General features: G+C 33.5%; 1 protein-coding gene across 1 annotated transcript; it reads right to left on the bottom strand.

Moving 5' to 3' along the window:
- Positions 1–11,818: 11,818 nt before the first annotated feature.
- Positions 11,819–58,230, bottom strand: LOC133199266 (receptor-type tyrosine-protein phosphatase T-like). The gene is made up of 28 exons (XM_061335100.1): positions 58,173–58,230; positions 57,035–57,265; positions 50,541–50,792; positions 50,290–50,427; positions 39,280–39,417; positions 33,659–33,799; positions 33,225–33,362; positions 29,495–29,635; positions 28,891–29,028; positions 21,835–21,884; positions 21,654–21,739; positions 20,959–21,008; positions 20,402–20,712; positions 20,227–20,314; positions 19,832–19,896; positions 19,184–19,220; positions 18,973–19,070; positions 18,288–18,416; positions 17,790–17,932; positions 17,377–17,512; positions 16,903–17,049; positions 15,569–15,653; positions 15,167–15,240; positions 14,740–14,874; positions 14,517–14,636; positions 12,985–13,133; positions 12,176–12,398; positions 11,819–11,908 (listed from the first exon to the last, which is right to left on the bottom strand). Exons 1-28 carry the CDS (start codon positions 58,228–58,230, stop codon positions 11,819–11,821), a joined length of 3,591 nt encoding a protein of 1,196 aa, XP_061191084.1.
- Between the last annotated feature and the right edge of the window lie 13,859 nt (positions 58,231–72,089).

The following is a 72,089-nucleotide window of genomic DNA, read 5'->3' as shown; positions in this document are numbered from 1 at the left end:
TTAAAAGTATGAAAGTACTTTTTGTTTTATACAATAAAAATTCTTGCATAATTCTTTATTCTATTAACCTTCAAGTTTTTCATTTACAGTGAATTATTATCAAAAGTAAATGGCAAAGGGGAATAACTCCTCTCAGTAGAATACAAATTAATAGAGCCCTGGCCCTGGCCAAGACCAAATGGTCCAGATGTTCAAAAATCTGGTAAAAATACCCTTCCTTATCAAACCTTTAACTCCTTTTGCCTCTGATATGCCCAGGTGCAGAGAAGATTTTTAAAGAAATAATGCATTTTTATTACAGTCACTATATTATCAATAGAGCCCCCCCCCCTCCCCACCCCCCACCGAGAAACACCAGAGCCACTCACACTGGGACCAGAGGTTTGCTCATCATAAGTAATCACTTTGCTTATCTGCTTAACACTAAGGAGCCAACAGGATTATTTGATAGAATTAATGCATTTTCACTATATTATCAAGAGCCCCACCCTTACACCAGCATATCTGACCCAGGGGTCATGCAATTCACTACTCTGGAAGAAGCACTCTTGCTTATCATAACTATGTACTTAGCTTCTTTGCTTTTTAACCAGAAGCAGAAAAGAATAGTTTCAAAGAAATTTTGCTTTATCACTATATAATCAATAGAACCCCCCTTTTTTCACCAGAATCCCTGACCCTGGGACCATGAATTTCACAATTTAGGTAGAGTCACTCTTGCTTATCATAACTATGTATTCAATTTGTTTCAATAATACCCAGGAGTAGAGAAGATTTTCAAAGAAATAATGCACTTTCACTATATGATCTATATAGCCCCGCCCTAGCACCAGAACCCCTGATCCTGGGGCCATGAATTTCACAATTTTGGTAGAGGGCTCAATGCTAATTACAATCATGCCAACAGTTTGACTGCTTGATGTCCAGGAGTAAAGAAGAAGATTTTCAAAGATTACATTAATTTTGGTGGTTTTAGTCCCACCCCTCAAGCCCCAGGGGGGAGGGACCATGAAATTCACAAATTTTGCTCCCCTTCACACACAGATGCCATATGCTAAAATTGGCTGAAATTGGTTCAGCGGTTTCAGAGAAGAAGCTGAAAATGTTCAAATGTAAACACACGCCGCACGACGACGGACGAAAACCTGAGTGACTCAGGTGACCTAAAAATTGACTTGAAGAAAGGCGGAAGAACAATACTTTCTACAATTTCCAAAAAAAATCAGACTCACCATTTTGACATTCCTGCCCCTCTACCCCGTCATTGCACCCATTAAGACACGTGCCGTTGACATGGTGACAGGTTTCTCCGTCACTACAGTTACCACACAAATAAGTACACTCAAGTCCGTATGTTCCGTCATCACAAGCTATGAATTAGAGACAGTGAGACAAATTATGATGGATTGATGTTTTAAATCACTTAGTCAAGTATCCTTCTTGCAATCTGTCAATGTTTAATCTGCTAAATGTAAAATGTTTTATAATTCACTTACTTTGATTACACAGAGGACCTTTATATCCCGGCATACAACTCAGGCAATATCCTGTGGTGATGTTACATCTTGACTCCTGACAGTTCTGGGGACATGATTGGTTACAATATTCTCCGTTATATCCTTGGTTAGGGCATCCTGTTTAAAGTCAATTAAATATTGAAACACTATGTTATTTTCAATTAATGAGAAAACGAAGTCATTTAACACTCGTAATTGGAATTTCCTGTCTTCAAATCACTAAGAAGGTTTTCAACTTACCATAAACTTCCAATTCACACAATTCACTGTATACATATTGAGAGTAATAACTTGGATACGTCACACCCGGTATCCTCTCGTTGTAGTATATAACGTATCGTCCATGTACAGGACAGCTGATTGTCTGATTCTCTGTTGGTGTACCGTCTACTGTTTGTATCTCATGGAAACAAAGATAGCCATCGTCCTTAAGAGTGGTATTAGAAACGTAGAGGAAAAATCCAGCAAATCGACCGTAGTAGGCCCCAGGACCTAAAATGAAATTTAATAGCTATATGTGAAAAGGCTTTTGATTTAATAAAACTTGCAACGGAATTCTATGTTCTTGTTTAATCTTTATGTAATGAAATCAAAAAGACAAAATGTCATTTTTCAGATAAAATATTCTGTTCTTTTTCCTGTCTGATACGAACAGAGATAAATATTTTAAATTAACGGAGTTTAAATATGTAAAAAAAAAAAAAAAAAAAAAAAAATTGACCTTTGCATAGGAATAGGAACAAAAATTGGATGCCTGGACTGATATATATTTTTGGACCTATATATTTTGTAAATGATAGAAATATCAAATTACTAAATTATTAAGCAATTGTAGACTTTAACGATGTTCACCATTCTACCCGTTTGCTGTCATCATAAATCTGTACAAATTTCCAACGCTTTGTTGGACATAATTGTGAAACCTTGAATAAAAATTAAAATCTGGACGGTTAATATTCATTTCACTTTATAAAAACATGGTTTAGTTGTTATTTCTTAGAATTTTTGAAGAAATTTGTTTGTATCATCTGTCCTTAAGACGTATTTTCTGTATAAAAATATTACCAAAGCTTAAAGTAAAACATTTAAATGCCCAATTTAATAAATGGATACAATGTTAAATGTAAATGTGAAATGCAGCCATTCCAAAAAAATGCATCAATATAACGCTTACCCTTTTTGGAATTGAAAAAAAAGATGTTTTTTCTTTTTGTTTTTGTTTTTGTTATTTATTTTTTTTTTTGGCTTGCATTTGTAAATTTAATAACTCAGAAAAAAAAAAGTTAACGGGTATGCGGTATTTGACCATAGAAAAAAACATGAAAAGGAGTCGTATGATGTCTATAGTGTGTTCCTCTGAAGAGATTTTTTAAAAGATAAAAACAATTTAAAAATTGTTGTTTCTTTAAGTTAAAAAAAGAAGATGCCGTTGGTTCAATAAATACAACACTGTCTTCTTTCGTGGCCACTGTGTTGACTACTACTGTACGTGTACAGAAATTTGCGTTTTCAAAATTTAGCGCAATTAATGGGTTTGGAGTAGTTGGCGTAATCATGAAATATGAAGCCCGCTTTATTAAATACACATACAGTATTCACCCCACGGCTATTGCAAGTTTGTACCTTTTGTTTCTAACTGTGGTGGGCCGGACAGGGACTCCGTAGCACCGGGTGACTACGTTTATTATATATTTCACGCTATCTACGAGAGAGGCATGCCATCGCTGTTACAACCTCACTAACCACCATTGGCTACCACCAATTTCATGTCAGTGCCTAAACCGTGCATAATCGACTTTGGAAAGTTGGCCACTTGAGGGTATTAAAAAATTCGACTGCAATAGGCAAAATGGAATACTGCACTTACTCGTGCATATTAAGAAAAAGTTTAGTTTACATATGAAAATGATGAGTGGCACATTACCAATTTTGTGCATATTAAGAAAAAGTTTAGTTTACATATGAAAATGATGAGTGGCACATTACCAATTTTGTCTAGTGAATGCATTCTTAGACTTTTTTCTCTGGTTCTCAGTCAAGCACTGTGTATATGCAGTAGCTTACTTCTGCTTATCATATAAAATTCAAACCAATATATATATGCCTTTTTTGAAAACCATCATTAAAAAATCTATGAATTGATGTCAAGTATGCATTAAATGTACATCTTGATGTTTGTAATTCTGTTAAAAATATATATCATCATTTAAATATAGTGAGTATAAGTACTATGTCTTATTGAAAACTCATTTCATGACCATGACCGTTTTAAGTTTTTACGTTTCGTGGTTTTTTTTCACTTGGTATCGAGTCAAGTGTTTATAATTCAATCACACTGTCTATAGTTACAGTTATTTGTTTAAATATCAGATAAAAGAATAATTCAACTTTGCATGCCGTCTGTTGAGATGGTACAACTCAAATCTCATTATATTTTTTTCTCCAGAAAAATGACGTTTTTATTTTATTTAAATAAAACATACAATTTAAATTGTATTTAAAATGTGTCGGCATTATTCTGTATGTAATAGTGCCATAATAATAATAATAATAATAATAATAATAATGAGTAGAAATATTTTAAATTGATTTCAAACTAACTAGGTGCATTATCAGTCCTGTAGTAGATGTTGATATAACTGATGCTGACCACTCTCTCTAGATCTACTCTCCACTCTGCTGTCTGTTGTCCATCTGATATTGTACACTGATTTCCTCCTGCTGAGCGGTCAGAAAAGTGTCCATCCACTGCCTTCGCTGCTCCCCATTCTATTTCCGTACCTTGATAATTGTTCTTCTGCCAGGCCGGTTTCCCGAGAGCTAAATTGACTTATGAACAGAATAAAGGACCTATTTTTAAACTGCATAGATTTATCCTTGGGTATTGATAAGTACACATTAATCAGATTTCACCTGTGTTCCATCATTGAAGGCTGCTCTCCTGCCAGGCAGGATCTCCCTAATGCTAAATTTATTGGTGCATAATACAAAAAATGCGCAGTAAATATGATTTTTCTCATAAACCAATATTCCTTGCAAATTCTTCAAGAATATTTTTTGTCTTTGTTTGTAAAATTTGTGAATGAAAATTAAGTATGAAAAGAAGCGATAAATAAACAGCGTATTGTAAACCATATCAATATAAATTTTTGTTTTTCAAAATCTTTTCTCCATATTTGACTTTAAAATTTTAAATATTTCAATCTTAATTCTAGCTTTCTTTATTTATTTTGCTTACCAGTTACGTTTTAATCTATACTACTATATTAAAATAATAGACTCGAATTTTTGGCCTTTAATACCGATAAATCGGAAGAGTACTGTCTTTTGTTTGATATATTTTAAACATCATTGGTACTTGAAGATTACCAATTTGTTTTTATTTTTTCTCAATTAAGCTTCGCTTATTAATAATCAACGAAAATTCCTCAAAAAATTCCGGAAATCATCTGGGTTTTTTGGATTTTACAATCTTGCGCGTGCGCATTACATTCACGCTAAATCACGGTGTTCAAATCGATCTCACTTGCAGAGTTCTTTCTCTCTCATAAACGAATGTATGAGCCGTTGGTGGAGAGTGTGTTCAAATCAGAGAAGACAAAAGTAAATACTAAGTAGATATATATTTGTTATTGTATAATTTCTCTAATAAGAAATCAGTAATATATATGAACAGAATATATAGCAAATTTCCAATGAAAATTTACACATATTTGTCATAGGAGTCGGAACCGGGGGGGGGGGCTAGGGGGGCTTAGCCCCCCTTTTTTTGGAAAGATAGACATAATATAGGCATTGAAAATTGGGGCTTACCTTTTTTCGTTGGTATAGCCCCCCCACCCCCAACTTTCAAATAGCCACCCCACTTTCAATTTGCTTCTGACGCCTATATTTGTATTATCGTAATCGTTTCTGAGTTTATATCGATACAAATATGATATTGTGGCCACGTGGGTAATCATTCGCCATCTCGGAGATACATTTATTATATGTTATTTATATCTCTGGCCATCTCAACGGAGGCAAAAAGCTCATGATCGTAGGAGCAACATTAATGTAACTACCCAATTTATTTTATCCCTCCTTTCTTTTATGCTTTTTTGAGGGGAACTGAAAAGGGGGGGGGGTGTTACAACTCCAGTTAGAATCACATCTTAATGAAGTAGGCATTCTTTTTCCGCCAAAAATTACAATAATAACTACTATATAAAAATTATAGACTCGAATTTTTGGCCTTTAATACCGATAAATCGGAAGAATACTGTCTTTTGTTTTATATATTTTAAACATCATTGGTAGTTGAAGATTACCAATTTGTTTTTATTTTTTTCAATTAAGCTTCTATTTTTATTACTTTTTCTATGTACTAATTCAAGGATATTACATTAATTTTTATCAAAACAGACAGTCTTTTACAGATTATATACCTGTCTATTACTTGTGTATATATAAAGTATATGTATTAGCCGTGCTTAACTCTTTTATTGTTGAGGTCATATTTTGAACAAGTTGAGACCTGCAGTGTTAAAATTGTTACAAAATTTTTTACACCTTTACTTTAATAACTGATTGTGTAAAAATACCAGCTTAGCACATTTCTTCATTTCATTACTTTGCTTGATATGTATCAGCGGTGTGCTCAACTCTTTGCTGTTGTCATATTTTCAATGAACATCCATAATTTCTTTTATTAAATTTGTTTGGAAGGGTGAAATTTATGTAAGCTCCGGCGTGATTCGAACTCAAGACTTGATTTATAGCTAACTGGTGGTCAAACCCATTCTGCGCTACGCCGTTACGCAACAATTAAAAAAAAAAAAAGAATTATATTCACATTCATTGTTTATTTAAAAAATACCTTACAATATGAATGTGTCGATGTATCTATTTTGTAAATGTCCCATATGCACATGGATGCATTCATAACAATGTCAACCCGTGCACGCACGGGTCAAAGTCTAGTATTATCTAAAAACAACTGTATATAGCTTTTTTTATGTTATAGACATGTTAGACATTATGTATAGAATTCATAAATGTAATGCTTTAAAATATATATATGTACACCTTTATCCGTTATTGAAAGAAAAAAATAAGATATCTCTAAATCTTACCGTAAGCCTGAGCAAGTGTCAAACACGGAAGTAACTGAACAATGACTAAAATCATTGTAACATTGCTCTGCTCTGAAATTTGAATTATCTCTTAAAGGCAACACATAATATTACAACAGTGTAGTGCAATGGTACATTCAGCATTTTAATATATGTGAATTGATGTTTACAAGTTTATTTTCTTTCTTTACACAGGTACTTCTAGATGACTCAAAATTCGATCACCGTTCACGATAGCTCAGTCGGTAGAGCGCTCGCTTCGTGATTGGGAGGTCGTGAGTTCGAATCTCGGACACGACTGACCCAAGTCGATAAAAAATGGGTAGCAACTGTTCCTTCGCCATGCGCTCAGCACTTTGAAGTGAAAGTTGCGGGTCCTTCGGATGAGACCATAAAAACCGAGGCCCCGTGTCACAGCAGGCGTTGGCACGATAAAGATCCCTCACTGCTCGATCAAAATTCGATCACTTGAAGTTCCTGGCCCGGAGTGCCGAGTAAAGGTCAAAATTTGAAGCCCTTCACCGGTATATGGTGACGTTTCTATGTGAGTGAAAAATTCTCGAATGGGACGTTAAACAACATACAATCAATCAAAATTCGATCACTTAAAGTTCCTGGCCCCAGGATCATGAAAGATACTTAGATTCAAGTCAAATTTTCAATGGACTGTAAAAGATTTATTAATTATTGAATTAATCGATAAATTAGCAGGTAACAAAACTTTTGTGAGGCAATATTGAGACATGATTTAGTTTTTGTCTGCAACAGCCTCCCTTACTAATGAAGTAGGTGAAAATACCTAACACTGATCGATCTTTAAAAAAAATACTACACACAATTCCTATCTGTAAACAGGGCATAAATCATGCCCCCCGGAAATTCCAGAGGTGGGAACAGGGTTGTATGCATGAAATTCTTAAGTCCTTAAGAACACTGAGTGTACTACAACTCAAAAACTGATCAATGTTGTATTATGTATATAGTAGTTGGGTACAGCAGGTAAAATGGTCATATTGGGTCAAGGTGGAAAAAGCATTGTTATGTTTGTTTTTGTTTATCAGTGGGTTCTCTCGCCCCAAGTGCACTTGTGAATAACAATACCTTTAATATATACATAATATACGTAATACACACGTAATGCACATAATTTAATATACGTAATACACAGGGAGGACCGGGTTCGAATCTCGTATGCCGTGCCGCGTCAAACCTAAGATGTAAACAGGTAGTGACTGTTCCTTTGCCAAGCGCCCAGCACCAGAAGTGAAGGTCACGGGTCTTTCGGATTAGACCTTAAAAACGGAGGTCCCGTGTCAAAATAGGTGTTGGCACAATAAAGAACCCTCACTATTCAAAGGCCCTAAGTGCCGAGTATAGGTCTAATTCTATACAACACTCGAGAAAAGGGGCCGGGGAAGAAGAAGGAGAAAAAGATGAAACAGCGCTCATAATTCATTTGGAGAACATACTTTTTTTTACTGCTTAGCAATAATCCATTTTTGCCTTTGATAAATGATCGTTCCGTATAGAAAATATTTTTCTCCGCCTCAAGATCGTTAAAAATGTTTTAAAAAGTTATTCTGAAAGAAAACGTAACTCCATTTTATTAAAGGGATTGCAAGTGTTACTTTGCTAAATAATTAAACGTTTCTCTGTCTAGTAAAATGAACTCGCACCAATTATATAACACCAATTCCTGCTCACATTGCGTACTATTATTGGATAATAAAAGCATATATATTATCGTACGTATTAATTACATTTGATGCTTTAATAGTGGGAGCAAATATTTGTGTGGAAGATATTTAATTCAATTTTTATATGATTTTTCTGTGTTCTGTATTTCCTTAAAAAAACATACGAATACCAATACTCATACTAATTAATATAATCCTTCTTCCACCATATTATGCTCTCGTATGACTGTCTTGTATTCAGGCTTTCCAAAAGATAATGTTACCGTTATCATCTCACACTGTGGGTGTGACCGGTCGGCGGGGGATGCTCACTACTCCATGGCACCTGATCCCACCTCTGATGTTTTCGAGGTCCGTGTTTGCTCTGCTCCGAAATCTGTATTGTTTAATGGACCTTTGATCTTGAATACTGTTCGTTATCGCCATACATTTCATCTGAAATGATTGCACTTTTTGACAAATGGCTTAGCTCAAAGAATAAACATTATATACAAATTAACACAGGTTAATTCCAATAGGATAATCTTAAAACATGACCGACAGGATAAATATACATAAAATTACATCCCATACAATGACTCCAAATATCCACAGTGAACAATTATTTTAACTTTTCAGAACTGAATCTTTGACAGAAATAACAAACGTACCTCAAATATTTTTCTTTCATAAGCAATCCATCTGACAGTAAGCGAAAAAGTAAGATTTTATTAACCCTTAGACAATCTAGCCTTTTGAAAGGTATACTTCACTCCAACATCTAGAGGTTAAGACAAGATCTGCAATCTAGACAAGGTCTGAATGGGATTCAAATATTATTTACATGTAGCTTTATAAAACAGATGTTTAGTAAATATGCAGGAAGAAATTTATTTTATTCCTCTATCTCCTGACCAATCCTGTTTAGCTCTCAGTGCTTAGGTACTGGAATCAATGGATTTTGAGTACAGTGTGTTTAATTTTTTTTTTCCGTAAAAATGTTAAAAATGATTTATCTTGTTTGTTTATCCATTCTTCGTTAAATTAATTATATATCACTTTATATCAGTGCCCCACCTAGATAAATAAAATTGAATTTTATTAACCCGCATTTGAAAAAAATGTATCCTGCCCACATAAGGTTAAGGCGCAAATGAGTGCGTATATTGTATTCATGAAACCTTACACCTTACAGTTATTCGATGATATATTTCATTATAAATAATTTATGAAAACACCCGACTGTCTAAGCCAGTAGCTGTTTAATACTCCAGGTCATACATCCATTGTTATATCACAGGACTTCCTTTATTATATGACGGTTAATTATGATTTTTTCAAGTATTGTAAAAAAAAAAATATGCTTCGTTGCAGGTAAATAAAACAAACATTATTGACTTTTTGTTATACAGATAAATTTGTCGTGTCATAGTGCACTAAAATGAGCTTGGAGTATGTCATAGTATTATTTGTATACGATATATTTCATAACAACTTCAATTTACCGTCACATTGGTCTAATGGAGAGAATTTACCACTCGGTATCGTAAGTTTTATTAACAAGAAGCTATTACACATTTTCGAAAGAAAGATTCAGTTAGAACAGAATTTCTTTTATGGGTCCACAAAAACTCTTATTCGTCACCTGCGCCAGACTTACGCATGTTACAGTACTAGTGTACACTTTAAAGCAATATGAGCTGCATTTTTGAGAATTTAATTTCTCTGTTAAAATGTGTTTTCATAAATTTTTATGTAATTTGAACCTTTTTGATCAATTTGACATAAATAAAGTATGAAATTGTTTCAGAAGAAAGATTTCTGTACAATCGAATATATGGTATTATATAAGGAATCAATATTTTACAGGACGACAATTATGTAATTCTGCTTCAACCAAAGATTAAAAATAGTTCTTCCATCGCAAATATGAACAAGAGAAGTTTAAAAACGTACTTTTTTCCTGTAATTGAAGTAGTTTATTACAATTTTGCAACAAAAATTTCCGACATCAAAGTTTCAGCTCATATTGCTTTAAATAGTATATTTTTTGTAATCGTATTAAACATGCTGAATATCAATCAAGCATTATGAAAAGAAGCATTTTTAAAATATTTCATTATATAACAGTGGCATTATATTTTGACTTCAAATTAGACACACGGATTTACAAAAGTAATTTAAAATTTAAACTTTATGACACTCTCCTCAAAGTTTCAGTGACGCACTTTAATATTCTATGGGAAACATTATCATGCCCGCGAATCAGCAAAATAAACACGGTGTGCTTTCTCCACAGTAGAATTTCCTTAACCATAAGCAGGAGATCAAAGAAAATGTCGGCATGAAAAGATAGCGATAAAAATAGAGCAGAGGTTTTAGAGCTTGTTTAATTCAGCTCCCTCATGCTTTTCGCAAAACAAACATCATCACTCCAAATTGGAAAGACATCAAATAAGTGAATATTAAGAATTTAATTTTTTCATCAACAAGCAATAAATAAGTCTCAGTTTGCCGAGTACATATTATTATTATTATTAAATAGAGGTACAGAATAACAATTATGTCTCAAGGTTAAACATTTCACAAAGAAACTCACAGATATTAAAAGCAATAAATATTGAAAATTAAGTTTTATTCGCAGTTTAACATGTGCGATACCTTATATATATATATATTGTATTAATGGAACTACGTTATGAAATAAAGCAGAAACTTAAAAATATGAATTATATATCACAGATCAGCCAGATCGTAACAAAAATAGTATACAATATCATTTAGTAAAGAAAAAAGACATTCAGGCATCATTTTTAGTTTTAGAAAAAATTCCAAAAAGCATATTATCAATGTTTAAGCACTTACAAATTATGTAATGTATTCTTCATGAATTTTTCATTGGTCACTGAATTTCAAATTTTGTTTCTGAGATATGACAACAAATCTTAATCTCTAGATTAGAATGTGGCTTTAAAAAAAATTGCCACCAATCCCAAAGCAAACCCATTGCATCGCAGTATTTTCATTTTTAGTAAAGAACAGCTAGATAACAGGTTTTATTTCAAAATCAGTGACCCTATATATTTCTGTAAAAGATTAGCGACATTTTGCATAATTTCTTTAAACTAATTTGAATAGAATAACTTTAACCTACATCGCATACTTTAATGCTTTTATATGTAGCCAGATGCAGTTTCAAGTACAATTATTTTGTTGTTTCTGCATTCAGCTTCAAATATATAAATGATTACTGGATTAAAGATTTCTTTTATGAAAAAAGTCTGTATATAATTCTCTTATAGGCAGTTAAATAATATTAATAATACTTAGTAAATTCCTATAGTTTAATATGATGGAAACATTTTCTTTTTCATAAAGATAATGATTAATTAATTAACACAGCTAACAGAAGTTTATATAATTGTAATAATTTTAGGTAAGATATTTTTCTTTAATTATTTCAGAAGGTTTCTCTCCACAATAAAGTGTGCACATTCCTAGGAGAACGCCTTCACAGGTTGGTGTAAGTATTTTCCTCAGTGGAGTCTTCTTGTGACCGGATGTATTCATACACAGCATCGTGAATCAATATGTACTCCTCCTACATCAAAAATTAAATAAAAGGAAGTTTATAACTTACCTTACAACGCACAAAGAAGACACGCATAAGAAATAAGAAATACACTGATTTAATGTATGTATATATTGTATTTACGAGAGAAGTTAATATTGATGAACACGGTTCTGGTCGTCCTTTCTTACATACTAAATAAGGAATTATTATCTAAATGGAAAGTGGTATTCAAAAAAGCAATTATCAATTTACTAGAATACATGTATATATGAGGGTTTTTGATAATAAAATTACCATTGTGGGGCACAGTTCTGGACGTCTTATCTGTAACTGACGGACAGCAGAGAAGATGTCCACCTCTCCGTCCATAGACAACTGTTGTAGTGTGTTATATACAGCACAGAATACACCACAAAGCACTGCTCCGTCACTGATAATAAAAATGTTAATATCCATAGACAACTGTTGTAGTGTGTTATATACAGCACAAAATACACCACAAAGCACTGCTCCGTCACTGATAATAAAAATCATGAGAAAAAAATCAAATAAATTTGACTATTATTGTAGGCTTAATACTAAGAAAATCTAACAAATTTTTTTTTACCTGTCTTTTGCAGTTATGAACATTATGAACGCACACCATACATTTGGATCAACATAAAATAAAAAGGGGATCATGAAGACTCTTTTAAAGGTTAAACTTTTTATAAGGTCTCAATATATTATTAAAATGAATTATGTTTTAAGACACTGTACCATGGAATTGGATTTAAAATTTAAATCTCTATAGCAATTTTGACTAGTGTCTTTACCACGTTTCATAAGGATAAGTTATATTAATACATGTTATATGATGTTTTCCTAACCTAAGATGCTACTTTTTAAACAATAAATTATTTATATCAGGAACACTACAGGGTTTTCAACTGACCATAAGAACTTATTATAGAATTAAAGAAACTTGGTGACATTACGCTTTGATACTCATAGACACGAGAACAACATACACAAGTCACTTCTTTGCCGAACTGATGAGTCGAGAATCTGAGGGTCCAATAATTTTTTTTTTTTTGTTAATAATTTCTTTGATCTAAAAATACCTGCTGACTACTGTAATGGGGACATCTGTTTTACTCTGTAAAGCAAATACAACCAAACGTAACATCTCCGCTGCAACCTGAGAATGGTCTTTATTTTTCAAGCTTCCCTTTGGCTCTATAATCGACATTGAATGTCTTTGACTGTTTTCCTGAAAATAAAAGAATTTTAAGGCAAAGAAATCTTTATGTAGGACAATTGATATATTTATCATTTCAAAAACAAACATAAACAAACTTTTATGCATTATCTGTTAGTTAGAGAATAAATGCATCTGTGTAATAGGCAATTGAATCTAAATAAAACATTTAAACTAACACTTTTTTGAGGAAGCTTTATCTGTGCAGAAAAAAATGTCATTCGTTTGCAATGTATTTATCACAAGCAGATTGATTAAAAGAAGTGACTTGAATAGGTATGTCTCACGATTTGTAAATCAGATCTGACCCATATTTAGATATTTTAGTAGAAAAAGACGTTAATGGTAATCTAACAACCAAGCTTTATGATAAACGTGATGACTTAAAATTTTCAATCGTCAACTTCCCTTACTTATGCAGCAATATACCTTCATCACCTGCATATGGGGTTTATATCTCTCAGTTGATTCAATACGCAAGAGCATGCTCTACGTATGAACAATTTTTAAAACGGGGTAAATTTTTGACAAACAAGTTGATGAAACAAGAATATCAGCAGTCTCATTTAAAGTCGTCATTTCGTAAGTTCTATAGTCGATAAAATGACCTTGTCAGCAAATACAATTTATAATTAAGTCATGCTGCCTGACGTTTCTCATACTAATTGTTCGCCATTATTTACACACTGAATTGTCGACGGATATTTCCGCTATTATCCGATCATTACAAGGAGTACACGCGGGTGTGACCGGTCGGCAGGGGATGCTCACTCCTCCGATCCCACCTCTGATGTTTTAGAGGTCTGTGTTTGCTCTGCTCTAAACTTTGTAATGTTTAATGGACTTTTGAGCTTGAATACTGTTTGTTATCTCCATATATTGCATCTGAGATGTCTGTACACACAGAAATCTTAATGTCTTAATACTTTTTTTAAACATGGAGCAGAATATGACATAAAATTATTATTTTCCTTTGATTACTGATAAATTTTATACGGTTAACCAACCTTTAAATCAAAATGATTTCTTGCTTATAAATTAATTCTAATATATATATTGCTCTAACGAATCAATACTAAACAAAACCTCTGAGCTTTGAATGAATTACCCGTGATCTGCCTTTTCTAGCCAGCCAAGGTAGAATGTTTGAGTATTTTTACTCAAAAAAAAATTCTTTACACATCGATGAAATAAGAAATAAGTTGACGTTTGAAATCCCAATATAAATAAAATCAGGTCATCTATTTATCAATTGCAGTAAACTGTTACATGCTATTTCTCCTATAAGACAGCAATGACATTGGAGTATCCATTTTCAGTGGAGACATAAACAATGTAAAACTAATCGATTTTAAAAAGTATCTCAATTCTATTTCCAGGGCAAAATATACTTACCCCATTCTGATAAATGGTGAATGTGGTACATTTCATTTCGGAGACCTGCTCATGCTCGCAGATAATGGTGAATGGAGGTACGGATTTTGAATTATTGGCAGATGGCATCCACTTACTTGTCTGAATTACAAAAAATCAAATAAATATCTTTATTTTTTACTGGAATTTTTGGGGGTTAAAGAATCAAATAAAAGTACAATTAAAATACTTGATATCTACTGACTGATTCAACATCTCTCACAGGATCCATACAAATCACTACATTTGATTCGTGATCAGTGAGCAGGCGCAGGAAATCCACAGCGTCTTCTGGCGGTGGATAGTGTGTTATTATGAAGGCTCCGACGTTGAGGTAAGACTTAAATAAAGAATTATATGTGTATTTCAACGAATTTTGGATAATATCAGAGTCAAATGATTTTTGTATTTACCCTATTAATTTGTCTGCAAAACCTACTTGGTTCTGATTTCTTTCTTATAAGCGTTTTGTATAATTTGATTTTTTGAATGAATATAATTCCTCTTTTCAGATTCCATTGTATTTAATAAATACAAACCCCAGATTCTCTAGTTTTGAATTCAAAAAAATTCAAAAACAATTATAAAACATCTCTTAACAGTTACCTATCAAAACCTTTTTTCGTACGTACAGGAATAGAAACGGCATTGATGTAATTTCCACGCTTTGTTACACTTGGAGACAGGAACATACTGTACTTGTCAACTAGAAAAGTCTATCTCATTTTAGAGCCAGAATGTGCACAAAATACGACGATCTGTAATAATATTTTTAAAAACTTTGTCTCCAGTAAAATAGCTTTGAAAAATCAGCATTATAAACTTTCAGAAATTTTAAGTAGGTAGATGAACAAACTGAAGCTGAATTAAAAAAAGAGGGAAGACTTTTTAATATTTTTGACACAAGTAATGTAACAGACTTAATATTTCAATAAAACAGAAGACGAAAGAGTGCCCTTTCCTTAGAAAAGTAAAATATTTATCATTATTGAATTAACATTCATCAATGATTTAACAGATGTAGAATGGCTTACGTGGAAGAACCGATTTGTTATCCCCGCTCTCCACAGCAAGCTTATAATCCTCTTCTGTGTAGGACGGCCGTACTCTTACAAGAGTCTAAATGGTGAAATCTTATTTCTCTTAATTTTGTTTAAATCAGATGAATATATGGATACTTTTATCTTCATAATTTATCTGATTTGAAAACATGCGCATGTGAGTTAAGGCTAGATTTAGGCGTTTCTATGCAAATGAGTTAATAAAAACGCATAAATTGTATATTTATTATTCAGAGAAAGTTTTGAGCTATTTTCTTATGCATACTTAGTACCCACGATATGTTATAGCCAGTACACATTATGACGTCACTGATCTTACCTACTGGAGGTAACAAAACACATCAACAAAACAGCTTCGACGCAAGGGATTACCCTATTTATTTTTACATAAAAATTGTATAATGCGAAGAAGAATATTCTATATATTAATAAAACTGCTGCACAAATCCTAGGTAATTTCTCATTTAATCGGAATTTGAGGAAACTTAAGCGGACGGTACATTTTTTCCCTTATTCAACTTAAAACTTTACAAATAGAAATTACACAACTGAGCTGTTGATATTTGTGCAGCAATACCAGCAAACTTTGGAATACTTTGCTTCTAAATATACCTTGTTTTGGTTAAATAAAATAGAGCATGCCCTTGCGCCGAAGTATTTTTGTTGATATCCATTATAATCTTGTGTAGTAAAGAACAATGACGTCAAAATATGAAAATTTGTATGTCGTGGGTACCAAGTATGTATTAGGCAGTAAGTTTTAATAGATTATTTGCATATAAATGCCTATACCTAGCCTTAACTCACCTGCGTGTAAAAACATTATTTTGTTGCAAAAATAAAAGTAAGGAAAGTTCCACATACGATAATCACATTTTTCAGCACTTTCTATTTCTATGTCAATAAGATGATTTACCTACAAAACATCTTTCAGTCGAAATTTTTTTGGGGATTGCTAAATTGTTATCTTGACAATGAAAACGTAATTAACATATATTATTTTAATTATTTGGTTATATGATTAAGTAATACTTGCTGAAGTCTTAATGTGATGCAGTGATTTCATTGATACAAATATAAATGAAAACAAAAAGTATCGATTTGAAAGTTTCCATATCTTTATTTGGTCTTTTGTACACAATAATCAAACATTGTGTTTATCTGGAAGATCAATGCAGTTGAACATATCTTTCCACGAGAACCATTTAAACAAATCAGTGAGCTAGGATTTATTCAGTCATTTAAAAAAATATGATTTATCTTGATATTAATAATTGTCTTATCAATTTCTCAATATCAAATATTACCTGAAATTCTTTTGTTAATTGACTCTTATTGGATTGTTTATCTCGCGTCATTAACTCTGCTTTCCTTAAGAATTCAGCTTTGGATAGTACACATGTTGGAGCTTTGAACATGGTATCAAGTGCCAGAAATATAGTCATATACTGCTCCTGAAATTTTAAAGAACCAAACCATATTATACAATGATTGTTAAATTTCAGGATTTTTAAAATGTTTTTAAACGTTTTTCATGAATGGTTCGAGCTTTAAGTCTTTGTTAATGTGGTATTTTTCTTCAAATATATTTTGTTACATGTAGATTAGTTGATCTAGAGAAGGGCAACTTTTGAAATCAAAATGCTTGCAAAAATATTTTTTTTTTTATACAGAGAAGATAATGCAAAATTTATATTTGATGACAAAAAAAAATTATATTTTAATTAACTATGCAATGTATATTATAACGCTCCAATTCAATCAACTAATGATAAACTCACATATGTCTGAACCATATTCATTCTGTTTTCTCTCATTTTCTTCACGTATTCGGCAATGTTGATTTTCTTGTTTGTTTTGCCCGCCTTATATAAAGCGTCTATAGCGATATATGTACCTGTAGGCCCTATCCCTGCACTAGGATTATCAGAGAATAAAAACAAGTTTTTGGTAATAATATGTAAATTAGAAAACATATTAGAGTACATGTACGTCAATCTGCACTTATTACTTGAAAAATAAAAGAAATAAATTTCAAAATAGAAAAAGAAGACACTTTCTTAGAACCTTGTATATTGTGTATATTTAAAAAAAATGCATTTCAACAAATTATGAAGAAGAAATTTATAAATGTTTAGCATGAAACCTATAATATTTTGGAAGAGTATATGATTGAATGTGCTCTTTGAATAACCTGCAGTGTACTAAAATTGGACCACTATTTTGTTGATCAATTGTCCTTGTCACGTGATCATGGAAAAGTACAAGACAGAGCGGTTCCGGTATGCCATGGTCCGGCCAGGCGGTATAGTGGTACTGTGTTACAATTCGAGATGTCTGTTAATAAAAATTGGAGATATCTTAGTTCCATAACAAGTGCAAGTTGGAGACCGTATTTTTCCTCAAAATGGAGTTCCTTTATTTTTTTCTCTAATTTTAAAGTGATACAATGCTGTAAGGAGCTGGAATTTCAAAACATTTTTACTAAGTACCGGTTTTGAGACAACCGTTTAGCCATATCACACGAAAATTACTGTGAAACTTCAAATGAAAAATCAAAACTTACCGTGATGACGTAATCATTTTGCTAATATAATCATGGTATTGGCTCTATCTTTTTGATTTTCAAAGAAAGTTTGTTTGTATCTTGTGTACATAATAATGATTATTGAAAATGTATTTTTTTACTCACCCCTTTGTTAGTTACACTAAATTTTCTGATTTTATAATTTGCATAGCTTTCCTCTTCGTCCAAGCTGAGGGAGATCACACCAAATGTACTAGTTTGATGTAAATCTGGCCAGTATCTGACACATTTTGACTGTAAAGTTAACATAAAGTTGTCAAAGATTGGGTATTTTTTAGTCACTGCTTCTATTTGAAGTGAAAAAAATGACTTTTGATTTGGGGTTTTACTGCTTTTATACAGCCGAATGTTACATTTTTGTACTTTTATATCTTGTGGCAAATACATATCCTACAATTCACCTTCATAGAACAGTACAGTGTTTTTAGAAAGTTTAATTCTAAAAGTGCGTAGTTAGTTATTCATTTTTACGTCGTGGGTCTTGAATCCCACTGTGGGACGCTGACAAAGGTTCTTCGGATAGGACCGCAGAAATCGAGGGGCAATGTAGCACTACATTATGGCACGAAACTAATTTCTTACTACCTTTTGCAATAAGTGTTGAACGTACGTAAAAGTGTATAGACTTTCATGCCATTGGTAGCATCCCAGCATGAGGGAAATATTTTCAAACGAATGTTTCTAGGCAACCAATCTCTCTACAGTAATGACAATTTTTTTGGACATTTGAGTTATCAGATTCCCCTCAATGTTTCACTCTCAGTACTTTCGAAAATTAAACTTAGGTTACCTGTTTTCCTTCTTTGAGGTTTGTGAGTGTAACTATTTGGTGGGCATTCTCTTGCCAAATCATGGACCAGAAATCTGTCACCGTATTCTTACGTGGTCCTGTCACAGAGAGACAAATCTATTAGGTAACTTTTTACTAACTGACTGTTAACACTATAGTGTGTTTAGTAAAAGAGAATAAATTTACAATGAATAGAAAGAAACACTGATACCTTGTGTGGCAATATATTCATTCGAATTACTGATGCCCTGAAAATAAAAAGGAAAACTTTTTTCATGATAAATACACTATACAAACGTATGGTATAAAAGATCCATTGCTAAATAGTATAATAATTATGGTCAAACGATAAATTACTCAGATATGTGTTTTGTATATCTTCGTAACGTTTAAAAATAATGTAAATTTATGATAACCTTATGATTTCTGAACTGGTTTCTAATTGTCTTTAAACAATCAAAATGTTATTTTTTTTTTTTGTATTGGTAATTTATTTCCAAAAGGATTATATTAGAAAACAACCACCTGGTATCTTGCACAAATGTCTGGTCAGGTGCCTCAATTTTTTGTGAGTAAACATGTTAAAGTAGCAATACTTCGATTATAAAATCTTAGAAAAAATTATATATTTTTTAAGAACGTCTATCCTTAAACACATTCACAGCCCTTTTGAAGTCACGTTCCGTATTGCTTCACACTTTAAGCATTTTGTAAAGACAGATACACTTAAAAAAATTCTGTTAAGTAATTAAGAGGAGAAAACAAATAACTTTTATTGTTGTTTCCCTTCCCTACCAAAATGGATAGCAATACCAAACATACATCACATTTATAAAGGCTTCTGTTTACAACTACTTACGTCAATAAAATTAGCGTTGATATAGTCTGATTGGCTGTTCAACAATTTGATTCTGGAATGGTCGTCTGAAAGTATTTATTTTTCCATTTTTTGTATTCCACAAAAGCATTATAATTGCCCTCAATACTCTCTCCCAAGAACTGGTATATTTTTAAAATAACTGTTTTTCCTTTATTTACTATTTTGCTCACTTTTCGCTTAAGATTGTTTTGACGCAAAACTTTCTTGACAGATGCATGTTATATCAAGAAAGAAAATTATACTTTAAACTGATAATAATGCAGATTTGCAATAAAAATCATTTCAGTTACAATGTAAATTTGCAAAATAAATGTGAGCAACGATAATTTAATATTTTTTTTTTGTATTATAAACACTTCTCAAGCAGGACTTACATGGCAACGTGTTCTTATATCTGTTCTTAAGTATGTTTTCTGGTTGTTTTCCAGCGTTACAAGGGTATTTTTCACCGTATGGCATTGTCTATCGTAGAAATCGGAACAATTCAACAATTTAACATATAGCACATTTCTAAAAACTTCAATTGCTTTTGATTTTAAAAAAAGTTACCGCATACTCCCTTTTAAAGCCATCATCTTCATTTTTCCGTTTTTCCTTTATAACCTTCTCCAAGTTTTCTATATCAATATCTGGAATCTTTTCTTCATTCATAGAGAGATCTCCGTATGGGTTTTCTTTATGCATATTTTCATCATTGTCGATCTCATCTTCCCGCTCATTCGTTTCTTTGTATAGTTCATAACTCTGATTGTCTTTTCTATGTGTATGTCGAGATCCACTTTTCTTTGAGAATTCTTCATCTTCATCCATGTTATAAAAAATATTCGTGAAAGTCGTTTTTTCTGCTCTTGAAGCACTTTCTAATGAGAAAAAAGATATGATATTGTTGGGGTTTTTTTAACTAAATTTAAGTGATACTATAGAAAATTCGTAATTAACTTTGACTCTAGGAACTGACAGGCAATGTACACGTCCAATTTCAAGACAGTTTATCTCTACTGATAATAAATTTTTATAACAATTTAAGCCTTAAATATGTTTGCTTCTCTCCAAAAAAAAAATTGTTTTATTCACAATATATAAAATATATAATTATATCTCTTAACCTGCGCTTCGTATCTTTTTTTTCTCGTTATTTCTTTTCGAATCTCGCGATCTGCAAACAGAAACACAATCCATAAACATTTAAATTTGATGATTTTTCTTCCAACGGTGTTGTTTTCTTACTAACATTTTAATAACTAACAAATCTACTATTATCTACTGTGAATGCTTATTTGAAAAAACGACGATTTTTTTTCTAATTCTTATAACGAAAATAATTCTTTTTGGATCTTAGTTCTATATTTCCACTCAGTTTTTTTTTTATCACGGGCTGACAATTGTATGACGAGAAATCGATGTAAAATTATTTTTAGCAATAGCAATGGCTTTTGGAAGGAAAAAAGAAACGCATGGTAAACTTTTGAAGAGAATTAATGCTGATCTTTCAACTCGTTCCTACGGTATGTACATTGTATACAAATCGAAATTTCGACTTATAATTGGTCATGTTTGCTGTATACTTTGGAAAAAATAGCATAAACTCAACAGGAGATAGTACATGTAAAAATTATTATTACTCAAATGGTTTCAGGTGAAAGAATAAAAATTGTTTGAAGATTATTTAGTTTTCGCTTTGTTTTGTTTATCTCAAAAGAAAAAAAAAACATAAATTTTAATAAAATTTTAATTAAGAATTTTTACGGAAAAAAATGCTTTTTTTCTGTATGACACTTGCTTTTGTCAAAGTTTGACCTACCGTCTTACTAAGATGGCTGCAAATATGATCAGAAAGAAGACAACAGCGGTAATTACTCCAGCAATTACAGGAATCGACGATGCTGTCTAAAATGATAAACATTTATACTAATAAATTTTAATTATTTATTCTTCAATTGATAATTATCCATTAATTTATTAAAGTATATGTCAAAGCCAACCTCAGAAGATTTCGAACACGATCTGGACTCCGGACTCATTTCAGTACACACTACAAAAAGATTCATTTTGTTTATAAATGTATCTTATGAAAGTTATCATAATGTGAATATAATTTTACAGAATATTATTAAGGAAAGATGAGGCCAAAGGGTCAAAGCTCCCCTTCCCTCCCCCGCGTCACCTGTCTTTTTTTTTTAGACAAATGTTTTTTTTTCTTTTAATTTGATATGTAACCTAATATCATGAAACTGATCATAGTGGTCGTTCCTTTGTCTCAACTTTAGAAGCTTTAAGTGTGAAATTGGGGCTTGGGTCTTCTTGAGCAGGTTTTTTTTTTACAGAATTCATCCCATATATTAACCTCGACCTTGCTCCAGTTAAATAATTTAGTATGTTTGCATATCAAAAAAGATGAAATGTAGCCCTGCTACTCTCCATTTTTTTAGTTCCCAATACCAATAAAATCATATTCCTAGATCATGGTAAGGTACATTTGTTAATAAATATGATTTATTTATAATGGAATAAGTATTTGTTCATTGCTATTTTAGAAGAGGCTTTTCAAACTTTTTTATATGTATTTTTACTTATATATTTCATAACAGAATATTTCATCCAATTTTTGTGGTTTCAACTTATATTCGGTCATTGTTTAAATAAATGTTTTTAAAAATCTAGACTTTGCATCAATGCTTAACAATGTGATATATTTTGTGACCATATTCTTCTTGAAAAGAACATTTTCAGATTCCAGAATTAACCTTTAAGAGAATCTTATGTACATGTTCTACACAGTAGCCATGGTTTGAACAAATTTGAGTCTGCAAAATCTCAGTATAAGATGCCTGTATGTAAATATCACAAATGTTGGACATACTGTTCTTTTGACATTTTCTTCCTATATACTCCCATAAAAATATTTAACCCCGTATTTGTCTCTTGCCCCACCAGGGACAATAATGTAACAAACTTGAAGTTGCACTTGATGGGGATTTTTGTGTACCCTTGTGCTTGTAACCGAATCCGTACCAAGGGACTTTGATATTGAACGAACTCCAACTTTAACTATAGTTCAAAACTTCTCAAGAAGTTTTTTAAATGAACCAATAAAGTTTCTTCTTTTTAAAATCATTTACTCCTAGAATGATGTATGGTCCTTCAACTGTAGACATCTTCACCAAAGTATACTCTGTTTTACCTTTAGTTACAACTGGCTGCATCAGGAGAAGTCAAGGATATAAACTTTTTACATACAGACAGGACAGACCAAGGACAAATTTTAACGAGAAAAGCTGTCTTGCAACTTTGGTTAAACAATTGACATTTAGATTGAAATCAAATCGATTGAAAAATAGAAGCAATCACAATAATCTCTAATTATATTCATTTGAAACTATTAAATGACATAATTGATGTATTTTAATACATAATTACTGTATTAAAAGCAACAGAAAATATATGAAATACTAGTTATGTTAACCCCCCCCCCCCACAAGGACAGACAATATGTTATTTGTTGATGTCTTTTTTTCTGAAAAATGGTTGTATTTTTAACAAGTCACAAAATACCTTTGTTTTACCTTTTAGTGTTATAAATAGAAATCATTGTAAGTTGATGTTTTCTGAAGAGATGAATCATACCGTTGATACAAAGCGATCCATCGTATCCAATCGAACACCCTTCTAAACATTTACCATTAACATTGTAACATTGTGTAATATTGTAGCAGTGGCCGCATATTTGACTGCAATTATCACCGTACTTTCCGATGTCACATTCTTTAAATCACAAAAAAAAGATTCATTCATTTTTTCATTAATACTTGTCAATTACAAATAAAAATGAGAAAAAGGCACAAAGAGGGGTAATTTTCTTAAAATTGATTTGTACTTTGCTTTTAATATTCGACAGCTTAAATTCCGTTTGTTTCTAAGGGATAAAATTATATCTGTTAAAGAACTTGGAAAAACTTGTGGCACATGCATGCAACCTGCATATTGAATACTTGTAAATCATGAAAATGAAAAAAAAAATGTAGATATATTTATGCCCCCGGATCGAAAGATCCCGGGGGTATATTGTTTTTGTCCTGTCTGTCTGTTTGTCTGTTTATCTGTTTGTCTGTTTATCTGTTCGTCTGTCTGTCTGTTGTCAACTTTAACCTTGCCCATAACTTTTGATTGGTTGGAGCTATGACTTTCCTATTTCACATGTGTATTTCTTGTGACAAGACCTTTCTTTGGGTACCATCATATTTGACCTTTTGACCTTGACCTTGGAGTTTGACCCACTTTTGCAAAATTTTATGAGACATTTACCTTGGCCATAACTTCTGAACAATTGGTGCTTGGGGTTTCCATCTCCACATGTGTATTCTTTGTGACAAGGCCTTCCTTTGGATTCCAACAACTTTGACCTTTTGACCTTGACCTTGGAGTTTGACCTACTTTTGAAAAAACTTTAATCTTGGCCATAACTTTTATATGGTTGATGCCAGGGTTTTCATACTTCACATATGTAATCCTTGTGACATCACCTTCCTTTGGATACCAACCACTTTGACCCTTTGACCTTGACATAGGAGTTTGACCTACTTTTGAAAAACTTTAACCTTGGCCATAATTATTGAATGGTTGGTGCTAGGGCTTTCATACTTCACATACGTAGTCCTTGTGAGAAGACCTTCCTTTGGATACCAACCACTTTGACCCTTTGACATTGAAATAGGAGTTTGACCTACTTTCGAAAAACTTTAACCTTGGCCATAACGGGTTGGTGCTTGGGCTTTCATACTTTACATATGTAATCCTTGTGACAAGACCTTTGGATACCAACAACTTTGACCTTGACCTTGATGTTTTACTTACTTTCAAAAAACTTTAACTTCGCCATAACTTTTGAACAGTTGCAGCTAGGGCTTTCAAATTTAACAATTTTTTATCTTTTGGCCTGGATTTTGATTTGCATTTGAGAAACTTTAACCTTCACCATAAGTTGCCATACGGGGACATCAGTGTTTCACAAACACATTTTGTTTTCACTCAGACTTCGTTAGAAACCTTTTTAAATCTACATATCATTTAGGTTATGTACTTCAAAGATATTTAAGTAATTTTGATTCAACAGAAATCATCTAACTCTAAATAAACTTTAATAATTCGTATCTTTAAACAATAGGCCCAAGGAACTTACGGGTCATCTTAAAATATAGCTTGTAAAAGATAATGGAATGACAATTTATAAAAAAAATAATAAACTGATAGATGAAGATATGTTGATAAAACCAAAAGAAATAGTATCATTGTCGATAAGCAAAATAGTATAGTAATAAGCAATCACCCACAAAGTATTTACTTCCTTCACTTGAAAATTAACGAACTTGTGCTTTAAAATATATATCCCTCAACTACCTGGGGTTAAAGGGGTGTATATATTTGCTTTTTACATTTTCACAATTTAAAAATCAGTGCAACTTCTGCAAATATTTGCAAAGTATGTGCTTGGAAAAAAGAAATCTTGTGTCTTCTGAACAAAATATCAAGCCTTTAGTATAAGGCATGATAATACCAAAGCGACATAAATTAAAAATACGATTGAAAGTTTGAAATACAAATGTGAACGAAATGAAATAAATCAAAACAAAACAAATTAAAAAGGTATGTGTGTCTCATTCTGCTTCTACAGTCACTGCCATATTTTGAACAAAGGAAAAATGTATTACTGCTATCAGATTTGCATAACCTGCCAGAAGAAACTATTTAGAGCCACTGAATGTTCAACTCAGCGCTTGAGAGGTTTTTCTTCTTTCTACAAGTGTTAGAGCAAAGTACACAAATTCTAAATAAACACGAATATTGATCCAAAGGTAACGTACCAGCTGCTATAAAATCTTTACAAACCGAGTTGTCAAGAATTTTCTTTGTTCATTCCTCTATTTTTTTTTACTGTTGCCTTAAATTTTCATTCAGATACAGGTATATGCAATGATTTTTTATATATTAAAATAAACACAATCTTAAGTCACGTTTATTGCCACAGTGCAATAACGATACCGACGTCGTTATTTTCGGCACTCGTTTTCAGGTAATCTATTATCATAAATCATTTAAAAATTTCTCACTAATTTTTTATTTTATGTGCACTCCCAACTTGTGTCAGAATGCCCAGTTTTGATCCATTTAAAAAAAAAAAACTTTCCAAAGTGTATTTGCGTATCCATTCCGTTGTGCGTACATGTACATTTACCGGTAGATCTAGCGTGGCGGTCGATTCAAGAGGAAGTGTCATGGAAAATACTTTCCTCTTCTAAGCATCTGTCAGTCTTTTGACTTCTATTTACAATGGTATTTTAGGCATCTTTTGTACCTTTGGCATATTAATTATTTTCTTTATTAGTTGTCAATGGACGTCACGTCAAATCCGGTGTTAAATCAAGATATTAACCTTTGCAACTGTAGGAAAACTGGTTTTTGTTTACAACCAAATTGCTTACCTTTTCATCTTTACATCTTTAAACTTGATTGTTAAGAGTTTTTACCTCATTATTTTGGTGCTATTTCAACATATTTAACTTTAAACACAACGCGAAGTCAAACACATGTTGCCAGTTCTCCATTTGTAAACAATCTATGTAACTTCCTGTACTGTGTATTCACATACCTTTGTAAAGTCCGCTCTGATTGGCTAATCGGCGTTATGTGAATCCAATAGTTCAATTTGATATAAACTTATCGATTCATTGATTTTCTATTGTTCAATAAAGTATAAAAGGACAGTCTTGTCCTTTTCTTTTTGGAGTTGTCCGGCAGAACACTCCGTACAGGTACTGTTTCAGCACCTCACTCTTTTTCTGTTACTTTCACTTTTACAGTGCATTTTTGATAACTGAGTCACTGACTCATTCGGAATTTTTTTTCCTTAAAAGTTTATTTTTTGAAATAAATTAAATTTCTTATTTGAAATAAATATTTTTGAATTATATTTCTTCTAAAAATTATTTAGATATTTTTGAACATTTTTGTGATTTTAGGAGTGCCGAGCAATTATTTATCACAATTTATATCTGGAAAATATTTACATTTTCCAATTTATTTTGGTGCTTTTTGATAAAGAATTCATATTTTGAGAATATTTCTATATAAATATTTCATATTATACAATTTTCCTTTCTGAGAGTTTCTTTTCTCAACTTTGTGTATATTATTCATATTTTCCCCTCATTTTTGTTATTGCATCTTGTTATCATTTTTGTTATCATCTTTACCCATCAAAATCATTTTTCTTATATAAACTACTGAAATTTAAACCTGACTTATGTTGTTCTTCTCTGTCATAAGCACATCTAGTGATACGATTGTGGTATGTAAGAGACTCATTGCTCCTGCGCAAAGCTAAGGTATAATCTAGCACGGCCATACATTTAATAGATTATTTATCTTGGCTTGCGGGGGCATGAAACCCTCTTCCTTACTACACAACATTCACTTCGGAGGGAGAAGTAAATGGACGATTTATCAACTTCTAAAGGCACTTACTGCTGAATCTGACGATTCATAGGATATACACAAAATAAATTTAAAAAAAAAAACATCTGGACGAAGATAAAAAAGAAACAAGATATGTTTGAAACACTGATGCCCCCGTATGGCAGCTTATGACGAAGGTTAAAGTTTCTTAATTGAGATGAAAACTCCAGGTCAAGAGATAAAAAATGTTGGTAGCCAAAGAAAGGTCTTTTCTTGAGAAATATACCTGTGAAATTTGAAAGCCCTAGCTCCAAATGTTCAAAAGTTATAGCGAAGGTTTAACTTACTTTTAAAAGTAAGTGAAACGTCAAGGTCAAAGTCAAATGAGGCCCCCAAGGAAACGTCTTGTCACAAGTGATACACATGTTCGTGAAATAAGAAAGCCCTAGAACCAAACGTTCACACGTTATGGCGAAGGTTAAAGTTTTTTTTTTAAAGTAGGTGAAACTCCAAGGTCAAGGTCAATGCCAAATTTGTTGGTATCCAAAGGAAAGAATGCACTTGTGAAGTATGAAAGCCATAGCACCAAATGTTTAAAAGGTATGGCCAAGATTAAAGTTTTTCAAAAGTAGGTCAAACTCCAAGGTAAGCACAAAGGGTCCAGGTTGTTGGTATCCAAATGGAAGGACCTGACACAAGGATTACATATGTGAATTATGAAAGCTCTAGCACTAACCATTCAAAAGTTATGGTCAAGGTTAAAGTTTTTCAAAAGAAGATCAACCCCTAGGTCAAGGTCAAAGGGTTTAAGTGGTTGGTATCCAAAGGAAGGTCTTTTTACAAGGAATATACATGTTAAATATAAAAGCACTAGCTCCAAAAGTTCAAAAGTTATGGCCAAGGTTCAACCCCAAAGTCAAATGGTCAAAGTTGTTGGTATCTAAAGGAAGGTCTTGTCACAAGAAATACACATGTGAAGTTTGAAACCCCAAGCACCAACTTTTCAAAAGTTACAACCAAGGTTAAAGTCTCCAAAATTTTGCAAAAGTGGTTCAAATATGATTGTACCCAAAGAAAGGTCTTGTCACAAGAAATACACATTTAAAAAATGAAAATCATAGCTCCAAATAATCAAAAGTTATGAGCAGGGTTAAAGTTTTAACGGACAAACAGTAGAAATAGACAAACAGATAGACAGACGGACGGACAGGGCAAAAACTATATACCCCCGAATCTTCGATACTGGGGCATAAAAAATAATATGAAACTCAAAACAAGACGCTTTACAGCAGAATGACAATAAAAATTATTACATAGAAGGTGTGGGAGGTTTGATTTAAATTTAAGGCAAATATCAAAATGGATAAGGATATTGGTATGTAAAATTCTGTTGACAACATTCGATTATTAAAGAATTGAAAGCAGTTGTCACAATCCTCGTTCATTCTATCATAGAAATATATATGACTTAATTTTGGTATCATATTTTATATAATTACAAGTATTATCATGTCTTTTTTATGGTTAGAAAAAAATATTGATAAAAAATATCAGTCAAACATTTGGCTCAAAAAATTAAACACCAGTACCTTTGTCACATCGTGACCCCGTGTAACCCGCAGAACATCCCTCAAAACAGCTTCCATTGACAGGGTGACACTGTGTTTTATTATAACAGTGACCACAGGTCTGGGTGCAGTTTTCTCCGTACATCCCATCGTCACATTCTTTAAAAAATAATTCATTAACGTATGATTCTCTTAATTGTCTTGTTTTCAACACAAGGTATATTTGGTAAGATAGTGTCCACTGATGTTGTAAAACATTTTCAGAAAATAATGAAAAGATGAAATATGTTATTCTGTAATTTATGTATTAAGGCGAATGAAAACAAATGTATTACATTCATTTTTATTCACGTCGTCCAATTTTACTTTAAATACAGGAGAACTTGTCTAATCGGGTTTCATAGACCTGGCCGAATTAGACAACATTCTGGATTACACATCATGTTTAACAATTGAATTCATTGAAGAAGACTTAAAGTGTACATCGCGTAAGACAAGACTTCGGAGTTCACAACATCAGGATAAGACACACAAGTTTCATGTTAAAAAACAATGACATTGTGCCGAACATTTTTCTACTTCAGTGATATAAAAATTAGTCATAATAGTCATCATTAATAAGTACCTATACAGAGAGGCTCCTTGTATCCAACAGAGCACCCGTCAGAACATGTACCGTTGATATCGTCACACTGTGAGTCATAAAGACAGCTGCCACAGATTTGAGTACAATTATCACGTTGACCGTACATTCCGTCGTCACATTCTAAATAAACGACATCGTACAGATTATATTTGTTAATAATTCAATTGTGGTTGAAAGCACTTTTTAATAATTTGAATCCTGTAATCTATCTTATCTATGTCATTATATTATTTGCGTCATAGAAGTATCTATCTGCTTGACATTATGTTAGAAATTTGTGTATTTTAATGTCATTGTTAAGTACAAATCGCTCATTTTCTTTGCTAAATGGTAAGAATTAAATTATAAGGAATTAATTGAAAATTTACCTAAGTATGATTTGTCCATGTAAAACGTTGACTGAACAATGTAAGCATTTTTAAAATTTTAAATCATATCCTCCCAAAACCCTGATTATAGTTGTAAAACTTTAATAACTCTTAGCTTTATTTCTTAATAAAACTTACAATTTATTTCTTAATTAAACTCAGCTCTGTTTTCACAGAGCTGGTGTCAATGTATAAAATAAAGAAAACGATAACGAACAGTTACTGATCTAAGAAATCCAGTAAACAAAACGAATCACGAACAGAGCAATAATACAGCCCGCAGGTATGTGATATACAATATGACGTCATAATAAGCTTTATGACGTGAACTGTATAGATATCAATTTCTTAACATTCATATTAAAAGATTTATTCAAGTCTTAGAAATAGATTGAAACATGCCAATCATAATACATGTATAACTAAATCTGGACATTTTTAATGGTATAAAGAACGAAGTAATTGTCAACGAGGTTAAATACCTAACCCATGACGTCATAACAATTGATCAAATATTCTCCGAGTGAAATGACACGGAACGAGAATTTATACAACTAATATATGAATTGTGGGTTTAAAGGCATATATAGTGAATATACACGTGTGATTCATTAGGAATTAAAAGTTAAGAATCAGATATATGCTGATTTATTTCTTACAATGAAGATAGGCAGTGTTTGAAATCCCGATCGGCCTTTCTTTTCTTTCATTCTTAACATGAAAGATTCAAAAGTTCAACATTATGCCGCATACTTTGAAATATAAATAACGTCGATATCGATACATTGTGTTCTTAAGTATTTTGGAAGTGTTGCTAAAATCGCATGGTTAACATATGCATAAATTGTGACAATTCTTGGATTATTTGTACAAAATGTAAAAAAAAAAAATGGTAAGGTTTCATGCGATAGTGTGGAATAATAATTTCTGTGACAAGAGAGTAGGATTCTATCAGTTCGTTTCATGGCTCAGAGATTTTTTTTTCATGATTCTTTTTACAGATACGAAATATCCCGGGGTAGTGTTGAGCTTTTACTCGTTATCAATGCATATTTTTCTATTTATAGACGTCACATGATGACGTCGTTGCGGAATGTTTCTTTTAGTCTAAGACTCATTTACGACTATACAATGGAAAATAATAGTACATGTTTTATCCGTAGTTTATCTAATTTATTAATGCTACATTTTACAAAAAAGTGGGAATTTGCCATATAATGATCAGGGTGCTGCTTTAACATTACTGTGGGACCCCTGGGAACACCAGAGAGGGGATCAAATGCCGGGGAAGAGTAAGCATTTCTTTTCACACCCATCGTGACCTCTATACATGTTCAGACAGACGGGCTACTCCGTAGTCATATTAAATACAAATGGTATAAAACATGTCGGACAAAATAGGACAAAACAACAGGTGTGTTTAAAAACAAGGTCATTATAACGACCGTAGAATTTGCAAACAAGTTGACTTTCATTTGGGTTCTTGATATCTGTTTAACATTAACTTATATGCCAGTAGCTTGCATAGGTTTAACATATAATGACATCGCTCACCTGAGCACTATGGCTAGGAAAAAGCAGAAATCAGTTCAGTCTTGAAAGGTTGGAAAGTTTAAATATAAAAGTTGTTCGGGGAGGGGGGGGGGGGGCATGAATTGCACAAATTTGAATCTACTTAACCTGAGGATGCTTCCATTTAAATATGACCAATCATGGCTTTGCTGTTCTTGAGTAGATTTTTAAAGATTTTTCCTATGTATTCCTATGTAAAACTTTGATCACCCATTGTGGCCTCACCCTTACCCCTGGGGGTCATGTTTGAACAAACTTGAATATACACTATCTAAGAATGCTTCCATATAAATATGACCAATTATGGCTTTGCTGTTCTTAAGAAATAGAGTTTTTTTTAAAGATTTTTATTATGTATTCCTATGTAAAATATGACCAAACATGGCTTTGCTGTTCTTAAGAAATAAGGTTTTTTTTTAAAAAGATTTTTATTATGTATTCCTATGTAAAACTTTGAATCGCCCATTGTGGTCCCACCCTATTCCCGGGGTCATGATTTGAACAAAATTGAATCTACTCTACCTGAGGATGTTACCATATAAATATGACCAATCATGGCTTTCCTGTTCTTGAGATGAAGATTTTTAAAGATTTTTCTTATATATCCCTATGTAAAAACTTTGATCGCCCATTTTGGCCCCACCAGATCCCCGGGGGTCATGATTTGAAGAAACTTGACTCTACATTATCTGAGGATGCTTCCATGTAAATATGCCCAATCATAGCTTTGCTATTCTTGAGAAGAAGATTTTTAAAGATTTTTCCTATATTTTCCTATGTAAAACTTTGATCGCCCATTGTGGCCCCATTCGACCCCCGGGGGTCATTATTTGAAGAAACTGGAATCTAACTACCTGAAGATGCTTCCATGTAAATATGACCAGTCATGGCTTTCCTGTTCTTGAGAAGAAGATTTTTTAAGATTTTTCTTATATATTCCTATGTAAAACTTTATTCGCCCATTGTGGCCCCACCCGACCCCCGGGGCTCATGATTTGAAGAAACTTGAATCTACACTACCTGAGGATGCTTTCATGTAAATATGACAAGTCATGACTTTCCTGTTCTTGAGAAGAAGATTTTTAAAGATTTTTCCTATATATTCCTATGTAAAAACTTTGATCGCCCATTGTGGCCCCACCCGACCCCCGGGGGTCATGATTTGAACAAACTTGAATCTACACTACCTGAGGATGCTTTCACATGAGTTTCATATTTTCAAGCACAGTGGTTCTTGAGAAGAAGATTTTTTAATGATGCCATTAATTTTTCACGAATTCATAATTATCTCCCCTCGGAAGAAGGCGTGGCCCTTCATTTGAACAAACTTGAATCCCCTTCAACCAAGGATACTTTGTGGCAAGTTTGGTTGAAATTGGCCCAGTGGTTCTGGAGAGGAAGTCGAAAATGTGAAAAGCTAACAGACGGACAGATAGACGGACTACGGACAAAATGTGATCAGAAAAGCTCACTTGAGCCTTCGGCTGAGGTGAGCTAAAAATTGAACAATTCATTCATCAGCATATCTGTGCTATAGATAAAACGATTCCTTCCTATCAATGATCTTAACGTTTTCTTTAAATAACAAAAGATGACTTAAAAGAACGAAATTTGTTTTCATATCCATTTATAAGATAAAGGAAAGTTTTGCATTTGTACATGTACAGTGATTGAGTGAAAATAAACCCTTTTTCAGGCTGAAATTCCTAAGAGAAAAAAAGAGTGATTTGGTTTACTGTATTTTTTCTGAACAAAAGAAATGTTCTTACTCCGGTCACAACGAGATCCCTTGTATCCTTCAGAACACCCTTCTAGACACCAACCGTTAACATGATGGCACTGTGTATCATTCCGACAATCTCCACATAGTTTGGTACAATTCATTCCGTAGGTTCCATTGTCACATTCTTAAGAATATTATTTATAGTTATCAAGAACGTACTACTAAGATAATGATAATAAATCACCACTACTTTAATCTACATCCAAAGAGAAAAGTAAATAACTGTCTAACTTTAAATGAAAAAAAAAGATGAAAACAGAAAAAGGGCACATACTTATAAAGAAACGCAAAATCTTTCATTTCTTGGATTTTCCATATCTTACATATTGCAAGCAATTAAATACGAACATAACATTAACCAAGTTTCTATTCTATCCTATTGACAAATTTAATAAAAGTCATGCAAAGATAAAAACCTACTTTTATCACATAGGTCCTCCCTCCATCCCTGCTTGCAACCTTCGTCACACTTCCCAGTAAACCTGTTACATCTGCTGGTCACTCCACAGTTAATACTGCATTCTTGACTGCAGTTCTTACCATAGTAACCTGACTGGCATGCTTGAGAGAGTATCAATTTATATCAACATCCACTGAATATTTACAAAAACCTTATTTCTATCATTTACAGCAAAAACAATGCTTTACTTCTTAAATAGTTCAACCAGGTTTCGAAAGCAATCTGTCACTTCAAATATAAAACAAGAGGCCCATGGGCCTTGAATCGCTCTTCTGATAAACTGTGCAACCTATCACATCTATTTGAACCCTCGAAGTATCCTGTATATATAGATAAACCCTTGAAATTCCAATTCACACTCTGAGAACCCAAGATGATTCTAAGCCAATTAGTACCTGAGAGTTGGTCATGGTGACCCACTTATCACTTGTCATTGTCTGAGGACCCATCAACTAAGTTTGATGATTCTAAGCCAATTAATACCTAAAATATTTTTTAAAATTATAACCATAAAATTTTATAAGTAGGTCAAAGTGACCTACTTTTCAATTGTTGTACTCCAAGGACCCAAGATGCATCAATTGACAAAGTTTGATGATTTTAAGCCAATTAGTACCTGAAATATTTAATTAAAGCCATAAATTTTCAAAAGTAGGTCACGGTGACCTACTTTTCAGTTGCTGTACTCCGAGGACCAAAGATACATCAATTGACAAAGTTTGATGATTCTAAGCCAATAAGTACCGAAAATATTTAATTAAAGCCATAAATTTTCAAAAGTAGGTCACAGTGACCTACTTTTCAGTCAATCTACTCCGAGGACCAAAGATGCATCAACTGACAAATTTTGACGATTCTAAGCCAAATAATTCCTGTATTAAATACAGCCATAAATTTCAAAAGTAGGTCACAGTGACCTACTTTTCAGTTGTCGTTCTCCAAGGATCCAAGATGCATCAACTGACAAAGTTTGATGATTCTAAGCCAAAAAGTACCCAAAATATTTAATTAAAGCCATAAATTTTTAAAAGTAGGTCACCATGACTTACTTTTCAGTTGTTGTACTCCGAGGACCCAAGACGCATCAACTGACAAAGTTTAATGATTCTAAGCCAATTAGTATCCAAAATATTTAATTAAAGCCATAAATTTTCAAAAGTAGGTCACCATGACCTACTTTTCAGTTGTTGCACTCCGAGGACCCAAGACACATGAACTGACAAAGTTTTATGATTCTAAGCCAATTATGATTCTAAGCTTCTAAAACGCTTTGAAATCAAATGCCTGCAAAGTTCAAAAAGTAGGTCACTGTGACCTACTTTTTAATAAATATGTTTTATGGCCCCAAGATGCATCATCTTACAAGATTTAATGATTCTAAACCTCTCGGTATTCGAATTAATGACCTTAATTGTTTTGAGAAAGATAAGCCATAAAATTCAAAAAGTAGGTCAAGGTGACCTACTGTTTAGTTTACATACTTTGAGGACCTAAGATACATAAACTGACAAAGTTTGATGATCATAGGCCTTAAATTGTTCAAAATATGCCTCTAAATCATTTTGAAAAAGAATGGCTGCAAAATTTAAAAAGTAGGTCACCATGACCTACTTTTGAGTCAACATGATATGAGGTCCTTAGATGCATCAACTGACAAGATTTGATGATACTAGTCCTTATAGTAAGCAAAATATCAACATTTTAATAAAATGTAATTTTTGGTCAACTTTGAAGTGACCTTGAGACCACGCCCTTTGCCCCAGGGTAAATCCCCGCGCAAATTTTAATCTACAACATATCCTCATCCTTTTGTGTAAGTTTGGTAATAATCTGCCCAGTGGTTCTTGAGAAGAAGATTTTTTAGCAACCAGTACTTTTGTTTCTATTTTCCTAATTATCTCCCCTTGTTAAAGGGTCACAACCCCAGTTTTAGTCTAAATGGGAGCCTTTGGGCCAAGGATACCTTGTGACAAATTTGACAATAATTGGCCAAGGGGTTCTTGAGTTATGGCCCATATTCTAAAAAGTTTACGCACACCGCACGCCGCACATATGGCCATAGCATTAGCTCTTTGAGCCTTTGGCTCAGAAGAGCTAAAAGCATTGTGAAAGAACAAATTTTTCAATGCATTTCCATCAATGTATTGTATGGACCGGTCGGCAGGGGATGCTCACTCCTCCATGGCACCTGATCCCACCTCTGATGTTTGGAGGTCCGTGTTTGCTCTGCTCCTATTTTGTATTGTATAATGAACTTTTGAGCTTGAATACTGTTCGTTATCTCCATATATTTCATGGACATTGTATGTACTTTCTTCCTCATTACTATTTTTTTCTATTTCATAATAATCAAAAGGAAAATATACATGATTTCCTAAAAGGAGAAAAATAGATGTCTCGATTTTTTTTCAAAAGAAATCTGTAAGTTATACCTTTACGGAATTATTAGTTTTCCTAAACCATTTTTGAGTAATCTGATCGTTGAGTTTTTGGTGGTATGAATCCTCCTAACACTATGAAAAATGTGATCGAATATTACAAAGTTCTAATGTGTTAAGAATATAATTTAAATTATTTACACACAATACACATGGATTACTTATCCCGTCAGCGCGTTATAAAAATTTGTCTGCACACACCATTGCAGCAATGAGACTACATCTTCCCCCCCAAAAATAATAATTATAATTCAATGCTTATATTTACATATTTTTACTTTCTGGCTTGTCTGCAAATGTGAGTAATATATCAAATTCCCTGTATAATTCTTCAGATAATTTACAATTTATGGACGAGCTTCTACCCTTAAAATGTTCAATGTGAGGGAATGTTATGATTTTTATTTATGACGTTGCACTTACACGGCGTTCATCGTTTGTGACATCAAAATAAAATCATACTTTAACCTTTTGACCTCCTCGTTCATGTTACATGTATAATATTTTAATGCCGTAGCTTTTCAAACAATTTTTTAGTAAAATACATATGGAATGTAAATATTTCAACATAACACCCTCAAAGGACCCCTTTGCGCGTAATCTATTTCCGAAGACGATTGCGCACCTTTTGTGCGCTGATATAAGATTGGCAGTTAAAGATAGTTGTCAGAGAAGCAGCAACAGCGACGGTGATCCTGTATCTCGAACGATATCAAGCTAAAGGTCTAAGGTGTCGCCTAGTAGCCATTTAGTGCTTTGGCATCCGTACCCGATCCGTTACACTTCCGACTGCCACGATTTTACGGTTCAATCTTGCAATAGTCGTGTGGTGTCTATTAAATGTCGTGTTTACCCACAGCGAACATTTTAACATTCTTTTATCTAGACAAAGTACTTTTCAATCAATAAAAAAACAATTTTTTAAGTGTCTATTAAATGTGGTGTTTACCCACAGCGGACATTTTAACATTCTTTTATCTAGACAAAGTACTTTTCAATCAATAAAAAACAATTTTTTAAGTGCTTCATTTTTTAAGCAAACATCTCCAAAGGAGCATCATGAAAACATTATACCAACTGCCCTACCACGCTTTTCTATGTCAAACATGGCATAACCAGTCATGTTTTTCTGGGTTTTTAATGAGTTTTCATTAGTACATAAAGGACACAATTTCAAAGACGAAAATGAAAATCGATTCCTTTATAAAACGTATGAGTAGGATTTTCACGCATTTCTATCAAATGATTACACTTCATCCTGCTTCTCTCATTGCATTTGACTAGGACTTTAGCTAATGTAAACAAGTAAGATGGCATAGACTGCTTAATGGGATCGTATCATTTAATCATTTCATCTATCATTTACTTATATACCTGCTTTGGCATTAAAATATCTTATACTATATATAATAAGCCCTTCCTTAAAATGGTGGACACCAAAAATCAGGTTGGGCTAAGTAATATTTAGAGTACGAGTTTCCTACTGTATCGGAGATACAGGGCGGGGCTTAAGGCGAGAGCGCCTGTATCTCAGATTCAGTAGGAAACGAGTATTATAAATGACGTGACATGACCTTTCATATGACCTCACTAATTTACATCTGTATTTGGCTACACATCTCTCAGCCAGTCAGATTATTTTGCAGAAAGTTGATGACGTACCCCATTTTTATCAGTCGTAACTGAAATGCCGTGTGAGGCGGAAGTTTAGGTATCTATCAATTTAGATAATTTTAATTATGAGAGGTGATATATAATTGTGTTTTCCCAAAATTTAATTTAGATTTTATTGCGTAGGTTCTTCCTCTGTTTTGAGGTCTTGCGAACATTTTTTTTTATTTAAGCTTTAAGGAATACCGTGCAAAACATTTTGATACATAATAAACATGTAGGAATGTAATTGAAGCAAAAAATGTTTGGGGAGATTATATTCTGAGAGAAATATTCGACAATGTACGTCATCCATCAGTCGTCATATACAGTATTCCTGGCTCCTAACTGAAATGCACAGATTAAAAAAGGGGCAAATATTACCTTCGTGTTTGAAAAAAAATGTAAGAGTGACCAAGGCGGGTCAAGTAATGAATGGCTGGTATGCCCCCCCCCCCTTGAGTTATTGTTTTGGCTTTCTTAATTTATGTTTGCTAAACTTGTGTACACTTTAATTTATCAACACGTAACGATCACACACATAGTGTTAGGGCTGATTATGAATCTAACCCCCCACTCCCCCACCCCCCAGCCCCAAAAATACGATTTTCCTTTCTTTTTTTTTTGTCAAAGAAAATCATTTTGGAATTACCCCACTCCCTTCTTTCTAATTTATTTTTCAATCCTCCACAGGTAACTGTATTTTGTAAAATTCCATCCTAAATTCACTCTTCAAATTTTGAGTAAATTTTGAGTAAATACATGTACTACAGGCCCGTACGAAGCAAATTCCAAATTCATTGACAAGCAAAAAAAAGGGCATCAGACGCTTTTATTGAGGGGGCACAAGCATATAGTATTTATATTTACTATAGTAATCTATATATCGGCAAAATTATTGGGGGGGGGGCATGCCCCCCTCCCCGTGCCCCTCGGTTCCTACGGCCATGTACTAACAGCTCTATATCATGCGATTTGAATGATTCTTATGTCTATCTTATTTAAGATACTGATACAGCTTTCAGTCATCGCTAAAAATTAACCGTTCTGTATCGTAGTTATTGTACAGTTTCTGCTCATTTGCATAAGAAACGCCCACAAAAAGTGTTCTGTATCACAGTTATTGTACGCTTGACATCAAAGGAAAACTGGCCGGGTCATGTCACAATTGATTATACATTTTAAATGCATCTTTTAATATATTTTTTTTAATCTTCAAGGAGACAAGCTTAATGAATATAGTAATGATACTGTTTTCTCACAAGATTGTAAGAATCATAAGTCCAGGGTTATAATCCAAGCATCAAAAGAGCATAGTTAGTCGTGAAACATGGTATATGTGCATTTTGTCCTAAAATTCTAAATAAATTTTACAAACACGTTTGCTGCGATTAGTCAATTTGTTTGTTTATTTCGAAAACATAAGAAAGTAAAGATAGCATAATCAATTTTAAGTTCAATAAATGTACAAGGAAAATTCCATAATGTCTTACCATTTTGACATGTTGTGCCCTCCACCCCCTCAATACAACCTCTGGGACATGTGCCGTTGACATGGTGACAGGATTCTCCGTCACTACAGTTGCCACAAGGATACATGCACTCAAGACCATACATTTGTTCCTCACAAGCTAAAATTATGTTTCAAATATTCAAAGAAATTTAAACGGTTTGACGTTTTGAGTCTACTTGTACAGTCAAACGAACAAGGCAGGATGTCATTAATTTAATAATTAAAATATCTGCATTGCAATTTTGTAATGGTTTTACACCGTCCAGTTGCATTGCACTTGTAATTAAAAAAAAAGTCTCATACATCTATTTGTACACTGAGTGGAATTTTTAAACAAGGTATATCGGGACATCTCGCTTCATTGGAAACACTCGCACAACTGTAGATTTCTTTCAGTTTCTAATATCCCGTACGTTTATTTTACGGCGTATTCAGAGAAGATGTAGGGGGAAGTAATTTTGTCAGGGTTTTCCCGAGAAATATTTTTATCAAATAAGAGGTGATTACTCATCCGTGGGACCTGATCCCACCTCTGTGTTCAAATGGATTTGTGAGCTTGATTACTGTTCGTTATCTTCGTATGTCATAAAATAATGATAATAACATCCACATAGAGTATTTGTGTATTTATTAATTTGTTTTTAACTGAATTCAGCCCACATTTTCTATTAGGCTTTCAAATTGCTTCAAGGTGAACATTTTCTAATTGTAATCATGTCCTAAATGTTGTTAAAACTTATTGGATTGATCCATGTTTTCTGTTATTATGTTTTTTTTTTTTTATTAATTTTCTATTTATTTTATTTATTTATTTATTTATATGTCTGTCTGTTTTTGTTTTGTTTTTTTTTCGTATTAAAAACAATAATAAAGTATTTTTGAAGATTTTCCAAAATAGTTCATAGATGTATTATTTTAGAATAGTTGATTTTATTTGCATAAAATATAATATAAAATAATAATCTGATGTTATTTACAAAGAAAAATTATATGTATTGAAATCAATTTTACAAGAGATTACTTTTCATAACTTCACAGGTCCCATTTTATTCATTTAAATATATTTTTTTAATTTCATATTTCTAAATGTTGAATATTCACCATTGATATTTTTCTGGTGAATAACAAACCATATTCAGCACCGAAAGAATCCATAATTGTTTTATTATATAGGTGGGGTTTGAATGAATAAGACATTTAACGCTGCTTGACGATTCAGTTTTCATTAACGATATTCTGTCATAGAAAAATAAATAAAATGTCCAGATTACAACTTATAACTTTCGTGTTTTCCTTTCGTTGTGTGTACATGAAAGACATCGAAATGTCATATAAAATAATCCTGCGATAGACTTGCCTAACAATTTTTCTGCTCAGTTGAAAAATACAGCTGGCTCCGGCCGTTGCAACCATTGATTTCAACGTTGTTTGAGGTATTGATTCTGACGTCACAATGCCGCTGCACGCGCACTTACCCTCCGGTGAATACAGCTTCAAATCCAGTTAATATGTAGTTTAATGAACTGTTTGCGTTTGTATAGATTATACAGGGACTTTTTATAGATTATATAATAATCACCATTATTTACCCATTCCTGCACGTAAACATTCAAAAGATAACAAGTGACAGAAAATTACATTTGTAAAGAAAAATTTACAATATTATAATTAAAACAGTGCTGTGATGTCACATCTTTGTTCTTGCAGTCTAAATATTTACCTGTGGCAGTCCGATATTAGTGAGCAGTCTGATATTAATCGTAATATCAGACTGTCTCAGTACTGATATCCTTCAAAATTGGACTGTTACTGAACAAAAGAAATTCAAGTGTGATTATTTAGCAAATACCAATGTTTGATCTTCGTTATGTGCACATAATTTTTTCAAACAGAATATTATTTAGTGATCATACAGAATTGAGAAATTTAAAAAATGATTCATTCTGAAATAGGAAGGGATAAAATAAGTTAAAGTTTCAAACACGATCTCTCTGAACTTGTAATAAATATGTTTGACCTCAAGTGATGTTTTCATCCAGTGTTAAAAATTCAGAAATTTTCTTATTCTGGGTTGAAACCAATGAATATTTATACAGCAGAGTTGACTGTGGTAAATCTCTCATTTTAATCACAGAAGAGTTCTGTTTCTGGTTATATTGAAAAATTATCCATTAGACATGTAACTCTTTTTTTCAAAGTAAATCTTCATAACCCCCCCCCCCCCACACACACACACACACACACAAATAAACATTTTTTGTTGCTGCAAGGTTAAGCACTGACAAATTTCGGAATTCTTCTTTAGAAAAGTGTATCTAAAAGTAGAAAAAAAGATTCCCCCTTCTTATATAGGATTTTCGGGTTTAAACAGTTTACGGGGTTTTTTTTTATAGTTTTTTTTTTGGGGGGAGGGGGGTGCTTGTCAGTTTATTTTTTGGAGGTTCCCCTTTAAAAGGCATTGCTACGGACCTGTAAAGTTATTCTCAATGCCAGTAATTAAAAATTAATATACCTTCAGCATCAGCTTCATTTTCTCTATTTTCAGTTCAAATCAAAATTCTAATCTGCATTTTCCTTTCCATTCACTAGACAGTCTGTATTATAATCCAATGCACTTCTTCGAGCTCTATGCATTCGGTTGAGGACATTTCAGTCCTACTCTCCATTTCCAAGCAATTATATTACTTCAAATACCCATAACTGTGTATAGTCCCTGAAACGTTCTACTGTCCCAACTTTCCGTTCGCTCACAGTTCGTTCACCGTTCGTTCAGCGTGCGTTCACCGTTCGTTCACCGTGCGTTCACCGCTCGCTCTCCGTTCACAGTTTTGCGTTCTGCGTTCACCGTGCGCTCGCGTTCTCCGTTCGTTCATTTTGCGTTCACCTTGTGTTCAGCGTTCACTTACCGTTCAGTCTTCACTTTCATTCGGAACTCCGAAGTGAAAGGACATCTTTTTTATAAGTAAGGATTTACAAGATTTTAAATTTAATAATTAACATTAATGTTTCGTGTTTAAAGGATCATTATTTCATGGGAATATATTATCTACAATATATTTTATTATTATTCTAACTTAGCTGTTAGGCTATTTAATAAATTACTCTGGAAAGAATGGATGTAGAACGATGATGAAAAATTAAATTTTTATACGGGCAATAAACGGATACTTCAAGCACTGCCACTTTTTGTTATGTTAAAGACGACAAATCGTTAATGGAGAGATTATAATCCATGTCAATTACGAAAATATTTATATCTAACTTTTTTTTCAATTAATATAGAAATACATATTAGAACTAGTTCTGAGTATTAAAAATACACGGCCAGGAACACGTTAAGTTCCTAGACAGTACCGTTGTCAGAAACCTTTAAAGTTAAGCACTAAAACTGGTTCGTTGTCATGAACATACAGGTGAGGTTATGATAAAATCCGTCCGGTGTCATGACTTGAGAAGACAGGTTGTGAGAAGTTTTTCATTTTTCAAGTTAAATTATCTTTAACAATGTCTGAAATTGCAATGGGAAACAGGGCTGATACCCTATTTGGTGCTGTATGAATTTCAGCCGTTAAAAACAAGTGATAAAAGAGGAGTTTGCGTTGGCGATATTAAACCCTGTTGAAAACACATGTGGATTTTATTCATTTTCCTTCCGAGATGTTATATTTTTTGTAAACAGAATATAATATACACACCAATTGGTGCAGACAGTATCAAGACATGTTGTAAGCCTTTACAGAAAAATTGAGAACAAATTAAAACTGAAAATTTTGATTTATTTAAATTTTTGTCCGTTGTCATGACAAGATACGAAAATTCAGTCCGTTGTCATCGGTCCGTCGTCGCTACTGTATTGTATACACTACGAAGGACAATCTTATGTTGTTTTAGGTATCGTTAAGCATGCCATCAAAAAGAGAGGTGTGACGGTACATATTGTCGTTTTGTACATATTGTCGTCGGCGACAAAATGTACCTACCCTGACTGCACATATCGTCGTCCATCGATACATATTGTCGCCGGCGACAATTTGTACCGAGACGAACCTTTTTCTTCCTCCTGCGTAATGGAAGACAAAATGTACAGTCAAGTATCGGCACGTTTTATCGCCGATGTGTGTTGAATATTTACTAAGATCGTGAAGCGAGAGAGAGAGACATACAGAGAGAGAGAGAGAGAGAGAGAGAGACAAAAGGACAAAGTGTTTGGCTGATAAATAAGTAAACAAGTTGTATTTATTCAGCATTACTCGCAATACTGTAGGGAGAAATGGTGTTGCTCAGAAAATTGTGTCCAGCATTAGTTTACATGACTTTGATATGTCAAAATACCATAATTCTTGAGATATCTGAAAAATCAGTCTATTATTTATTCTCGTTATATATACATGGATATGACATTGAAAGTTATTTGTTCAGTAGAATTGTTATCTGGAATTCATCTTTTTGCTTAATTCTCATACAAGTGCCGATATATTGGTGTAGGGGTTGACACATTTTTAGCTCACCTCAGCTGATAGCTCCAGTGAGCTTTTCTGATCACATTTCTTGTGTCGTCCGTCTGTCTGTCTGTAAACTTTTCACATTTTCAGCTTCTTCTAAAGATCTACTGACCAATTTCATTTTCAACCAAACTTACCAGAAAGCAAACATGGATAAAGGGAGTCAAGTTTGTTCAAATTAATGGTCACGCCCTCTTTCAAGAAAGTACATGTATAGTTAAGAATTAGTGAAAATTTAGTGACATCTTTAAATAATCTTCTCGAGAACCATTGTGTCAGAAAAGTTGAAACTTATGTGAAAGCTTTATTATTAAGTGTAGATTCATTTTTATTCAGATCATGTCTGTGAAAAGGTGGGGCTACAATAGGTGAGCAAAGTTTTAAAAGAATATTTAAGAATAATTCTTTCAAAATTTTCTACTCAAGATCAGAAGAGATGATACTTATGTGAAAGTACATACATGAAGTATACTTTTAATTTTTTTAGATTCTGGCACGAAAAAGATCTCACACTTTTCAATGGCCCTGAGTTCCGAGAATAGGTCTAAATTTTTGGCCCTCCACCGGCAAGTGGTGATGTCTCCTTATGAGTGAAAAATTTTCTAGAGGGATATTAAAACAACAAACAAACAAACAAACACAAAATCAATTTTGTTCAAATCATGACCCCCATAGGTAGGGTGGGGCCACAATTGGTGATAAAAGTTTTCCGTTAGAATATACGGTATACTCTTTAAAAATTTTCTCAAGAACCAAAGGCTGATCAAATAGCTAGCACCGGCGCATCCCACCCCCTCCCCAATCCCACCCTGCCCCCTCCGTTTGTTTGTTTGTTTGTTTGTTTTTCATTTTTCTTTGCTTTTGTAAATTCTGTTTTTTTAACCTATATATACTCCCAATTTTGTCCACAGGTAAAATTTCATGATAAAATAATATACTTAACTTATACAGTAACGCTCCTTCACACACAAACGATTTTATTTTTTTGTTTGTCAAAAAAAAAATCTGAACTGCACCCCCCTTTCCTCGTTCTGAAATTTTTGGATCAAATATTGCGAACAGCAGTAGGCCCGTGATTAGCGATATATGTTTATATGGAAGCATCCTCAGGTAGTGTAGATTCAAGTTTCTTTTAATCATGACCTGCGGGCCTAGGTTGGGGTCACAAAGGGCGATCAAAGTTTTACACAGGAATATATAGGAAAATTCCGTAAACTTTTTCTTCTCAACAACAGCAAAGCAATGATTAGTCATATCTATATGGAAACATTGCCATGCATTGTCAATCGACATGTACTGATAGACGGCAATATGCTCAGTGAGTGTTTGTACACATTGTCGCCGGCGACAATATGAATAGGACGACAAAATGTACCGTCACAATCACATGAATCACGCTGCATGAAATAGCATACGTCAATGTGATTTACAAATACATTCACAAATCCACCAAAAACAAGAGGCCAATGGGCCAATTCGCTCACCTGAGCACTTTGGTTCGGAAATAGCAGAAATCACTTAGGTATTCAAAAGTTTTAATATTAAAGTTTGGGGGGGGGGGGTATGATTTAGACAAACTTGAATCTACACCACCTAAAGATTCTTTTGAACTAATATGACTGATAATGGCTTTTTTTTCTAAAGAATTTTTTTATTGATATATCCTTTATAATCCTTTATTTAACTATGATCCCCTGTTTTGCCCCTCTGTTGGGTCATGATTTGAACAAATTTGAATCTACATTACCTGAGGATGCTTTTATTTTATTTTGACCAATCAAGTCTTTGTTGTTCTTGAGAATAAGATTTTTTAATGATTTTCCCCTATGTATTCCTATGTTAAACTTTGATTTGAATAAACTTGAATCTACACTACCTGGGGATGCTTCCATATAAATATGACCAATCATGGGTTTGCTGTTCTTGAGAAGATTTTAAAAGATTTTTCCTATGTTATCCTATGTAAAATTTTGATAGCCCACTGTGGCCCCATCCTACCCCCGGAGGTAATAATTTGAACAAACTTGAATCTACATTACCTGAGGATGCTTCCACATCAGTTGCATATTATCGGCCGTTGTCTTGCCCGATTTTTATCTCTTTTTTTCGTCGGCCGACCAATTTTATGCATGTCAGTCGGGTCAAGTTATTTTTTTTCGCCTGTGGCCGATTCAATTGAAGCACTTATTGAATAGTCCGTCCACCAACCTTCGATCATCGGCCGACCATCGGCAAATAGTTTTTAAAGTCGGTCGTCAGTCGGTCGACATTTAGGAATTGGGTTTTCGTACAACTGTCGACCGAAGATGAAAATCAAACTGCGGCCTAGCGAACGATGATCGGGTGACGGTTGGCCAACTTATAAGTATTAATTTTTTACTTTTAAAAGTATCGGTGTTCCTAGGAATTAATATGACTACTCTGCGTCGCCCGATACTAGTGTCGGCCGATCATGTTTTTTTTTCAGCCGACGATACGAAAATAATATGGTCGCCCGAGCATCGTCTTAAATGTGACCTAAGCATAACATTTTAATTTTGTTATACTGATGATATACAAGGAATTGTATATGTTTGCATACTAGATAGGACGCAGGTTCCTAAGAGAAAATGAATTGAAAATAAAAACATCGCAGAATAGTTAGCACGTTGGTGTGAGCTGCTTTAAGACGACCCCGAGATTCAAATATACATGTATTTGTAATATGCTTTGTATTCTTTTAAATTAAGCATATATTTGATCATTTCTGTTGCATTTTATTGATTTACTTACATGTTAAGAAAAATGACACCGGACCAGATAAACTTAACATGTACTGACAACGGACTTTTTGCTTATAAACTGCGATTTCTTAAAACATGTTAGCTACAAAAGGCTGTCAGTTGCCTAATACATTGAAAATGAAGTTTCTCTTCATATTTTAAAATAAAGACACCATTTCGATGAATTAATTATAAGAAATATATAATTTTCCAGCTCATAATCATGGCTTCACACATGGGCATGTGATCGCCAACCAAAACTCCTCAAAATGTATTGTGGATATCAAATACATAAATCTTTGTATGGAATACTGAATGTTGTATCTGTTTCCCAAAATACAAATTTATTCTTGGAATTTGTCAAAAACGTTAAAATTTAGGCATCATGTATAAATTCTTATATATTTGCATGACACCGGACAGATTTTATCATAACCTCACCTGTATGTTCATGACAACGAACCAGTTTTAGTGCTTAACTTTAAAGGTTTCTGACAACGGTACTGTCTAGGAACTTAACGTGTTCCTGGCCGTGAAATAGTACTGAGGATATCCACTTAATAAAATATCTTTGGAGCGAATTAAATTGATAGTGTGGTTAAAAGATATTTATTTAAATGGAGTACATTACATTTTTTTTCTACTTTACATATATAGAGTCTAGTGTTAGAGAGAAAAAATTCTTTCCTTCACAATAACTTTATATTCCCTCCCCCCCCTTTTCCGCCTGAATCGGTTGCTTAATCAGTATTTCCAGTATATTTTTATTATTATTTAAAAAGAAGTTAATGCGTTTTGCAGCACAAATTTCAGTATCAAAACAACATGCATCTAAAAAAGTCATTAAACAATAGTAGTTCAAAAAATACACGTGCCGACGGTGGTATTTTAAATTGGCCAGGGAGTATGTTTCAAATTCATTCCAAATGTTTATGCCTAATGTATTTAATTAATTTATTATTTTTTTTTTTTTTTTGGGGGGGGGGGATGGAATCAGATCTAGAAATGATAAAATATGTTTAAACTTCTTGGAAATACAACAGTATAGCACATCGCCTTTGGTATGACGACACTTTCACACCTGCACAGTGTCGAATGATTTTGATTGACAGGACAAGCACGTGTGAACTTGAAGCAGGAAAATAAAAACAAACGATTATGATTGTCAAACAAAATGAATGTGTTGATTTAAAAAAAGGTTACTTCCACTGCCTGATATATTTAAATAAAAAATAAGAATTTTTGTTCATACATGTATACATGCATTTGTGGAAAAGGGGGGGGGCTAAAACGGAATCTCTCTCTCTCTCTCTCTCTCTCTCTCTCTCTCTCTAATTTGTCCATTTAATCAAAAAACTATGATTTAGATATCAAGTTCCGAAATTTTAATCTATAACAAATAATATGAATGCTTTTTTTGTATCGTCTTGTCCGAGTATGATCACGGGGAATTGTCTACAGATACATGTAGAAGTCTGCTTAGTAAATCATCCGGGGAAAAAAATGAAGAGAAACATAAAAACATTAGTGCATTAAATTTTTAAAATACAAGTGTATTAATGCAATACGTCCACAGATCCTTGCAAAATATTTTCATTTTTATTCTCATTATTTACACGGAATCGCCTCGACACGGAAATACATTTTTGTTAACGTTACAACAGTTGTAATTAATTCTATAAGTTGGTAATAACCTCTTCGAAAATCATTGTTTGTAATGGTTTTATATACTGAAAGGAAAAAGAAACGCAGGGTAACATAATATGCGAAAATTTTTTGACTGCATGTATAGACGAAAATTATGAAAATTGGTCAGAGGGATATCTTGGTTATTGTGCATTAAAGTCAGTGTTCAGAACTACTCAACCGTGAAATGTATGACGTCACATAAGGAAAGTGATAAAATGCAGAAAACACGTGCATATCGATGACGACATGTTTTTCAACACATCTCGTAGTACCATTTGCTGCACTTAAGTTATACACATCGTTTTTCGATATTTACGGTTGATTTGCATTTCTTGAAATCAAGGTACAGTTGACGGAAGTACCATGGGGTCTGGCTATTGCATTGCCTAAGTAAGGACAACGGCAAGGACAGTCTTCTGTGCAGTTTGCTGTGAATTTTTCCACAATAGAACGTCTCATCTGTCCTCAGAGAGGGCGTAGAAAGGTTTACAACCAACCGTGACGATGACATTGACGCGTAACAGCGCCATGTCAAGATCGGGCTATTCATCCTGCCACCTGTATAATCACCATCACATTACCCTAAAACTGCTATTAATACAGCAGGCTATCATAATGGTTACATTCACCCCAAAACTGAAGGAAATCGATAGCGCGATTTTGATTTGTGAGCTCGTCAACTTTACGTAAGTGTTCCTTTAACTTGCACATGCGTGCGTCGTTTGCCTATTATTTTGGCATGTTAACACCCCTCCCGATGCTGCCAGGGTTTGTCAGGATTTTCTCGCAAACAATCACATTTATCCACTTGACTGGTCTCCGTCAAGTCCATCTTTTTCACATCAACCGTCTGTGGGACTACGTGGAGGATGGGGTTTAAAATGTCCAAGCTGGTCTCAATCAACTAAGAGCTGCCTTCTCGGAAGGGTTGAATAATATCCTTATTAGAAGGATAAACACACTGATGAACTCCATGCATAGGAGAATCAAGGCTGTGACAGATGCGCGAGGGAGACATGTGAGATAATGAGAATTTCATTTTTCACTTTTGGAGGGTACTGTCATATGTTTCAATAACTCATGAATTATTGGAAAAAATCAAATGAGAATATTGTTACATTTTTTATTAAAGATGATTTCAAATGTTAGATAGGATAACTGGAAAATACGTTTGAAATATATATATAACATTTCACCTAAAAAGTTTACCCTGCGTTTCTTTTTCCTTTCAGTATATATCAAATAAGAATAAAACATATTTAGTTTACAACTAGAATAATTTTATCTTTCAGATCTATCGTTCTATCGTTCGTTCAGCGTTCGCTCTGCGTTCGTTCAGCGTTCGCTCTACATTCAAGTGGGAAAGTAGAACGTTTCGGGGACTGTAACTGATTAAAACAATACTGAGTACTTTTCATTCAAGCATGCATTCTTGAAAGAATTGATTTAGTGGCCATTAACACTTTTGTCTTTTGTTATAATATCGGATTGTCTCAGGTAAATCAAAGTGCCATTTAAAGAGCAATGTTTTAAGTACGATATATGCCTCATAAATTTTGTATGAAAAAATATCAGACAGTTTTTGGCCCTAACGGGCCTCAAACTGTCTGATATTTTTTTTAAACAGAACTGCATTCGGCATATATCCATTACTAAAAAATACAAATAATTGGTGATATTTGAAATATGGTAGAAACTTTTATATAAGAATATATCCTTAAGTTTTAGTTGCATGTCGAGAGGAATCGCGTTATATATACTCTAAATAATGTGAAACAATCCCTATGATGCTATAATATCAAATCCTTTTAACTAAAATCAGATCATGAATCTCCCTCCATTATCATTTTAAATTGCACAAAGAAAAAAATTGTTCTTTAGAGGAACAAATCTATAAGTTTCAATTTAAATCTTGCATTGAAATGTATTATTTAAAAATGAAATGTGTTTGGAGAAGATTGCTTTATTTTTTTTTAATAAAAAATATCAGAAATAATGAGAGATCATATTCCATGCAACGTTGCTTTTTTCACTTACCTTGACTACAATTAGGACCTTTATATCCCGGTATACAACCCAGACAGTCTCCCGTAGTGATGTTACATCTCCCGTCCTGGCAGTTCTCAGGACATGTTTCATTACAGTCTTCTTCGTAAAGCTGTGGATTGGAGCAACCTGTTTTAGATATATTAACATTGTGTCATTCTCAACATAGAAAAAAATTAAGTTATAGTAAGTTATTTGGATTTTCTGTATTCCAATCATTTAAGATTCTTTATTGAACTCACCATAAACTTCCAATTCACACAATTCAATGTATGCATATTGAGAGTAGTAACTTGGGTACGTCACATCCGGCCTCCTCTCGTTGTAGTATATAACGTATCGTCCATGTACAGGACAGCTTATTGTCTGGTTCTCTGTTGGTGTACCGTCCACTGTTTGTATCTCATGAAAACAAAGATAACCATCGTCCTTAAGAGTGGTATTAGAAACGTAGAGGGAAAATCCAGCAAATCGACCGTAGTAGGTACCAGGACCTAAAAATGGAAATGTGTTAATTGAATTTTTTCTCCGTTTGTGTTCCTTTTCCTGCACCGGTATACTTTTCCTATTTTTTTTTTACACATGAGATTGATGGTAATTCATTAATAAATCTTTCAAGCTAAAAATCCGGAAAAAAAACAATTGTATTTTAATGTATTCCTATATAGAGGGAATTGGGCATTTGAATTTTATTTAATAATCTAGAAAGGATTTACGTAAAGAATAATTATTTTTTTCCGCAGTAACCTAGAGACCAACAATTCAATGCCGATGAAACTTGTAGCTACATGTAACTACGTTCTCGTGTTAACAACAATGTTCACCAAAATATAAACTCACTTTAATATCATGTGTATTGGAGTTATTTATTTAAAGGAGATGGGTGAACATGACGAGCGATAAGCCTATAGTGTGACAAACATGAAGATGAAAAATTAAATTTCAATTATATCAAAATTTTCCTTGATATTTCGTCTAACATTAAAATATACTTTATGTAAAATCCCTAACAATTTGCAAAAATCCCTCAAAGATTGAAATTGTTTGCCTGTGAAATATTAGACACACACTAAAGCGGGAAAAAGGAGTCATTTTCGCATACTATAACACTATTTTTCGATATGAGTGGGTCTTCGCTCCACTTTTTTGAAAGTTAATCCTCAAAATTTGCATAAAAATATACATTGTTTGGTTACCAAAAATATGGAGCAATGACCAACTATACCTTAAAAATATACTTTTATGACATAATATTCGCATCTTTTCGAGAAATGCTTGAAGTCAATTAAGTCAAGGGTCATATCACAAACATGATTTAAATGCCACTGTTCGTTAGGACTTGTGTAGTCTAGTGGTTAGCGTGCTAGTCTCGAAAGAAAATGATACTCAGGATTTTTATTGCTAGGGTTCGAACCCCACGAATACCACATTAATTTTTTCAATAAAATAATAACTTTTGCCGAGAAAATTTTCCTTAGAAAAGTTTTGTTTATCACAATTTCATAAATTTCAATATGAGAACTTTACTCTAAATATTAAATTCACAAACTGAACATGATTTTTATATTTCCGAAGCTATAGGCTTTCTGCACGCTATGTTCGCCCATCTCCTTTGCACTTTTCAGACTTTGTTTAGGTAATGCAACGAACATACGACGTCATGTGACATGACTGACATCACAGTCTAATCGTTTCAAATGTCTCCTGCGGTTGAAGGAGGCGGATTTAAGTTTAAAATGAATAGTTATCCAGTAATATACATCTGCTCTAGCCCTCAGGGACTAGCAAATTAGCTTCAAAATTTCTTGAACAATTAAGTGTAGGTTACATCATAGATGTCGAGTGGTATTGAATATATAGTTTCATGAGGCGTGGAAATCAAGGGAGCGGAGCACCCGAGATTCCCACGCCCAATGAATCTGTATATACATGTACAATAATACGAAATGTATTATGATGTAAGCAACTTGTCACATATTTGATGACACGTGTTCCAGGGGTAAAATATCTAGTCATTTTAGAAGTTGTGAGGAAACAGGTCGGACGTTATGCAATTGGATTAGATCAGTTTGAAATTTTTAACATATCTCGATGATTTGGATGATTTGTAGTGTACGAAAGCGCTTGACTATGATGTAAGCATATCTGATGACTGTCAGGAGATACAATTTAGTCATTATAGAAGTTGTGAGGGAATACGTTATATCAGTTTGGAAATCTAAATATTTCGATGATTTTTGTTTCGCAAAACGCTTGATTAATATGATTTATTTAATGTTTTCTTCAGTTCCTTTTGTTGTGATACATTGAATTACTGAAGTAGCGTTAAAATTCATTCTCAGTTTGCAACAATTTTCCCACGATAGGTGTCTCGTGCAGTAATACATGAGAGAGGGGAGGGGGAAGCATTATTGCATATTGGATAAATCACAACAGGATAATCGAAGAAAAAGGTCGCAGATATGTGACAGTTGAGACTTCTATTGTAAAATTTTACTTCTTTTGTACCATTTTATTTCGCAGCATCAGTTTTATATGCCCAGAAGGAGACTTTATAGAATTCATGCGTAATTAACAAGAAAACACACCTCAAAGTTTTGCCGTAGATTAAGGTAAAATTTATGAACTGTAGGTAAGGGTTTTTTTTTTTCGAGAATAGGGTAAAGCTATTCATTCTTCAACCTTGTTATCCACTTTTTTTTAACTGCTCTAAAGAACTAACTCAGTTGAGAAAGGGCTTTCTAGAAAATATTCAAGAACTGTTGCTTCCATAAAGATGGCACACTGATTGTAATTCTTTTTAATAAACATAGTTTGCATACGTAATATTACTCCAATTTAACAGTATATTTTCCGTTTTATATACATACGTATAATTATAATATTACTTTATAGTTTAACGAATAATCAGTTGATGTCTATAATTTCGAGTTTAATGGGACATGTCAAATCAATGTTTGAATGACAATAAATTTTTCATTAATGAAATTTTTTGAAATGTCGAATTGAAGAAGCTGATGGGGACAAGCGATTTTTTAACAATAGAAATTTGAATAATAATAATATCAACAGATACTGTGGCGGTAAGATGCATTAAAACATTAGAAATAGAATGACATTTTTTTTCAGATAAGTTTTTTAGAATTGATTTGTTTTATTTATTAAACACAGAGGAAGATAATTCTTACCAAAATTCAAGGTCATAAATTAGGACACATACCACAAACAATTAATATACTTGTATAAATATACATATTCACAAACGCAGATGTAAGTTTTAAATAAGGTTATAATAAACAAGAGGCCAATGCTCCACATCGCTCACCTGAGCACTTTGGCTAAGAAAAAGCAGAAATCAGTTCAGTATTGAAAAGTTTAATTATAAATGTGGTTCCGCTATTAAGGCTTTGCCCTGCCTTCAGGGACATGTTGGAACACATTTGAAACTTCCCTACCTGAGGATGCTTCTGGATAATTATGACTGGCTTGGTGATCTTGAGAAGAAATTTTTTTATTGATATATTCCTTATCTTCTTTTTTTTTATAACTTTGACCCCTAGTTGTGGCCCCACCCAATCCCCCGGGGTCATGATTTGAACAAACCTGAATCTACACTTCCTGAGGATGCTTCCATATCAAAATGACTAAATATCATGGCTTTGCTCTTCTTGAGAAGAAAACTTTTCAAGATTTTTTTTCCATATTCATATAACTCAACGAGACGTTGCTATTCCTGAAGATTTTCAAGATTTTTTCCTTTACATTCCTATGTAAAACTTTGATCCCCCATTGTGGCCCCACCCTACCCCCGGGGGTCATGGTTTGAACAAACTTAAATCTACTCTACCTGAGGGTGCTTTCATATTGATATGACTAAGCATGGCTTTGCTGTTCCTGAGAAGATTTTCAAAGATTTGTTCTATAATTCTATGCATTCCTGTGTAAAACTTTGCTCCCCCATTGTGGCCCAATCCTACCCCCGGGGGTCATGATTTGAACAAACTTAAAACTACTCTACCTGAGGGTGCTTCCATATTGATATGACTAAACATGGCTTTGCTGTTCCTGAGAAGAATATTTTCAAATATTTGTTCTATGTATTCCTATGTAAAACTTTGATCCCCCATTGTGGCCCCACGCTACCCCCGGGGGTCAAGATTTGAACAAACTTCAATCTACTCTACTTGAGGGTGCTTCCATATTGATATGAATAAACATGGCTTTACTTCTTGAGAAGAAGATTTTCAAAGATTTCTTCTATGTATTCCTATGTAAAACTTTGATCCCCCATTGTGGCCTCACCTTAACCCCGGGGTCATGGTTTGAATAAGTCGAAATCTACACTATGTAAAAAATGTTTCACATAAGTTTCAATTTTTTGGCTCAGTGGTCCTTGAGAAGATTTTTAAAAGATACCTACAAATTTTCAATATTTCTTTATTATCTCCCCTAGGTAGAGGGGGTGGCCCTTCATTTGAACAAACTTGAATCCCCTTTACCCGAGGATACCTTGTGCGAAGTTTGGTTGAATTTTGCCAAATGGTTATGGAGAAGAAGATGAAAATGTGAAAAGTTTACCAAAACCACGACGACAATAACGACAGACAAGAGACAAATTTCGATCAGAAAAGCTCACTTGAGTCTTCGGGTCAGGTGAGCTAATAATATTGTTTTCCTTTTTAATTCAAGTACAGATTACATATAAGGTTTTGTGTTGGATATATACAGTGTCCACTTATATGGAAATCTAGATGGCATTAGAAATGTAACAAGCTACTAAGATAGAAGTCTCGAACTATTCAATATACACTTTTTCGAGCGAGGAAATATTGGGCACTTCGAGTTCTCAAACACCACAACACAAGAAACTGTATTTCCAACACTACTGGACATTTACGATGTATTCTATTGTAAAACGATGTTTGATTGAAAATGCGTTACTAGAAAATAAATTTTAGACTATTTTGGGGAATAAATATGCAAATGAGTTAATTTATATACATGTACAAAATGTATGCCTATTACAAACAGAACATTATAATTCATTTCTAAAATCCATGACATGCAATACGTGATGATGAGCTATACTCAATTAATTTATTACTAGTTAAACTCAGTAGGGACGTTTGAGCCTTTTAAAGTAGGAGGGTTATACATTGTTTGCCAAATAAGATGACAGGATAAATAAAAGAAGGATTACAAGTCATTGATCTATAATTATCTTGATTGAACATGTTGGAATATGATGTTGGTATGATGAACTGTAACTACAAAGTGTTCTATAATAAAATTGATACGATGAGACCAATCAAACCGTCGATTCTAAGTAATAACATTGAAAAGGAAATGCAAATTAGGCATTTAGTTATTTAAGAATGAGAATTTAAACTGTAAACTGAAGAAGATAAGTGTAAAGAGCTTACAGCTACATGTAGAACTCCTGAGTTTGTTAGTTTCTATGTTTGTTTGTTTTTGTTTAAAGTCCCTTCGAGAATTTTCTCACTCAGATTGAGACACCACAACCTGCCGGTGGGAGGCTGCAAATAATAGACCTGTACTCGCCACTCACGGCCCTTATGATGGTAGCCTAGTGGTAGGGCGTTTGGTTCGTGATCGGGAGGCCCGGATTTGATTCTCGTTTGCCGCCCCGCGTCACACCTAAGCCGTGAACATAGGTAATGACTGTTCCTTCGCCAAGCGCCCGGCACATTTGAAGTGAAAATCAGGGGTCTTCCGCATGAGACCATACAAATCTAGGTCCCCTGTCACGATAGGCGTTGACGCGATAAAGAACCCTCACTGCTCAACGGCCCTAAGTGCCGAGTAAAGGTCTATGGTATATGGTAACGTCTCTATATGATTGAAAAATTCTCGAATGGCAAAAATCGAATGGGACGTAAAACATCAACAAATCGATAAATCACGGCCCTTGAGCAGTGAAGGATCGGTTTCACGTGTCAGAACCCATCGCGAAATAGGACCTCGGTTTATACGGTCTCATCCGAAGGACCGGTCTGCATGCCCTGCACTGAGGTTAGAACATGTGTCTTCTACGACTCTAGAGCACACCCTCTAATCACTGCACCATTCGGGCGACCGAGACATCCTGTGGTTGCAAGATGGATTTAACCCATAAATATTACAATCATGTGTTTTCCTTGATGGTAGGATTTTGCCATTTTGTAGTTTATTGATCAACTGACAGATCCACAGACCAGCGTATTTGTAAAGATAATGGAAAGACAGCTCATAAAAATCGATTTTATATCCGGGAACTGGAAAACCCTGTGAGTATAAAACACTCTGTTTGCTGGATTAAAAACACGTTCGATTAAGACCTTTACTTTGGACTCTTTGCCTATTAACATGTTTGGCTTCTTAAATATTATTATACCTTTACATCTCTTTAAACTTTCTGGCTTGAATATCAATTTTGCAACCTTTTAAAGACCTTTTTGAACTAATTTAAAGGTGTTTTTTTTACATTAGAAATCTATAGAATCACTTTGGATTGATTAAACTTCTGGAAAATGTTTAATAATATTGTTACAGTCTTTCAGTTAAAAACATATTTTTATATTTCAATGGCATATTAGTCTATATCATATCCAAGGAATACAACGTTTATATTTGAAGCATTTAAAATGTATCGGCGTAATTTTATATCTGATAGAGCTATGAATAATAATGATGAACAAAAATGAAAAGAACTATTTTAAATTGATTACAAACTTACTAGGTGCATTATCAGTCCTGTAGTAGATGTTGATGTAACTGACGCTGACCACTCTCTGTAGATCTACTCTCCATGTCGCTGTCTGTTTTCCATTTGCTGATATTGTACACTGATTTCCTCCTGCTGAGCGGTCAGAAAAGTGTCCATCCACTGCCTTCTCTGCTCCCCATTCTATTTCTTTACCTTGATGATTGTTCTTCTGCCAGGCCGGTTTCCCGAGAGCTAAATTGACTTATGAACAGAATAAAGGACCTATTTTTAAACTGTATAGATTTAACCTTGGGCACTAACTAACTTTAGTACACTTATATCAGATTTCCCCTGTGTTTAGTACACTTATATCAGATTTCCCCTGTGTTCCATTCGCACTTGGGCAATTTCACAATGTTGTCTCAATTTTTCGTTAATTGTCTAAGCAAGTAAATCGTTCTATTTTGAATTTGAACACACAAATCATCAGTAACAAAAATACTTAAAAATACAACTTCAGGGATATTACTTTACATATATGTATATTCTTATTTTCTTCCATAGAGAAAATTGAAAATTTTGGTTCATATCCAGGATAACAATAATACCAGAACATGGAAAAACAAGACGGCTCCACACAGAGAAAACTGAAAAAGCCCTCCTTATAAAAAGTTTTTCTTTGCTAAAATTTTTCTCAAGATATGCTTGTAAGCATATGTAATTTGGTGAGGTAAACAAAGCTATTCAAAGATTTTCCATTTATCTTCATCAATGTACGCTTTTGCGTCTGCCAATAAACTTGTATCACATTCACAACAGATGTCACCTTGATTGGGTACTTTGATTTTATATGTACAGGTTATATAAGAATCCAATTAAACTGTGTGTTACAGACAATAACATACCCTTTCGTGCAGGCGATCTAGAGATAAATCAACTTTCATATAAAAAAAATAATAAAAGAGATTTATAAATCAACATTTCAAAATAATTGAAACATTAACAGGAAGTTTTAATATCTATCCTCGGCGTAACGTCGCCCAGGCAAGTGTATTTGGTTTCTTAACAAACCGAAACAGCTAAATTTAAGCCCTTGCATTAAAAAAATATATCATTTAATCAGATATTTTATCTAAATAATGCACTTAATATATCCAAAGTTTCTTACCATACGCGGAAGTACATGTCGCAGACAAAAGAAACTGTAGAATTCTGAGATTCATCATTTTCTATCTGAAAAATTATAGGAAATGCCCAAAAATCACCGTGCAAGTGTTCATTGTAAGTGTTCAAGTGTTATAGAATAATTTTTAATTCATCATTTCATTTCTCCATATATGAACACATCTCTGAGTCTTACTCTTTTATTAATCACTAATTCTTTTGCTGGTTTTATAAAGTAAACCATAGAGGATTATAGGCGTTTTCCTCCCTGTCCCTTTTTCTGTCGGTCAGTTCGTTTCCCTGAGTTTTTTTTCTACATGGTTTTTAGCATGATAGTCTATTGACAAGTTGGAGATCAACTTTGAACTTCGGTTCCCATTATCGTTTTTTTTTTTGGGGGGGGGGGGGAAATCAGATTTTACTTGCGAATAGGTAACTTATATTGCTTATGCAATACTGTTTGAATGCTAGTTTAACAACAGGGACGAACCATGTACGTAAAACGTCCAACATTCTATTTATCCGCCCTTCTCTCTAAATTGCAACCTAAAAGTTATATAGGTTAAACTCTGTGATAATAGATTAATCAAAGTACTGAAAGTACTGGGAAGCGCTAAGCAACGTTTGAAATTCATCAGAATTATTTTGAATTTAAATTGCCTGTTGTATTGGAAGAAGTATTATGTTGACAGTGCAACCGCGCTGGGGCGAGCACAGTTCTTCGATACATATTCACTTAATTTAAAATAAAACTTATATCCGCCTTTACAAACCAGACGAGGAAACATTTGAAGGTTCGAGATTCTCCGTTTCTTTAAAAAAAACAATATATAAAAATTAAATAACAGATATTTAGTCCAAATCCAAGCAGTAATGTATTTCTCAAACCTAATAAAAAAAGAAAGAAACGAAAAAAAGAACATGTAAAAATATTTTCGTTCTCCATCGACCTTATAGGAGTCTATAAGAGGTAGGTTTGCGTATAAATTTCAATTCTTTGGAGGTGGGGGGGGGGGGGGTGGTCGACGAGTTTTCCAACCAAAATTAGACTATAAATGTAGCTATACATTTGCTGGAAAATGTATATTTTTAAATAATTTTGAACACTTGAAAATGTCGCTGATATTCCTCTCATTAATGTGCAACACTGATAGCTAAAATGTTCTGGTGATAATTTTTGATAATTCATTCCGTGTTCACGAGTGTTTCAAATTGAAAATGGCTGTTTGTGATTGTGAATTAATTTTCGAAAGTGCTCCAAAAAAATAAAAATGTTTTTATTGCGTCGATAAAATATTTCCTTATTGATAACATATTTTATTAAATTTATGAATTAAAGATCTAAAAACTATCGAATAATAGTATTCTCACTTAATTGTTTTTTAATATATCTCTTTTTTTCATATTCATGAGCGATTTTTATATTTACGAATCTATAGAAAGGATTTGAGAAGAAATACATTAATGGAGTGTGTAAGATATTTACACAATCGCTACGAGCGTCCGGTATTTATGTTATAGTTAAAGTACATTTTATCGAGTGTGACATGGATAATCAAGGGGGCGGTGACGAGTTTGCGAAGCAAACGAGTCTCCACCCCCTTGATTATCCATGATTCACGAGATAAAATGTAATTTAACTGACTTGTATCAGCGAACCAATCAGAAAGATCGGAACATTAGGGCGAAAATTTTCCATAAAACAGCACGGGAATGTATCATTTTTTTCCCGTACATAACCCACGAAAATATCGGGGTTTTTCGTAATATAGCCGACAGCATTCGATAGATTCCGTTATATTTTCCCGCTCTGCAACCGGCATATTATTGGTTCTATAGACTATTGGGACATTTCGTAGTAATTTCCCGCTAACTCCTCGTTATATTCTTGGAATATTTCTGCGCACTTAGTCATTTACTTCGATGAAGTTGAGGAGGATGGAAGTATTAAACGATTTGTCGACCATTAACCTGGGCGATTTAGGTGTTTTAGACTTTTTTAACATATGCGGATTTACCGATACTGAACTCTCGCAGGTATGTGATGAAATTGAAGAAGAAAATGCCATATCCGAAGGTCTGTGTGAAAAGCTGAATTTAAATCGTGCCGAAAATATGGACAGTGAAATTGGTATCGAGTTTGGTTCTTTCAACCTAGATACAGTGGACCCAGTAGCTGATATTTCCGATCCAAAGCCTCGACCAATGAAATCGGAACCCGGTGATAATGGTGAACGGTTTGGAAAACCGGTGACGGATGATGAAATTTCAAAAGTGATTGCGTCGAAAGAGAATGCTAACACCGAGAAAAATACCACGTGGGCTCTCAAGGTCTTCGAGGAATGACGGGAGAAACGTAATGGTATATTCCGTTGATGAAATACCACTCTTACATTTAATGACGACAGAGCAGTTGAATTTCTACTTTGGCCGTTTTATTGTGGAAACTCTGAGAAAAGATGGCATTGAATACCCTCCCCGATCTCTCTACCTCATATCGTGTGGGATATTGCGCCACCTCGGAAATAAAAACATCTTCGACAAAAACATTTTGGACAGTAATGACCCAATGTTTAGTGAATTCCGGAAAATTCTTGACAGCAAAATGAAGCGCGGGTTTGGGAGGGCGATTACGCAAGCTGAGCCGATTATGCCACAGAATGAGGAAAACATAACATTTTCAATTTTTAAGAATGAAGACTTGCTTAAATAAAGTACGTGAAATGTAAAAACATTTACGGGCAAAAAAAAGTTCAGTTTAATGTTACAAGAAGTAATGAAAATGTTTTTAAAATTGATTTCATTTACTCAAAAGGAGGTGGGGCTTCCTGTGATGTGGTAAGAAGTTATTGTACAGTTTTGTACTTTTTCTGTACAATAACTTCCTGGTATTGGAAGTTATTGTACATTTGGATGCTCCACCCCCTTGGTGTATCAAGAATTAATGAACTACTACCAGTAAAGGAAGAAAACGCGGGTTCGTGATACAATAATGATAAATAAAACTTGGACTATATATTTCATTGTGTCATGGTGCGGTACTTTTTCTTTTGATGTAAGCCATACTTTAAATCAGATAGAAAACCTTTGGCTGAATTCCAACGTACTATAACTTCTAGGGAGCGGAGCTTAGCCGTACAATTACTTCCAATGTACTGTACAATAACTTCCAAAGGAACTCAATACTTTTGAAATTTTTTTCTTCAATTTCTGTAAGCATATACAACCTATCCAGAGGAAAAATGAGAAACCTCACAAAATTCACCCCCCCTCCCTTTTCGATCTGAAAAAGCATACGTGAAAACCATTTTCATGAGGATTACATGTAAACTCATTAGTTAATTAATTCAAACAAATATTTTAAAATTACACAGACTTTCTTGAAATGCATGTATTCAAATTCAAACAGATAACTGAAATCTAACAATATTGAAAACGCGCAGTTCGATGATTCCCTTAATAGCAACTGTTTTCCGAGTTCTTTGAGTTACATGCAAACTGATACATGTTCGTATATACTTGTATCTGGACTATTTCACACTACATTCCATAATTTTGATACCTGTGGCTACAGTACTTGACTCGGATTTCCTCGGAACATGCAAGCGTATCCCTAGTAACAGTAATGTAGCGGGTCATAGTGCGGGCGGATCCAGGTTTCCAGTATTGTGCCTGTATTTGTTACGGTTTTTGAAATACTCATACTACTTAAATTAATCCATCAAATACAATTTCACACTCGTTTAACACAATCCAACCATCTCCTTCGTACTTTCTGCTTTGTTTGAACACCGGGCCTGTTCACTTACGATGGACCTAGGCCTATGACGTAATGTCGCGTGCAGTTTGGTGCTGAAGGAGTGACTATGCAAATGACCATGACACAAGACATTTACAGACACTTTCTTTCGTTTGTAAGGGATTTATTGTACAGAGAGGCGTGCCATTCTCGTCGCTGCGCGACTCGACTGCCACGCCTCTCTGTACAATAAATCCCTTACAAACGAAAGCAAGTACTGTAAATATAACTTTTGTTTTGAATATGCTACAGCTGTGCATTGTACATTTTTTACACTTCACATTCATCGCGCTGTGCAGCATATCGGCATCATCATGTGAAAAAATCTATTAAATGAGCACCTGTAGAGTTTACGTCATTTTGTCAGAGATAATTGGTAAATATACATTTTTATTATAATTAAGGATATACTGTGGTTTCATCATTATTCGTGGAACACCAATTTTCGTGGATTTCGTTGTTGAGTCGATCCACGAAATCAAATGTTCATCGAAGTTTGGTGCCTCCATTTTGATTTAGAATAAACCTTTAAAAAGTCCTTTCCGACTTTCGTTAATATATGCAACCCCCACTTGTCCCAACAGGTTGACTTATAAACGTATTTTATCAGTTAAAATAAGAGGAAGAAATAATTTTAGATAATGATCTGGACTTTTTGAGTAAAAATGTTTTAATATTCTGCACGGAGATTAAAGAAAAACACACGTAGATCTGCCAATGCGGTGCATACCAATTAGTGGTATTACTCCAAAGGATGATAATCAGGCATAAATGTGTTAAATTTGTTATTCTCGAACAATCTAACGGTCCAACCCCCATTATCACCTGTACAATGAAAACAAAAAAAATTTATAAAAATTCCGGTAGAAATACTTAAATACTCTCTGTTCAAAACAGGCTAATTTCATACAAATTATCAAAACAATTCATTGCTATATGTAATTTGTCTTTTATCTGTTTATTTAGAAACATTTTTTTTTAGGTAACGGGTATGTATGTTTCGAAAGTCCTGCCATTTCGGAGCCCTTCGCGGCTTAATTTTTTGTCGTCCATTTTGCATGTTTAAGCGTGAAGTATCCAGCGAGCATGGATGTGTGTTTTTTTTCCGGAGAATTACAAACAAGGGGATCTGGATGTCTCTGTCAAGTTCAGAAACACACGCCGTGCACAAAAAAAAATAAGTATCTAACACTATTTTGTTAATTGAAATACTTAAGTTTTGATACTTTTAATATCCTGTTGCCACACTTAATTATCGTCCGTATGCAGGTATTTGCGCCTATAAGATAAAATTCAAATTGTCTTAATATTTTTAGATGCTTGCACATCTTTTTCCCGAAACGTTGATTAAATAAACGTCTGAATTGTTTTTAATAATCTGTTTCAATATCCGGTATTTAATTAGTCATGTGAGTTCACAGTGTTACATTGGAGACGGTACATGGAATGCCTCACCCTTTATTATTATACCATGAGTTGTAAACTCTTGAGGTTCCGACTTTTAAAAATACAGATGAGTAAAATATAAATAATAAATTAAAGAATTTTCACCTGTTAGTACATGTAATTCTTTTTAAATATTTACATACTCTTAACATTGTAAATGGCATGAAGGTTCCCGCTAAAGCATAAGGCGCGAGAAAAAATGAGAAGAAAACGATTTTTTTTTTCTGTTAGCACTATTATCCACGAATTTACGTATCCTCGAAACTGTAATTTTTACTAAATTCACGAAAATTGATGCCCCACAATATTAATGAAACCACAGTAATATATGTCTTCTTCGTTTGATGATAACACATTCAAAGCTATCCTTTACATCTGATTTTTATATACATGTACATGATTTATAATGTATTTGCATCAAAAAATTTGTCTTTTCTGTTGATCTACAATATATGTATCTGATTTGTAAATTTTACTTTTTTAAAATAAAATTTTTATACTTTTCTTCTTCGGAATAAAAATATGTCATTAAAACCCCAAAAGTAATTTTTGGACTCTTGTTGAAATACTTAAAATGCTTCAGTATTTTTTTTAAAGGATATTTGATACTTTACACCAATCTTTACTTGTTTATGTATGAAATTAACTACCATGCAAAACATGTTGAGAGGGAAAAAATATCCACAGCTGGTGTGTTAAAAAGGAATACTAGTACTGAAAATAATTGAGCCGTAATTTTTCTGCTAATTCCATGATAAATAATTCAACAGCCCAAGAAAGAAAAGACATTATATTAATCTCAAGTATGAATAAATCTTAATGAAGGTATGCAACATTGTTTTATTCTGTTTTTACTTAGTCCTAATTAAGTCGCTTAGCAGACAAATCAGCAACACACGCACACCTTTACCTAAACTATTTCTTCCTAGGTTCCTAACAACAAGTATGCTTAACATTTCATCAGCGCTATTCCTGTCCATTGCTAAGAACGTTTAATTAAGGTTTTAGCATTTTCCGCCAGATCTTGCGTACTGCACACGCAATTTTAAAGCACAATATTTGTCATCAATATTTCCGAAAAATTAGTTTTCCTATCTAAGTGGATTCGTTGAAATCACAACCTCCACGTTCCCTACGTGTACGTACAGCCGCAAACTGCCTTTCTTTGCGAATTATTTACATCATATTTTTTACCCATATTACAAGTATAGAATACAACACAAGTAAAGACAGTTCATGAATGCATTCCAGTCTGTTACTAATTGACACTGAGATGCGAAAATCAACTTCATTGATAGCTCTCTGCATGGTGCAAGGGTGATAATAAGAAGACTTGTTTTTAGTTACATTGTCTGAAATAAGGGTCTAGAAGAAGAAATATTAGTTAATATGGATATAAATTATATAGAACGTACATATGTAGGTACATTGTAAATCAATTTTATGCGAAATTTTCTAATAAATAGCTTAATTCCAGTTTGAATTTTAAATAGTTATTAAAATCCCATCTGAGTTTTAAAAATATGTACTTATTCAATCACTACATTATGTGTACATGACATATAATTAACCGTTCTTAAGGTATCTGCGCCATAGATGCAGCAATTCTTAGCTACGTGGTACACAAGTGGTATGTGCCGACACGATTTTAAATGAACTACAATGTATAGAGATAAGAACCGCCCCTATCTACTAACAGTGGATCTTAGTACAATGTACATGCATGCTCTTTACCTTACTAATTGACTCCTATTATTAGAACTGCACGTAACGCAGTATTACACTAAAATAGCCGAACGAGCGTCGGGGATTTCCAATTGCATATTTTTAGAAAGCCCAGTGGAGTTATCTAACTTGCTTAGTGGCGCTGGATCGCGAACGGAAGTAGAATTAAGGTGACAGAAAGCGCTTTGCGCTGCGCTTAGCGCTTAAAAAGTAGCTTGTTAGTTAAGGATACATAATACAAACAAATATTTGATCCCTGGATTGATATATATTTTTTGGCTGATTTTAAATGTAAATGACATAAATAATCAATAATTAGAATATAAAGAAATCGTACGTTTTCTTTAGTGCTTAGATATGCAACTTTGTATCGTTTTCTATATAATTCTATACAGAATTTTGCTTACATTTGACACGGTGACAAAATCTTTCAAAATTCTGTCACTTTACCTGGAAAATTTCATTCAGGTTATTTATTTGAATATTAATCTATGAGAAATATTGCTGATTTCTGAAAAAAAAGTTTGTGTTATTTATCCTTAAGTTTGATTTTCATCGGATTTCAGCTCTTTTTTACAATAATTCTTTTTATGTACCACGAATAGACCAAATATCCTATTTCCTGAATATCTCTTAGTCATGTTATATTGATGTACGAGATAAGATTCGAAAAAAAAAAATGTGAAAATGCAAATAATATTTCCATTCTTAATCTAAAAATTCACATGAAAGAATTGAGAAAATGATTTAGAACTAATCGAGATTCACCTTGAACATTACTCTGATTAATTATATATAGTAAAAAACTTTGATACTATAGTAAATTATACTTAACTATAGAACTTAACTATTAGTGAAGTGGGTTTGTATGTATTTCATATTTTAAAAAAAATCACGTTTTTCATTTTTCATTTGATATGAAAATTTTGATTCAAACTAGTATTCAGACAATATCGCCTGACGCTTTAAACTTGAGAGTAACCATTACAAAACAGGCTTATGTTAGAATAAATTAAAATCCTACAGGTCTTCAGTAAATTTGTATAACCATAATTTTCTTTCTGCTTTTTCTTAAATATGCAGTCGTAATATTTGAAAAATACGCCAAGGTGCAATTTACTAAAATAACATGTATATGTTTAAATATCCATAGGTTGCAATAAATTTTAACACTTCAATTATGATTTTTATGCCCCCGTAATCGAAGATTCGGGGGCATATAGTTTTTGCCCTGTCCGTCCGTCTGTCTGTCTGTTTGTCCGCAAAAAAATTAACCTTGCCCATAGCTTTTGATTGGTGGAGCTATGGCTTTCATATTTCACATGTGTATTCCTTTTGACAATACCTATCTTTGGGTACCATAAAATTTGACCTTTTGACCTTGACCTTTGACCCACTTTTGCTAATTTTTTTCAGACTTTAACCTTGGCCATAATTTTTGAAAAGTTGGTGCTAGGGCTTTCATACTTCACATGTGTAATCCTTGTGACAAGACCTTCCTTTGGATAATAACAACTTTGACCTTGGAGTCTGACCTATTTTTGCAAAACTTTAACCTTGGTCATAACTTTAGAACGATTAGAGCTAAGGCTTTCATACTTCACATATGTAATCATTATGGCAAGGCCTTCCCTTAGATACCATCAACTTTGACCCTTTGACCTTGACCTTGGAGTTTGCCCTACTTTTGCAAAACTTTAACCTTGGCCATAACTTTTGAAAAATTGGTGCTAGGGCTTTCATTCTTCACAAATGTAATCTTCGTGACAATACCTTCCTCTGGATACCAACAACTTTGACCATTTGACCTTCACCTTGAAGTTTGACCTACCTTTGCAAAACTCTAACCTTAGCCATAACTTTTGAACGGTTAGTGCTAGGGCTTTCATTCTTCACATATATAATCCTTAAGACAAGATCTTCCTTTGGATACCAACAACTTTGACCCTTTGACCTTGACCTTGGAGTTTGACCCTTTTTTGCAAAACTTTAACCTTGGCTATTACTTTTGAATAATTGGTGCTAGGGCTTTCATACTTCACATATGTATCCTTGTGACAAGACCTTTCTTTGGATGCCAACAACTTTGACCCTTTGACCTTGGAGTTTGACCTACTTTTGAAAGACTTTAACCTTGGCCATAACTTTTGAAGATTGGTGCTAGGGCTTCCATATTTCACATGTGTATTTCTTGTGAGAAGGCCTTTCCTTGGCCAAGGACACCATTAATTTTGACCATTTGAACTTGACCTTGATGTTTGACTTACTTTTGAAAAACTTCAACCTTTTCCATATCTATTCAATGGTTGCTCCTAGGGTTTTCATATTTCACAGGTATATTCCTCGAGACAAGACCTTTTTGTACCAACATATTTGATTTCCATTTGAGAAAGTTTAACCTTTGTTATGAGTTGCCATACGGGGGCATCAGTGTTTCACAAACACAATTTCCCGCGTGGCGCAGTGGTTAGAGCGTCTGCTCTAGAGTCGCGAAGTAAGGAGTTGATCCTTACGTCGCGGGTTCGAATCCCACTGCGGGACGTGGAGACCGGTCCTTCGGATGAGACCGTATAAACCGAGGTCCCGTGTCGCAGTAGGTGCTGGCACGAAAAAGATCCCTCACTGCTCAATGGCCGTAAGTGCCGAGTATAGGACAAAATTTGCAGCTCTCCACCGGCAAGTGGTGGCGTCTCCATATGAGTGAAAAATTCTCGAGAGGGACGTTAAACAACAAACAAACAAACAAACACATCTTGTTCTGCTCCATTTAAAAATCATTTTCTCAGCTTAATGCATTGTAAAGATTTTATGATGAATGTCGATTATCGAAAATGTTTACGTTCGACCAATACTATGTGCCCTTTTACTTACGAAAAAACATATATGTCCTAATAATTGCACAGGTAACCTTGATGAGCGTGTTTGCTTTACAGAAAAAAAGTGCTAAAGTAATGGATAAATAACGAGATGGTGTTGAATAGTTTAGAGAAAACATTCCCTCCGAGGGCCGAAATAACACTATCGAGTTATTTATCTTACTTAAAAAACTTCCCCACTTTGGACCCCAAAGAAACATCTACCCATTCATATATCCAACTTTGCTGTAATACAATGGGATCTAGCCCATTTAGATATCCAACAGTGACAAAATACAATAGCCTAATCGAACACCCCTTTCATGGACTAGTGAGCATGAAACTGCATGGTGCTAATGTCATTTCAAACCTTTCCACTGTGCTGAACACTCATGAAATCAGATGAAGAATAGATTTAAATCCAAAGTAAATTAAGAGAGGTTCAGATAGTGTTTTGAATATACTTTTGACCTGAAAGCAGAAGAAAAATACAGAATTTTGGTAAAAGGTTGGAAATCTATCATTACATATAAGATAATGATTTGCTGAGGAAAAGTAATGGAATCTTATGGAGTTCCATTCGGACAATACTTCTAGTAGTGCTAAAACAGATGAAAAGATTGTCGGTGTTATGCAGAACCCGCTCTAAAAATATTCCATATCAAGATCTGCAATAAAAAAGGTGACAAAAAATAGATGGGCTGTCAATTTGTTAAATTGTTTTTGGAAGTACTCTGGAAAAGTATGAGAACAGAGATGAACCTCGAAAAATCTGAGAAGATTTGCTGATAACGGACCCCTGAAATAATATTCAGCAACAGGAAGTGATGTGGTTTAAGGTTCAAGGTAAAAATGTATTTATAAGCGTGTCAAAAAGTGATCAATGCTTTCAAAATTTAGGACCGGAAACATTCTGTTAAAATACCATCGGATAAGTATTGGATATTTTATTGACGACAGGAGTCTAACAGAGTGCAAAATTTGGAGGAATTGTAATTTTTGTGAGCATTGGAAGTACATTTTTAACACGATTCTAATGGTGTGAAAAATGCGAATTTCGTGTACATTGCAATGGACATAAATTCTAATAGTGTGACAAATTCGGAGTAATTATTTTTTATGTGCATTGGAAATACACTGTACATTTGAAATTCTTTTATCTCTTTTGTTCATTGCTTAATCATGTTTGTATGCACAGTTGGATATTTCAATATCCAACCGATAGGCAGTTGGATATTTGAATATCTAACTGATGGCCAGTTGGATCTTTAAATATCCAACTAGTGATGGTTGAATCGGTAAAATATACGTAGACTAATAACAATGGGTGACGTCATTGAAGTTTTTTAAGTTGCATTCGTTCCCTAAATCACTCATAAAAAAATTACATTTACGCTTATGATTTTTACCGAAAGAAATCAAATGTTCAAATAAAATGGACACAATTTCAGCATTCCTTTATCTGGAAAATTATCGAGAATAGCTTTTAAACTTTATGATAAACTTAATAATTTTAAAAAGAATTCATTTTTAGTCATTAAATCCTTTGAGAGTTATCTCTCTTATCAGATGGTAAATGAATCTTCATGAGTGCAAATCCGGAAGAATGACAACTCTCACGTTCCATTGATGAAAAGACAAACCTGTTGTTCAATATGAAATGAACCTCATTGAAACAAGAAATTATCTGGAAGACATATGAATCCTTCCAGTTCTTTATCGCGTCGAGTATCAGCTTTTGCAAAAAATATGAGAGTTATGTACTTGAGCTTCTGTGGTATTTTAAACGAAGATGAGATCATATGACACTTTTTCCAATTAGCCGGCAGCTATCATGGGGGGAGATTGTTATCACATCTCAAAATACCTGGTTTATATATCATCCTGAATCTCTGTTTACCTCAATATCCCTCTGAAGTCCTACCCCCCAAAAAATGAAAATGTTTAGATTGGCAGATTCCCTCCAAGGAAAGAAAGAAGACTTTTTTTTTTAAATAATCCTTTTATGTATATAAATTAGAGTCATCAAACTTAATATAAACCTTAAGATTTCTTTTGCGTTTCATAAAGTTTTCGACCGTAAAACCTAAACCCTCCCCTGTGGGACGGTTTTGGGTTTACTATAAATATCAGACATTTGCGCAGTATTAAAGGAATGATTTATCAGCTGAGATATAAATATCTGACGACCAAAAATAAGAAAAAAACTTTAATCTTCGATGAAAAATGCAATTTCCATATATTGGACAATAACTCACAGATCATCTATCCAAGTATTCCAGATAAGAGATCCGACAAGTATTGAAACAAGCAAATGTTGAGTATTAAAAGAAATACGTAGATAATGTACAGTATTCAATCTCGAAAGTCCAAACAAAGGATACAAATTTGGAGCAAACACGGACCTCAAAATTTAGAGGTGGGATCAGGTGCCATTTAGGAGTGAGCATCCCCTGCCGACCGGTCACACCCACCGTGTGCTCCTTGTCATGATCGGGAAAAAAGAAACATCCAGACAGTTCAGTGTATAAATAATGGCCTAACAATTAGTATGAAAAACGGAGTCGGCATTTGACTCAATAATAGGGTGTATGTGCTTACAAGGTCATTGTGTCAACCGTAAAACTTGCGAAAAGATGACTTCAAACGAGACGATATCTTTGTTTCATCAACTTGTTTGTCAATGGCTAGCCTGGTTTTAGAAATTGTTCATACGTAGAGCATTGCTTTTCCGTATCGAATCAAAAATAAATTCTTTAATAAACTGCATTGTTCGAGCGAAAACACAACTCTAAATAAATCATATGATTTATTGGAAAGAAGCTCATAATCTCTTTACTGCAAGACATTACAAACCACAACAGCTACTTCCTAAAGGGTTTTAGGGAATGCATTACTGCTACATTTTATTAATAAGTATATTTGCAATTACAGCTCCTTATTTCGACAAAAACACACCTGTCTTTGAGATGTATCATAAGTTCGCATGGAACAGAAGAAGACTTCAATTCAATAGGATTTACTCACAATGAAGTCGAAATATAATGAGTTCTATTCAATATACTTCATTCCGCCTATAGTTGAAGTACAATTATATACACGCAGAATTGATCAACTGAAGGAAATGACTTTCATTAAAAGGTTTACTACAAATTATTGGCAAATATTGGGGATTTTCTGGTTAAAAATTTCGTAGAATTAAGACTTTCAGTCTTTAACATGTACTTGCATAAGGTGCTGGCTAGAGGCATTCTCGCGGTAACGTATGTATATGCATGTAGCGATAATGTATAATATTTTGACGTGGTAAGAGTATGTAGTAATCATGAACTTAATGCACCCGATTAGAACTGTGTAATAATATGGAAAATTATTTTTAAATTTCAATTCCTCAGGGATGCAAAATTGAAAGTAAAAACTAAAAATATTTTTAATCTTACCGTGAAATGCAAACATCTCCTCATCAGAGTTTACCAAAAAAAAACACATAGGGATTTTTTTAATGGTTTTATATCGGACTAATGACGAGGAAGTATGCAAAGAGTGGCTCATAAAGTATTGCGTTATAATTTCTACAGAAAAGCTTTTCGAAGGCCGAGCGCTTGACTGCATCGTTTTTTTAAGAGAACCGATTTGCATTATTTGTGTAAATTCAAAATGATAGAGAAAAAAATTACGCACATCTGTGTTAAAGTAAACATGTTGTGCTTTGAATTATACATGGCCCCTGTTATAGTTCTGTTGATGTCATTGAGCACATGAGAAAAAAATTAAATTTTATGGGATAATCTAATTTATCTAAAGATAAGAAGTAATTAATTACATTGCATTATTTTGGAAATATTAGTTTTTAGGGGAAAAAACTGTTCCATTTTAGTTAAAATTAAGTTGGAAATTATAAAAAAAAAGATTTTTAATTGCCAGAAGAAAAATGATCTCTTTGCATTTAATAAGAACATGCTCCACACCAATATATTATCTTCCGTTAAGGAAATATTCAGAGCTTCGATTTTCTTTTTTACAAATCAAAAAATAGTTGAAGATAAAATGCCTGAGCGGGAAAAACACCTTTAGTGTAAGATTAAAAAAAAGTAAA

The sequence above is a fragment of the Saccostrea echinata genome, unplaced genomic scaffold (assembly GCF_033153115.1).
Source record: "Saccostrea echinata isolate AGI-Se365-2 ecotype Australia unplaced genomic scaffold, CSIRO_AGI_Sech_v1 ptg000033l, whole genome shotgun sequence".
NCBI lineage: Eukaryota > Metazoa > Mollusca > Bivalvia > Ostreida > Ostreidae > Saccostrea > Saccostrea echinata.
Note: the sequence above shows the minus strand (reverse complement) of the source record. Positions and strands in the feature narration are given on the sequence as shown.

Excerpts from the sequence above, each read along its gene's own strand:
- LOC133199266 (XM_061335100.1), bottom strand. The coding sequence starts at position 58,230 with ATGATGAATCTCAGAATTCTACAGTTTCTTTTGTCTGCGACATGTACT. Across the intron at positions 50,793-57,034 it reads CAGGACTGATAATGCACCTA|GTCCTGGTACCTACTACGGT; the intron begins GTAAGTTTGTAA and ends TTCCATTTTTAG. Across the intron at positions 17,050-17,376 it reads TGAATATGGTTCAGACATAT|GAGCAGTATATGACTATATT; the intron begins GTGAGTTTATCA and ends TTAAAATTTCAG.